We start from the raw sequence: 72,089 nt of genomic DNA, 5'->3' as shown, positions 1-72,089 counted from the left end.
TTTTTCCGTCTGTGACCTCTTAAAATTTTCCCTCTTCTGAAACTAAAGAAAAACCCTCCTTTTAAACCTTAATTTTTTCCTCCCTCTTTTTCCAACCCGTTCCTCCAACCCTCTGTTTCTGCTGAGACCAAAACAAATTATATCTCAAACTCACTGGATTCTTCAATCAATTTATAGCAGCTTTTGATGGGAAAGAACTTTGTTAATTTTTTAGCTAGTCTATTTAATAGATCTGTGAGGAATATGGTGTTGGGTTTTAGGTGTTATTGGATGTGCTTAGTGATAGGAATGGAAGGATAATAATGTTTTATGATTTTATGGAAGTTGAAAATATTGAGTGGTGGCTTAAGGGTGTGGACCTACAGTGAAGCTCACATAGTGAAAAATGGAAAAAGATCAAAAGTTGTGATGATGGTGAAGTTTTTGGAGGTTGTGGTATGGGAGGCGGTGTTTTTGTGTAACGGCTGCTTGGTGTTTGAGGTGTATCAAGGAAGACGATCTTCGGGGGGGGGGGGTCTATTTTTGTGTATTTCCGCCGATCTCCTTTAGGTGTAGGGGATAGCTTCTTTTACATATGTTTAGGATTTTAGGGTTATATTTAGGTTAGGGGGTATGGGCCTAGGAATTATGGGACCAAATTTTATTCTTTCCCCGCAAAAGAGACTAAAAATACAATCACATTTATTAATTAATCCTACTTAATTAAAATAACTATTAAAATAAGACTGACCGCTAAAATAAAACTATTTTTTTGTATTTTTGAAGATTAAAAATGACTACAAAACATTAATGAAACTATTTTTTAATTTTTGTTTTTTTATAATAAAATAGAGTAAAAGAGTTAAAATTAGTTGAAATAGCGATATTAGGCCTAAATTAAATATTTACATGCTAAAATATCAAAAATCTTGGGGAGGGTCAAAAATCACATGTCTACAGCTACCCCTCTTTGACTGGGAACGCGAAGAGTTTTTAGACAAAGAACGACTAGACAGGTTTTTTGACCTGACCCTTATTTAAAGAGACCAAAAGCTAAAAGAAAGGAGAATGTGACCGAGCCCTGGTATCTGAACTACCTATATATCCTTGGCTATAAAAGAATCTGGCCACGTGTAGTTCAGAAGTGAGTGAAATGATGGAGTATGCCGAGGTGGAGAGCCGGTTGAGGTGCCGTTCCGCCGAGGTTCCGGTCCGCGGTCCTGTTATTACATCAAAAATCAAAAAATGAAAAAGACTAGCTAAGCCTGTCAACTACGAGTTACAAGATTCCTATCTATAAGTCTTCTAAAGTTTGATCTTGAGTCTTGAAGGGTTCTTCATGCAGACTTTGGATTTGAACCTTGACGCTTGCTAATTGCAGGTGCTAGTTCATTCTTCTTCAGCTTTTCGGACCAAAACTGGACATACCATGCTTGTGACTTCAGTCATGTCTTGAGCAACTCACATTTTTATCAACTTCTACATCTGGATTCACTTCTTGCCTTTCCTTTTTTTTTATTCTGGATTGTGACTAACTTCCGTTGATCATCTCGAACTGTTGACTTGCATTCTTGCCATGAGCTTATTTCGTTGCTGACTTGAATTGAATTCTAAAATGAATTCTCTTATTCTCCAGGTAGGCGCCTGATTTATAATATTCGAACTGTCTTCCTTCGAAACTTGGACTACATTTCCCTTTGTTCTCCAGGTGGGCTCCTGATTACCAACCCTTGTATTGCTTTCCCCTTGAAACTTGACTCGTTTTCCCTTTGTTCTCCAGGCGGGCTCCTGATTGGTGAACTTGAACCGTCTTCCTTTGAACATTGCTGCTTCTCTTTATTCTCCAGGTGGGCTCCTTATTACCAACATTTGCATTAACTGCTTCCCTTTATTCTCCAGGTGGGCGCCTGATTACCAACACTTGAATTGCTTTCCCTTTGTTCTCCAGGTGGGCTCTTGATTTCCAATACTTGAATTGCTTTCCCTTTTTTCTCCAGGTGGGCTCCTGATTTCCAACACTTAAACTTCTTTCCCTTTGTTTTCCAGGTGGGCTCCTGATTTCCAACACTTGATCTGCTTTCCCTTTGTTCTCTAGGTGGGCTCCTGATTTCCAACACTTGAACTGCTTTCCCTTTGTTCTCCAGGTGGGATCCTGATTTCCAACACTTGAACTGCTTTCCCTTTGTTCTCTAGGTAGGCTCCTGATTTCCAACACTTGAACTGCTTTCCCTTTGTTCTCCAGGTGGGCTCCTGATTTCCAACACTTGAACTGTTTTCCCTTTGTTCTCCAGGTGGACGCCTGTTTACCAACACTTGAATTGTCTTCTTTTCCTCTGAAACTTGAATTGCTTTCCCTTTGTTTTCCAAGTGGGCTCCTGATTGCTGAACTCGACCCACTTTCCTTTGAAACTTGTGCTATTTTCCCTTGTTCTCCAGGTGGGCACCTGTTTGCAACAAAACAGACAAAATAAAAGAAATTTTTCTGGCCCAGTTTGATAGTGGGAACATCTATGAGTGTTAACCAATTATTATTATCAAAATAAGTTCTAAGCTAAATTCTCTTATCCTGAAAAATTTCAAAACAAAGTCTTATCTCAAAAGTGAAAAACTTAAATGCTAAATTATACTTCCCAAAAGTAAAAGTCTCCTCAGACCTTGTCACTTGCGAGGGTCTCACAACTTACTGAATCTTGTCATTCAGGAGGGTACTAGAAACTTACTGCCGAGCCTGTCTGGCAACTGCTTTCCTCACATAGGGTTTCTCCGGAACAAACAATTTCTTGGCCCTATTTCAATCAAAGAAAACTTGTGAGTTTAAACATAGTGGTTGGTTTTCTGCCTTGACTTGAGGACGATTTCTCCTTCACTTCCCATGATAACTTTGATTTCAACTCGAAAGACCTTGCCTGTTTGTTGACTGACCACTTTATCTGTCATCCTTGTCACGAAAAATACCTCTGATCCATTCAAACCCAATACCATTCATCTGTTGCATTGTGCTCATGCATTGACATATACCGACACTTCGTGCTTCACGTGAATCCCAAAGCACGACAATTGCCACCCACTTAGGGCGCTCGATGTTCTTTTCCTGACGCATGCCACTGGCTTTGGCCTTGAGGTCTATTGCTCCTTCACTTGCCATGATAACTTTGATTTCCGCTTGGAAGACCTTGCTTATCACTGGTTAACCACTTTCACTGTCAACCTTATCACAAAAAATATCTTTGATCCGTTCACCCAACATCCTCTATCTGTTGCATTGTTCATGAATTGACATATACCAGACCTTTGTATTTCACATGAATCCCAAAGCATGTTGATTGTTACCAACTCAGTGCGCTTGCTACTCTATCTTGACTTATACCACTTTGGTGTGCTAGCAAGACCCCGTTTTGTGCAATTGGAAAGTTGGTGGCAAATTTTGAAGTCATTTCTCACTTGTTCTAACCAAACAGACTCAAGAAGAGGAAGTAAACAAGACAAAAGGAACAAAGTAAAGGAGAATGGAAAGAGATGATTCCTAACAAGAAAACTACAAAGTAGAGACTTATCAGATGTGGATACCAACTCTAATGACCATTAAATGCACCTTTGGATTAAGTGGCCTAATCTGTCAAGCAAGTCTGTTGTTCAACTCTTGTAATACCCCCTAAACCGTGAAACTAGGCTTCAGTGCTCTGATTATCAAATCTGATTCATGATCCTTATTCGACTTGTAGTGCCTGAAGGGTTTTCACCATCAAGCCTCTCTAATTTTGTTCTTTCTCTCAACTTACTATCGCTTTATGGTGCCTGTGAAGGTTTTCACCAATAAAACTCTCTTATTTGTTCTTTTCTTCTTATTTCCTTCGATTATGCAGATAACAAGGCATTAACCATGGTAAAAACATCATATACTCTTGGCATGTCTAAACTCAGTACTCTCAAAGATTATCTGGGAGGTCTTTTTGGATTGTAATGTAGCTTTTGGACAGGGTTAAAAAGAAAAGATATCATAAAGGCTCAAAATAACCAAGACAACGGGGTTAATTTATTTACAACTTTTGGAATTCATTCTAAAACTTTTCCCCAATTTCTAAAACAAAAGAATTTGATTCTATTTTTCCCTCTCTTTTTTTGGAATTTCCTACTCTTGACTTCGTGGGATTACGAAATATTTTATTTGGTATGACCGAACTGTAAGGCTCCCTATGTATCTTGTGGTAACAAGAATCAGGTCAAACGTAGTTCACAAAGATACGTTTTGTTGTTGCTATTTTTCTTCTTCTTTTCTTTTTTTTTTCTCTTTTTTTCTTTTCTTTCTTTTTTTTCTTTCTTTTCTTTTTTTTTCTTTTTTTTTTGAATTTTCCTTTCGGGATGAACCTTTTAAAATAAACCTATGGGGACATAAATTTTTTTTCCTTCTTTTTCGTATGACTCTAACTTGATTCCAAAAGAGGGGAGGTCAAAGAATTCAGCACAGGCTCAAAGGGATACAAATGGTATAAATGTTTGGGTAGATGAAAGAGGGCCTCCCAATCCCTGAAAATGCCAAGTATAACACATGCAACTTGAAAAGAAAATTGAAGTTCATGCACAATATTTCTTTTGCGGCTTCAACATTGATATTACTGACATGCCTTCCATTTTTCTTTAGCACTTTGTCAAGTACAGAACCCTCATTGGGTGATTCCCTTTTCACAATGGATATCCTCCGTCAATTCGGAGAAAACTTCCTTGACTTTATCTTGTTACTTGAGGTGCACTTGAACTCAAAGTTGCTTGCTTCAAATCATTCGAGATGCACTCTCCTTTAACAAATTATTGTCACCCTATTAACTTCCCAAATTATCTGCCCTAGTTTCACATGGTTCGGGCTTCAAATGATATCAAAATGTCCAAATCTGTACTTATTTCCTTCAAGTGTCCCTATCATCTTCAAAATTGGTTCATTGCTTCCTGATTAAACTAACTTTTAAGACCAAGCTGAGAATTGCGCGTGCATTTTATGTCACTAGAGTCAGTAGGAAAAGAATTGCAAAAGGGGAAGAGAACTAAAAAACACTGACTAGAAATAATAGAAAATAGGAAATTGCATTATACAGACGGTGAAAGGGTTTGAACAACAAAACAAGTAAAATAAACTGGGGTACAACCCTGGAATAAACCTAGATAACACTAAATGAGTTACTACGACTAAAGGACTAGGCAAAATAAAAAGGATAGAAGGGTTTGAGGCAAAATACAATATCTGAATTACAACCCCGAAATAACCCGGACAACAGAAATGACAGCAAAATAAACCACCAAGACTCCTCCCTGGCTGGCCAAGAAAGGAGAATCTTTCCAATCACCAAGCTTGACATCCTAGCCATTAGGTTGCACATCAACATTACTAGAACCTTCACAAGTCTTCATCGCATTGTCCTTAGTAAATTGCTTTAGGGTCCCTTTGGCCGGCTCATTCTTAGGATCAACTTCCAGAACCAAGAGTGATAGCACTGAAATCTTTGCGGCAAGTGACCATCCGAGGATCCCAGAGAGTTCTCATATTCCTTTTCCGCACAAATCATGTCCACCATATGCGTCTCATTATGAACAGGCAATGAACTTTGGCTAGTATCTGCTGCATTTGTATTTTGAACGATAATGTCACCTGCATCAATAAGCTTCTGGACTGCTCCTTTCAGATGCCAACACTTTTCTATGTCATGCCCCAGGGTATTAGAGCAATATGCGCACCTTTAAGAAAAATCAAAATTCTTTGGAAGAGGGTTTGGAATTTTTATATGAATCGGCCTCAACATGTCCAATTGACTCAGCCTTTGGAACAAACTGGCATATGATTCTCCAATAGGAGTGAAAGACTTTTTTTCTTTGGTGCTGCCTTCTCATTTTGTACTCTAGCCTTGGTTGAAATCTTTTGCGGGTAGGTGGTTGATATGCTTGAGGAGGCGGGTAAGATATTTGCGGAAATGGTGCAGGCCATCGCAGGTCTCGTGGGTGTGGAGCATATGGCGGTTCATTGTGGATAGGGTACTGGAAAGGTGAGGTATGACTTTGGAGATTTTGTGGAGAGAAGTAGCATTGGGGAGAAATATTTTGAGCACAAGGATATCCCTGAGGTCGATATTGAGGCTAAAAGCATTGAGTGGGAATGCCCACTGGATCCTGTCATTGGCGGGGCTCAGCAACATCTTTTCTATCAATGGGAGGACTGTCTCGAGCAACTTGTTCGTTCTATCTGAACCGAAATTCTCTAAAACTTTCATTGGGTTTATTTTCCATCTGATATAGGGAGGAGCGGTCTGGGACAATGTCTATATTGTACTGAAAATGCCACACAAAATCTTGAGCCATGTCATACATATATTCCACTTACCGACATCTTGACGAGTATGCCATTCCAAAGCTGCCCCAATCAGGCTCTCACTGAAATACGCCATCAACAACTCATCTTTCCCGCCAACACTTCTTATTCTACTTCAATAACCCCTCAGATGGGCTACTGGATCTCCACGCCCATCATACAAATTAAACTTTGGCATCTTAAACCCTTTCAGCTTTATAGATATCTCATCTTGATCCACTGTCTTAGCAGACTTTTGTCTCACTGGGAAGCTTAAAATAAGGATCATAAGAGTACGGACCCGAGACCTTGAAAATTGGTTCTGGAGCATGGTGTTAGGCATCAGGGATTTTGAACACAGTCCCGCTAGAGGATCGAGGAAAGGTAGCAAGTGGATGAGCTATAAAAACATGAGTGGTCAAAGGAGCGGGATATGAGGTGGTTCTGGGGGGTGGAGTGCGAAAAAGTTGTGGGGAGATATCCTGGATTTGTGACAGTGGCGGAATGGTGACAAGGCTTTCAGTGTAGTTAGTGGGAACTGATGGTGGAGGATGCCCACTAATCCAAGCTGGGTATATTTCAGCCATCTGTCCTTTCAACCTTAAGACCTCTTCTTTCAACTCAGATTCTGATTCACCAACTTCCTTAGACAGATCAATAACCCCCGTGTCCAAGCCTTTGCTAGTCATGGCCACCTTGCTCTTTCACCTTGTGTTGTATGGATAAGTTACTTAAAAATCACAAACCAACCACCCTTCTGCTCAATGAAGATAACAAAAGGAACAAAATGGGGTCATCCTGTTAGCATTAGGGCATTTAACAACTAAAAATATCACATTGCCTGCAATACACCTAGCAACAACTAACGGTTCTAGAATGACTTCGAGGGTCACAAGGTCACTTGGCATCATCCTAATTTTGTTCATTTCAATCTTCCCTTTTTTTCTTTTATAGCACTTCTTGGCTTGCTCATTTTCCTTTTTCTTTCTGATTATCGCTCTTTTGTTTCCTCTCATTTCTCACGTCCCACAACTTCATCCCTTTTTTTGTCTTTTCTTTTTTTTTCTTTTCTTTCTTTTTCTCTTTTTTTTCTTTTTAATAAAAATGATTCGATCGAACCCTATATAGGTTGCCTACGTATCATGACGCCGCATGAATCAGATCTTTGCGTAGTTCAGAAAGATCGAAAATAAAGTAAACAAACTAACGTTACCTTAATGAATACTAGATGAGAAATTATTAAGGAAAAATCCCTAGAAGAGAAAAATATTTTTTGATTGATTTTTTTTTTCAGGAAGGAAATATAAAGGATGAACCAAAGAAAAATATTTTGAATTTTTGTTTGATATCCTGAAAGAAAGATTTTGAACCAAGAAATGAAAAAAGATAAAAAAAAATATTTTTGGATTTTAATTTGATTACCTAAGGGAGAAACTATGAAAATAAACCAAAGATAAAGTACGTTTTTTTCTTCTATGTACAATATCCTGAAATTCTAGTAGAAATAAAAAGATTTTTTTTTTCATTTTTTGTTAATTTTCCAAAGAAGAACCTCAAAAGAAAATCTTTTTGGATTTTTGGAACTAAAATCTTATTAAAGAGATACTACAAGAAAATTCTCCTTTTTTTTGAATTTTTAGTCCTAATATACTAAAGGAAATATAAAAATAATTTTATTTTAAGCTCTAATATTAATTGCCTAAAGGAAAAACCACCTCAAACTGAAATTTTTTCATTTCTAGAATTAGTATTCTAAAGAAAACTTCTAACGGAAATATAAAAATGCAAAACCTCTTTTTTTTGGATTTTTGAGTTATAACACACTTTTTCAAATACAAAATAGAAAATACAATAACAAAAACTCAATAATACTGTACAAAACTAGAAGGTAAAAGACAATATAAAAAGAACAACAGACTCAAAACATAATAACTAAAAAAATCTCCTTAAGCAAACTCTTGGATGAGTGATCCTGACTGGATGGTCCCGGGGCGTATGTCATGATCAAACTCCGGTAAGTAAACCCACCTGTATGAGAAAATTAAGACCAAACAAAGTTAAAGACCTAGAAAATCATGGGAGACTATAACACTTCCTGTTGGACAACATGCAAGATATGATTGTGACTATTTTTCTAAAATTAACCAATGTAGCTAAAAGTGGCTAAAAATGCAAGATTTGGCTAAGACCCCCCGAAGCCAAGAACCTAAACACACTAGGAAGATCGGAACTTATGTGGGTTGCCTACGTATCACGCCCAGAAAGATGAGAATCAGGTATGCGTAGTTCGGGCAGATTGGATACGGGCAAGAAATAAAAAAAACAACTAATTTAGAGAAAATATATTTTTCTTTGTCTTTTGTTTTGAAAAGTGATGAAACATGTAAACTCTTTTTGGATTTTCTTTTCCCTTTTTTTTTTGATTTATGATTTTTGGAAAATGATGAAAAAGTGCAAATTCTTTTTTGAATTTTTCATTTTTTTCGTTTTTTTCTTAACAAAAATGTGACAGAAAACATAACTGGGCCCTACTCGCTTTATTTTTACACTTCACCCTCTCTTTTTTTTCCTTTTTTCATTTGCCCTCAGCTATCATTGGCCCGCCAAATGATCCTTTTACCCTTGAAAATTACAACATACAACACATAGGATGCATCAGGATGGTCTTTTATTTTTTGGGTACTCCTGTCCTAGACGGACCCAACCCCTGTGTTGAGCCCCCAAAGCCAAATGCATGTGATGCAAGCAAACGTTCGTACTAGGGATCTGGCATGAGGCTGTGTTTTTCTAGGTTTGAATCTTGAGGTTTTGTTCTAGACTTGGGTTACCCGAGCGGACAACTGGGGCCGAAGAGGGGGCAACGTACCGGGAGCACTAAAGTCTACCCAGCCTTGTTGCTGGCCCAACCTCGTTCTATTTGGTATAATTTCTACAGAAAAAGCGGGCCACGCAAACGTATGCACCATTTTCAGAAGACTTAGAGGGGTGGTGTAAGAAGACAGTTATATACAATTAAAACAATATTAAAGCGGTAAACAGATAGCATTTAGTACAAAAGGTTCGCAGAATACAGTAATATCAACAATAAATAAAGCCAAGTAAAAATCATGTTAACAAGCTCGAATTCTTGAACCTTGAACCAGAAGTTCTAGGTTATTATCCCCAGCAGAGTCGCCAGAGCTATCACACCTCCTTTTTACCACCCCCGAAAGGGGTATTAGGGGGTTTTTACCAATTTAAGTGACAATCGAAACGGGATCATATTATTTAAAATTCAGAGTCGCCACTTGGGATAATTTATGGTGTCCCTAGTCACCGGTTTAAAATCCCGAATCGAGGAAAGTTTGACTCTATTTACGGTCTGCAAACATAGAATTCTGGGTAAGGAATTCTATTAACCTGGGAGAAGGTGTTAGGCATTCCCGAGTTCCGTGGTTCTAGCATAGTCGCTTTGATCATACTTGGCTTATTAAATTGTCTAATTACTAGTTTTAGAACATATGTGCTTTTGCCTCTTTTAATAAAAAAAATTATCTTGAAATGGGTCACGCGTACGTGTATCCATTTGTTTGGCGCGTCAAAAAATATGTCACGCGAACGTGTCCACAATTAGTAACGCTTTATTACTATTAAGAAAGTTTGGTCGAAGTTGTGCGAACTCATACCTCGATTTTATTTTTAGAGTGGTAATTATGTCACACGAACGTGCACACAATCACGATGATAGATTAAGTCGAACCTAAAGCAAACTACGAATATTTATTTTAGAAACTACAATCATGTCACACGAACGTGTACATAATCACGATAATAATTCAAAACGCGCCTAAAGGTTCGCCTACCCAAATGTGGTCGGCCTAAATATGCTCCTAGCGATCAAAGTAAAATAGAATAGCGAACATATAAAACTCAAAGTTCAGTTTTGCTTCCTTTAAATCCTAACCCCACGGGTGTACATTGTCAAAACATAAGCGGCATAAAACTCACAAATAAGCATATTGGTTACATGGCAATGCACAAAATAATGCCATTTTTCTATACCAAATTTGTAGCATTTTTAAAATGAACAAGGATCCAGAATGTTTTCTACTCAACTTAACCAATAAACTCTACTAACTACAAGCGAAATTGGATAATAAGCAGAAAAGGTTACTAACTCCTATAAATAATCTGGAACTAACAAGAACCTAAAGGCACTAAAGATAATTTTTTAAATGGAAACAATGTTGAGGAACTTTTAAAGTTACAAGAAAAGTAGAATTCTAGACTAGTAAAACTTATGTACAAAACTCTATATTTCAATTTTTGAGCAACTTAATGCCACATCCTACTTAACAGTGAATCTACTATTCTTCAAAAATATTTCAACCAACTAATTACGAACACAAAAATAGTTAAAAATCAATTCCCACATGCTTTTATAAATCTAGGCCAAAGAAACTTCTGTGACTATTAAAAAACAAACTAAGCTATATATTCCCAAATCCTCACTAAACTAGAGCTCAAATCGTATTAAAATCCATGCGAAAATAAATTGTAGAGGAGGAAAGAGATGGAACTGAAGTAGTTTTTCGGTTGATATAATTTCTGCAAATTTACAACAACTAAGGTGAGCAATGAATGAATCTGAGCAATTTCAACAAGAAATTTTCAAACAGGGGCAGTAAACCACGACCATAAAACCAGAACGACGATCAACAACGGCGACAAATCCGACTCGAACTCTAACACTCTAATAATCTTTCCGTTCGTGACCTCTTAAAATTTCCCCTCTTCTGAAACTAAAAAAAACCCTCCTTTTAAACCTTAATTTTTCTCCTCCCTCTTTTTCCAACCCGTTCCTCCAACCCTCTGTTTCTGCTGAGACCGAAACAAACTATATCTCAAACTCACTGGATTCTTCAATCAATTTACAACAGCTTTTGATGGGAAAGAACTTTGTTAATTTTTTAGCTGGTCTATTTAATAGATATGTGAGGAAGATGGTGTTGGATTTTAGGTGTTATTAGATGTGCTTAGTGATAGGAATGAAAGAATAATAATGTTTTATGATTTTATAGAAGTTGAAAACATTGGGTAGTGGTTTAAGGGTGGACCTACGGTGAATCTAACATGGAGAAAAATGGATAAAGATCAAAAGTTGTGATGATGGTGAAGTTTTTGGAGGTTGTGGTGTGGGCGGCGGTGTTTTTGTGTAACGGTTGCTTGGTGTTTGAGGTGTATCGAGGAAGTCGATCTTCAGGGGGGTCTATTTTTATGTATTGTTGCCGATCTCCTTTGGGTGTCGGGGCTAGCTTATTTTACATAGGTTTAGGATTATAGGGTTATATTTAGGTTAGGGGGTATGTGCCTAGGAATTATGGGCTAGATCCGAAAATTAGGCCCAAAATGGGTCGTTTGAGCCCAAATTTTATTCTTTCCCGTAAACGAGACTAAAAATGCGATCTCATTTATTAATTAATCCTACTTAATGAAAATAACTATTAAAATAAGACTGACCGCTAAAACAAAACTATTTTTTTTTTGTATTTTTCAAGATTAAAAATGACTACAAAATATTAATGAAATTATTTTTTGTAATTTTTATTTTATTGTAATAAAATAAAGTAAAAGAGTCAAAATTAGTTGAAATAGCGATATTAGGCCTAAATTAAATATTTGCATGCTAAAATATCAAAAATCTTGGGGAGAGTCAAAAATCACATGTCTACAGTACTAGGTTGAGGAGGTGTGGAGGAATCAGAAGGGGTAGTTTGTGGAGGAGTGCCTTGGTTATCTTGAGGGTTCGACATTGTGACTGATTTCGTGAGAGAATTTGTGAGTTTGGCTTTTGGAAGAGAGAATAGTTGAGAGTGAAAGAAATTTTGACGATTTTGGAATAATGAGGGTGGCAGAAGGTGATGATGGGTTTTTAAAGAGAGAAACTTAATTAATGATTAATGGTAGCTTTTTGCAGTCAATTAGAAGTCCAATAAACCTGAAATTTGAGGTTGAATAAGCGGTTAAGCTTCCCTAGATTTTAGGCAATTTATGTAGTAAGAATTCTGGTAGAGATGGAACTGTTTCAAAAAATAAATTGATAAGATTTTCTGATATTTTTGAACATAGGTAGGACTCAGATCATGATTTAAATATTTATATTTCTAATTGTGCAGATTATTAAAAACATACCTCGTTATTCAGATGAACCAGAACTAATGAACCAGGTTCTTCACTAAGAATCCTTTTTATTATGCCTCAATTTACAAAAATAGAGAAATTTTTGTTAGAGATCAGTGAGTCATATCAACATGTGTCACAAAAGTATACTATTTACAGTATGAGACTGAGCAACGATTAATCTAGATATTTACACATGTTCCAAATTATCTAACCAAATTTTTTTTTATTGTGCATTCTGAGCTGGTCCTATTAGGTCATCTTAATCATCCCTAATTCTAACAAGTTCCTTTCAAAGCTTTCTCTACTCCCTAGATTAAAGTTACTACATGTAGGGTACCAAAGGCAGAGGTCAGTAGTGCCCTTCAAATATCTTAGTATCCTCTTGACAGCAGACAAGTGGGATTCCTCAGGATTTGCTTGAAAACGAGTACAAAGCCCTACACTGAACACAATGTCAGGTCTGCTAGTAGTAAGATACAAAAGTGAACCAATCATAACCCTATACAACTTCTGATCAACAGATGAACCAGGTTCATCTATGTCTAATTTAGTAGTTGTTGCAATGGGTGTGTTTATTTCCTTTGATTCATCCATTTTAAACTTCTTAATCAACTCTTTTGTATATTTCTGATGATAGATCATGGTTCCATTTGGGTTTTGTTTGATCTGTAAGCCTAAGAGGAAGTTAAGCTCACCCGTCATACTCATTTCAAATTCACTCCCCATTAATTTAGTAAATTCCTTACTAAGTTTTTCAGTGATTGCCCAAAAAATTATGTCATCAACATATTTTTGTACTACTAGTAAATCCTTACCTTTTTTCCTCAAGAATAGAGTGTTGTCAATCTTACCTCTTTTGTATTCATGTTCAAGCAGGAATTTGGATAGGCGTTCATACATGCTCTAGGAGCCTACTTGAGTCCATATAGGGCCTTGTCTAGTTTGTATACATGATATGGACACTCCTTACTTTCAAACCCTGGAGGTTGTTTGACAAAGACTTCTTCCTTTAAGTAGTCATTTAGGAAGGCACTTTTCACATCCATTTGGTGAAGTGTAAATTCCATGTGTGCTGCAAAGGCTATGAGGAGTCTTATTGCCTCCAGTCTTGCAACTGGAGCAAAGGTCTCATCATAGTCTATGCCCTCCTCTTGGCTATTACCTTGGACCACCAACCTTGCCTTGTTCCTTGTAACTGTTCTATCTTCATCAAGTTTGTTCCGGAAGACCTATTTAGTGCCAATTACTGATCTATCCTTGGGTCTTGTGACCAGATGCCACACTTGACTTCTTTCAAACTGATTGAGTTCATCTTGCATTGCATTCATCCAGTCTGCATCCTGCAAAGCCTCAGCAACATTTTTAGGTTCAATAAGAGATAAGAATGGATCAAAAGCACACAGATTCTTTAATTAAGATCTAGTTTTAATTCCAGAGGTTGGATCAGCAATTATGTTCTCAATGGGATGAGAAATTTGATACTTGTAAGGTTTCACAACCAACTGGTTACTGTTTGATGTTTCTCCCATGTTCTATTGCTGAGGAACATGCTCATGGACAGGTTTCATTTGGGGATTAGATTCAGTTCTTCTTTGTTAAATTCCTCATGTCAAGTTTCCCTGGATGGAAGAATCTGTTCCATCACCTATTCCCTCTTCTGGTGCAGCTTCATTTAACTCTTTTACCAGCCCAATAGCTTTATCTTCATGTTCCTGTCTCTCAGAAAGAATGTTAGTTTCATCAAAAACTACATGTACACTTTCTTCTACACACATAGTTCTTTGTTGTACACTTTATAAACTTTACTATATGACGAATATCCCAAGAATACTCCATCATCACTCGTGGGATCAAACTTACCTAATAAGTCCTTTCCATTATTGTGCACAAAGAACTTGCATCCAAATGCCCTAAGATGGGATATATTTGGTTTTCTCCCTTTAAGTAATTCATAGGGAGTCTTCTCTATAAGAGGTCTAGTCATGCACCTATAAATGATGTAACATGCAGTATTTATAGCCTCTGCCTAGAAGCTATGGGACAATTTACTAGAAAGAAGCATAGTCCTAGCCATATCTTCAAGAGTCCTATTCTTTCTTTCAACTACTCCATTTTGTTGAGGAGTCCTAGGGGCAGAGAAATTATGATCTCTACCAAGCTCATCACAAAATTCAGCAAACTTAGCATTTTCAAATTCAATTCCATGATCAGACCTAATTGATGCAAGTTGATTACCTAGTTGTTTCTGAGTTTTTCTAACAAAGGCAGTAAACATGTCAAATACTTCATCCTTAGATATTAAAAACAATACCCAAGTAAACCTCGAGTAATCATCAACAAGCACCATCACATATTTATTACCACCTCTACTAAATATTGTCATTGGACCACAGAGATCCATATGAACTAGTTCCATCGATCTGATAGCTCTTACCACTTTCTTGCTTTTAAAAGAGGATCTTACCTACTTCCCCCTTCCACAAGCCTCAAAAACTTTGTCTTCCTTAAACTTGATGTTAGGTAACCCTATCATTAGGTCCTTGGAGACTAATTTGTTGAGTTGATTTAGACTTGCATGACCAAGTCTTTTGTGCCATAGGAGGGGATCATTGTCCAACACACTTAAGCAAGTGAGTTCATTTTCTGAAAAAGTGGACAAATCTACAAGATTTTTGCACTAGCCCTGAGTTCAAGATTTTTGCACTTAGCTTTTAGGATCACACATTCCCTAGACAGGTGTTCCTTCTCATTGTTTATGACCTCAGACTCATCAATGATGTCTAGCACTAATTCAGATAGCTTTTATTTAGACAAAAATTTAATTGTGTCTTTGAGATGAATCGCCCTTACCTCTTGTTCATCATCTGATTCTCCAATGGCCATAAGTGCTTGTTCATCTCCATCTTCATCTTCTGAATCCTCATCTAAGCTTTCTCTCCAAGCAGCAACCATAGCCTTTGTTGATCCTTTGTTCTTCTTGGGTTGAACCTATTTCTTCGTTCAGCCCCTTCTTTCTTCCATTCAATTTCCTACTGAGGAAAATTCTTGATCATGTGGTAAGTCTTACCACTTTTGTAGCATCCCTCGTTGGTCTGTTTTTTAGGAGCCCTTAGTTTGTTGAAGGTTGCGCCTCTTGAAGAACCCTTTCCTCTCATTAGGTACTTCTTGAAATCCCTTGTGATCATAGCCATTTCATCAACCTTCAAGTCTGCACCTTCATCTATTATGAGAGTCAGGCTTCTTTCCTTCTTGGTTGCATACATATTCATGGGTTGCCTTCTGAGTTCATAGGCAATGATATTTCCAATCAGCTCATCTAACTTGAGAGTAGCAATGTTCTTTGATTCTTAAATAGCAGTGTTTGCTTTTCCAAGTTACTGGCAAGACCCTTGTCAAGATGTTCTCAACCTTGTCTTCTTCAAGGATAATTCTTCTAAGAGACTTATATTCATTTGTTAGTGTTGTTAACCTTGTGTACATCTCTTGGATGGTTTCTCCTACCTTCATAGTGAAATTCTCATATTAAGAATACATCAATGTTCCTTTTGATCTCTTTACTTGATGAGTTCCTTCATGGGCCACTTGTAGATTGTCCCAGATCTCCTTAGTAGTAGTACAACTTTGAATTCTGCTATACTCATCTAGACTTAGTCCACAGACAAGTCATTTCTTAGCCTTGGCATTCTTTTCCAATTTCTTCAAATCTTCAGCAGTACAGTCAGCTCTAGTCTTTGGCACATCCACTCCTTCAGCATTCTTCTTTGTAGTAGCCAAGGAACCATCAGTAACAATATCCCAAAGTTCATAGTCTTCTCCTATGATATGGTCTCTCATCCTGTTCTTCCACCAGGAATAGTACTGGCCATTAAAGAGTGGAAACCTAGCAGTGGATTGTCCTTCCCAATTTCTAGGTGGTGCACTCATCTTGATATGTTCCTAAGGTGTTAGGCTCTTCAAGGATAACCTGCTCTGATACCAATTGATGTTTTATACTTCAATACCACATAAGAGGGGGGGTGATTTGTGTGGTACCCGATTTTTCATTTAACCTGATTATAGAAGGACCTGGTTCTTCTATGTGTTCCAACTACTACTGTTGTGGAATAATAAATAGAGAAATTAAAGGACACAGAGATTTTTGGAAAACACCTGGCTCAAAAGGTGAAAAACTCACGACCTACCTTCCAGTATAATTTTTCCAAACTCTCCACTAAAATTAGTGAGCCAAAAACTGTATTTACAAAAAACTCTTTTGTAAACCTAGGATTAACTCTAATCCCGTTGTAGCACACAACCTCAACTGTTGCGACAACTTCAAGTTAAATTTAACTTGAAAACTCTAAGTACCTAATACAATTTCTTCTAGATAAAGCTGAAAGGTACAATATTAAAACACCTACTACAATTAAACTAGAATAAAAAGACAGACGCTTGGAACTGGTTCTTCTATCTGGTTCAAGTAGCTTCAGGATTGCACGTTTGAATCACACATAAATTACTTGCAAAATTGCCTTGCTATTTTGCTCTCAATTCACGTTTAACTTTTGCTTATGTGCATTACCTATAAAAGAGAACAACACTGATATTTATGGAGTTAGTAAAAAGAGATTAACTAGAATACAGATGCTACTCTTCCTTGGTGGAAGAGTTCTAGTTGGTCTCATTCTCTAACTCTATCCATTTCTTAAGCCGTGTTTCTCTTTGTGTAAGGAGTCTTTCTCATTATCCAATATGCAAACTTTACGATTAGGATCAAGAGATATCATTTCTGGTAAGTTAGGTTTATATCCTTCACGTGGATCTCATATGTTTGAGTTGATCATAACTGTGTTTCACAAGATGGACCTGGTCCATGTCTGAGTTCCTTTGTCAGTCATCAAAACTTCACCTTTACTTGGGCCAACACTTGAAATCTCAAGAATTCTTCAACCGATCCCGAAACTAACCAAACCATGTCCGATTGACCCCAAATTTTGCACACAAGTTACATTCAATACTACGGAGCTATTCCAACTTTCCGAATCCGATTCCAACCCCGATATCAAAATTTCACTATCGATCCGGAAACTTCAAAAATTTAATTTTTGGCATTTCAAGCCTAAATAAGCTACAGACCTCCAAAACACAATCCGAACATGCCCTTATGCCCGAAATCACTCAACGAAGCTAACAGAATCGACAAAATTCCATTCCGAGCCCATCTTAATACTATTCCAACTACGGTCCAAATTCTAAAGCTTAAGCTCTCATTTAGGTATTAAGTATCCCAAAATACTCCAGAACTCCAAATGAATCCTCCCGACAACTCACAATAGCAGAAATAAACACGTGGAAAGTAGTTAGTAGGGGATCAGGGCATTAATTCTCAAAATGAACGATCGGATCGTTACAACTCCAAAGTACCTAAATAGCTCAGAATCATTTCCGACAAGGCATAATACATATTAAGTATAATTCACTATCATTTAAGCTCAAACACTTAAAATACCGTAATTAGAGTGCAATACTATGGCTAAAATACGGGTTTCTAGTCAACCATCAGTGTGACATGATTTTTTTTCATGTTTCAACAACAACAACAAGAAACCCAGTTTGATCCCAATATATGGGTCTGGGGAGGGTAGTCTGTACGTAGACTTTACCCTTACCTAATGCAGGTAGAGAGGCTTTTTCATGTTTCTTGTGATTAATTTAAGGTAAATTTAATTTCTTATAATTTTTCTTATTTAGTTTTGGTAAATTTGAGGTGGAACTATTGGTTGCATCTGTTTTCACCTCACAAAGAAGAAGAAGTTGGAGAAAATTTTTTTTTGGGGGGGTTGGGTTGGGGTTAGAAAGAAAATGAAAATAGGTGGGGGGAGGGGAGGGAGGTTGGGGAGAAGATAAAGGGAAAGAAAGAAAAAAGAAAAATAGAAGTAAAAGAAAGAAAAATAAAATAAATAACAAATAAAAGCGATATTATATAGTTTTAAAAAAAAGAAATAAACAAGTCAAAACATGATTGGTGTGTGTCATATATTACGTTAGTTGAGAGTTATGTTAGTCACAAAAGATGATATTTGTTACCGTTCAAACAAAGCATGAGGGTCATAGGATCCCCGCAAAGCATAATGGTGTAATTGATAAAATAAAACAACCTGAAGGACGTATTTATGTATTATCCTTTATAATTTAAATCATATTACAAATATTATATTTTATCAACTTACTATACAACCAGGAGTATAGATTACATCGTAACTATAATCTTGCACCTGGTTCGACGTTGAAAAGAAATAGGTTTGGGATAATTATGGGTTATGATTAGTCTCTTTTTCATGACATTTTCGCTGAGCTTATGTAGCTTTCTGATGAGTTTTCCGGTCATATTTTGGGAAAAAATATCTAGAAATTAAGTGATTTTGATAGAAAGGATTACAAGTTGGATGACCGTTAAATTAACTCTTAGAAGAACATAACAAAAATTGATTTAGTGATTTTGATAGAAAAGGTTACAAGTTGGATGACCATTAAATTAACTCTTAGAAGAACATAACAAAAATAAAGAATGAATTAAAATTAAGAAAAGAAGTAGATCGTGGTTTTGTTCATAGAACTAAATGTTATAAGTATATTAAATTTGTTTCGATAGTATATAGGGAAAATCATCTTAGCCAATGTCGAGATTTCACTGATTAACAACATAGCAGACTTTGTCCCCAAAGATTTCTCCTCTTTGCCTCCCATACTTGAAACCTGTAGTAAGAGAATGACATATCTTCTTCTCACTTCTTAACTAATAAGGGAAAGCTTTTCTTTGATAAGACACATTGTAAAACACAAATCAAGGCAAACACCAATTCATTTTATGTTTTTCAGCTATTGCAAAAGTTCTTACTTAATGGTTTGTTCTTCATTCGTAATTGGGATCGAACTGAGGGTCCGATCGAGGGGAAAACTATTGTTCAACCTAGGCTCAGGTTGGGTTGGAACATTACGACTGGTTTGATCGTTCATTTTGTCTTTAACTTGAATCAATCTACATATTCTTAAAACCGCGTAAAAATTTAATTGTTATTCGATTTTAGGGTAAACACAGTTATAACGAATCGATGACTATTCTTTAGGTCATTTTTTATGGGTAAACAAAATTTTAGACGATTCATATCTAGTCGACCGGATGCATATAAATGGCGGACATGAAAATCTGTGAATCGAGCGAAATTTTAATTTTTTGGCTCTAAAATACCAAAAAATAAGGAACGGTCATGGCAAAGATGACTATTGTTCCTTAGGTTATTTTTGATGGCCAACAAAATTTAGGCGATTCGGGTCCAGTCGCCCGGATGTATGTAAATGGTGTGAGCTATAGCACACGAAAATTTGGGAACCGAACGAAATTCAAGTTGTATATATACTTTTTAGTAAAAACCGACCTCTTTTTCTCCTCTAAAATATTTTTAGTATTACAAAATATAATTATAGTAGATGTCCATAATCACTAAATAAGTAATACCCACTACCCTTCTCCATTATCTCCATAACTCCCACTACTCTAATACTTATGGAGTTATAGTTGTAACTCACATACCTCCCCCATGATCTCAAATGCTTAATGACATATTTATGGAATTCTTTTGGTATACCTTGTGAGCACGTGATTTTTTCCCTATATGAATTACTCCCATAAATTCAAAACAAAATAATTTCCTTTCATTATTTGCAATTTTTGTAGATTTTGTGGTATTTTCTGATAATTGTTTGCATTGGTCTGTGCATTTTTATTTTTGTTTAATTAATGAAAAATACAAAAATATATTGCACCTGCATTTAGTGTTTAATTTTATATTTTTAGATTAATTAGTAAATTAGTTTGTTTTATAAGATATGAAAATCACAAAAATAGTTTATTTTGCTCTTTTTAATTTTAATTTCGAACTTTGGCAGTTTTCCTTGAATTTGGTTTTTAATTATTTGTGGTAAATGTTATTTAGAGTTAACTAATGCAATAGCATAATTTGATTAGGTATTAATTTAGGTTTATTTGTATTTTTAAATTTAAAAAGAATTTTGAAAAAAAAGAAGAAGAAGAAAGGGATTGGAAATAAGAAAAGGGGTGTTTTGGGCTAACATTGCCAAGCCCATCTGCTTTCCCCCATTAGCTCGTCCAAGCCAGGCCCAAAGTCCTTTGTCTTACCCGGTCCAAGTAAGTCCATCACCCAAGCCGTTGAAACAACGTCGTAATGGAGTGGAACGACGTCGTTTCGAGTTCAGTTTTGCCTTAACAAATCCTGGCCCTTCATCTTGCTTCATCCAACGGTCCATAGCATATTTCTTAATCCCATAAGAGTGTCTGAAACTTCAGAAGACACTCAGTTCATCCAAACACTCTTGTACTTCGTCTCCTTCATGACAAAACCCTAATTCCCCATTGTTACCGGCGATACAGCTCCAAATCGCCACCAAATCTCGACCACATAATCCCCACAGTCCCTTAAACACTAAACTACAACCACTTTTCCCCAAATCCTCTCCAATGGTCTTTAATTTCAGATCGTAAAAAACGGAACCCTGATTCTTCCCTTACTTCTGTTTTGGAATGCAAGGTCGATGACCAAGCATCGAGATCGTTTCGACCCGAAATGAGTGTTAGACGGTTGTTGTCACGAGAACAACCCGACTAACACTCGTTTTTTATCCAAATCAAACTGGCAGGAGTTTATCAAAGGCGTAGGGTGAGGTATTTCTTCTTCCGATTTCTCTCTCCTCAGTTATCGCTGTGTTTCTTCTTTATTTTCTACATCCTCTTCCCTTCTGATAGTTTTCTCTACTGGGATATTAGCATCTTCTTTTGTTTCCTTTCCATCTATTTTCCTTGATTTGTTGATTCTGTTATTGGTTCTCAATTTCTAGTTACAAGCAATTTTAGTTTTGTTTTCCATAAAAAATGGAGATAGGAGTCATTGGGTTTCTGTTTGGTTTTGGGCGCCGATTACTGATTTTAGTCATGGCTTAGCTCGAAAGTCAAGGTCAATCTGTTGGTTTGTGTTTGATAAATTGATAACAAGTTCACAAAGATTGTTCTAAAATGCCCACAGCCTTGTTTCCTTTTCATTCGATTTGGGCTTGACTGTATTGGGCTGTTTAAGACAGGCCTCACTTGGCGTCTAGATTTTCCAGGTCACCTTGACTCATTTCTGTTTTGGATTTGCCAGTAGTTTAAACGGTAAATAATAAGGGTCTTAAAGGGTAATGTAGGTAAATTAGTATACGGAATCTCATTGTAACAGAAAAGAAAGTTTTTAGGAAGTTGGGGAGGGGGCTGTTTTGAAACTCTGATATTTGAACTAAGGGTAGTTAAGCAAAAACAAAAATTGGCTAAGGATCTCTAAGCTAAAATGAAAATGTTGAGAGGTGCAAGGGGAAAAATCTGAGATTTGTATTTGTTGCCCTAACACCCCTCTATAAAAGGATCATTTGCTGAAATTTTAAAGGAGGAGATCTTTTTAAAAATAATCAGATACAGCTAGAAATACTGAAAAATTACCGTTCCATCGAGATCTTCTACAATTCTTGAAGTTTATTTTAGTTTCTAAAGTATATTCTGATTCATCTGGGTTTGAAAGTGGTTTGAATTAGGGGTTGTGGCTTGTTTCTGCTGCTATTGGTCTATTACTGCTGCTTCCTCTTAGTTTCAAGCTAATTGTTGGTCTATTTTGCTGTTATTCAGGTACACATTTCTACATTCCACCTAATGTAAAGCTTGATTTGGAATCGAAATGGAAATCTGGAGCTCTGAGTTGTATTCACAATTAGCTGTGTTCATATTTTAGTTTACTTGTCTATTTTTTTTTATTTTAGAGAATTTTGCTTATTGCCTTTCAAACTCTGAATATGTGATCAGAGACTGAGCTTCTGAATATCACATGACCTGGTAGTTTAGTTTGATGTCCATCTTAGTCTGATTCTTTAAATGTAGTCATTTGCATTACTTATTCGTTTTAAGGTCAGGATTTGGACTTGTTTAAGGTCTGAATGCAGTCCATTCGAGATTTTTTTTTTAGACTTTAAATGTGTACTAATTAAGGTTTTTAAGGCTATTGTAGTATGGATTTGAATCTTGTATGCAATTTGAATTGATGGTTCAATGCCATAGATTTTTAGTCTGATTTGTGCGATAAGCCTCGATGTTAGGAAATATCTACTTTCCTATAGCAGGGGTCTAAGTTTGCTTGGTTATTTTTCTTTAGATCTAGTTTAAATTGGTTTCATGTTTAGCTTAGTTTTTTCTTTCAGAATTAGAGTCTTGTATTATAATCTTTTATTGCATTGTCTTTTAAAATTCAAGTGAGGCATTTTTGTTCAGTCATACCTTGGTTTATACGCATACCAGTCAGTCATGTGCTGTCCAGGGCCAGTAGGCCCAGTTGACTTTGGGCCTGGTCTTGGAGGCACCTTTGGAAATAAGGAGTGGTCTCGATATTTTCGTTTGTCCTGGGCCTCCTCTTGAGTCTAAAGGTTTTATTGTTGCTGATGTTAACTAATAGGGGTGGTCCAACTTCTGAACATCTAACGTCCCTCCCCCTTTCCCTAATAGTTGCATACCTCGGCCTTAAATCGTGTTAGTTCAATTATTTGTGGTAATTAATTTGAGGCAAGCCATAATTAGACACTTAGTAACAAATGGCTCTTGTATTAATTTCATAATATAGATGTAAAATAACAAATGTTCGTAGAGAAACCTTTAGGGCCGTTTAAAATACTATCATAATTGTGGTTACGTTCGCGTGACACGGTTATGATTTCTAAAAAAATAAAATCAGAGTATATGTTCGCGTAACTTCGGCTAAACCTTCTTAATAAATAAACAAAGTGTTATTAATTATGGACACGTTCGCGTGACATGATTTTTGACGCGCCAAAGGGAAAGAGTATACGTACGCGTAACTCAATTCTTTAACTACGAATAATCAAGTGATTTAAAAGCGGTAAAGGGTAAATGTACATAGGTTCTAAAATCAATAATCAAATAATTTTAATAAGCCAAGTATGATCAAAGCGACCGTGCTGGAACCACAGAACTCGGGAATGCCTAACACCTTCTCCCGGGTTAACAGAATTCCTTACTCGAATTTCTGTGTTCGCAGGCTGTAGAACAGAGTCAACTTCCTCGATTTGGGATTTTAAACCGGTGACTTGGGACACCCTAAATTATCCCAAGTGGCGACTCTGATTTTTAATAAATAAGCGATCCCGTTTCGATTGTCCTTTAATTGGAAAAACTCCCTTTTATTTATACCCTTTACGGGGTGTAGGTAAAAAGGAGGTGTGATAGCTCGGGCGACTTTGCTGGGGAATCGAACCCAGAATCTCTGGTTCAGGGTTCAAGAATTCAAGCTTGTTAATATGATTTTGTTTGGCTTTATTGTTAATATTACTGTATTTTGTGAATCTTTTGTGCTAAATGCTATCTGTTTACCGCTTTAATATTATTTGAATTGTATATAACTGTCTTCTTACGCCACCCATCTGAGTCTTCTGGAAATGGTGCATACGTTCGCGTAGCCCGCTTTTTCTGTAGAAATTATACCAAATAGAACGAGGTTGGGCAAGCGACAAGGCCGGGTAGACTTCAGTGCTCCCGGTATGTCGCCCCCTCCTCGGCCCCAGTTGTCCACTCGGGTACCCCAAGTCTACAACAAAACCCCAGGATTTAAACCTAGAAAAACATAGCCTCATGTTGGATCCTTAGTAGGAACGTTTGTTTGCAGCATGTGCTTTTGACTTAGGGGACTCAACACAGGGGTTGGGTCCGTCTAGGACAAGTATGCCCGAAATAACAGACCATCCTGATGCATTCTACGTGCTATGTGAACATTTATTTATTTTGGCTTTCATGCTGACCGGCCAGGGAAAATAAAGCGAAAAAAGGGAAAACCAAGAGTGATATAGGGAAGGAAATAAAACCCGGTTCTAAACATCCCGATATTTGAAAAGTGTCCTGAAACTCTGCCCAAAATTTTTCAAAAAGAGTTATTCAAAAGAGTCAAACATTGCGTTCTTTCAAATGCGTCAAAACTGACCGAACTATGCAGGTCTGATTCTCACCGGATGTGGGATACGTAGGCAACCTACATAAGGTTCGACCTTATTTTTGAAAAAAAAGAAAGAAGAAAAACAAGAAAAGAGAGTCGGTGGTCGAGTGAACGCGATCTTGATTTTTGGTCAAAATAAGCCGATCCAGCTTCGGCAATGCCTTAAACCGTTCTTGCCAAGATAGCCTCAAAGTATTTTTCAGTTGTCGAAAGGCTATTTTCGTAAAAGAATGGACAAGTTTGTGAGGGGCCATAAAATAATTCCCCCCGGCCTCAAAATTCGCGTGAAATTAGGAAGGGGCTGCATTTGCTAAAACAGCCATTTGGCTAAAGTTGGCATATAGGGGAAGAAATTATCGTTCTTTTTTTCTTTTCATTTCTATTTCATTTTTATTTTCTTCTTCAAAAACTGTTTACAAAAGGGTCAACTCGAGTCATCCCTAACCTTAATCTTCCATAGGAACAAATAAATACCATCCAGGAACCGCCAAAAGTGGTTAGGGAACATGCTCAGCTACACTTTCGTATGTGGTGGAATGATCTAGACGAAGATGGTCAGAAATGGGTGAAAAAGCACTTGGGTGCTCTTATAGACATCTTTGAAATCAAACCACGGGAAGATCTGATCAAAGCTTTGGTAACTTTCTGGGATCTTGTCCACAATGTCTTTCGTTACTCGGATTTTGAGATCACCCCTACTTTGGAGGAGATAGTCGGGTACATTGAATTCGGACGGGATTTGAGGAAGCAACAACTTATATTTCCAAGGGCTCCATCGGTGCACAAGTTCTTTGACCTCCTGAATATTAGTAAAAAGACGAATAAGGAACGTGTGAGCAACGGGTGTTGTACTTTCCATTTCTTATACTTCAGGTTCGGGCATTCTGTTGGTTTTGAAACACATGAAAAAGGTTTGAGCAACAAACAAGACAAGGGCCTTTGGCAAATTCATCGCTGGTTCGCATTTATTGTGGCATTCTTGGGGATCATGGTTTTTCCAAATAAGAAAGGGACGGTGGATATTCGTATGGCTAGAATTGCATAAATCCTCACTACAAAGGAAGATCATACACTTGCCTCGTTGGTGCTGGCAGATATTTATCGAGCATTGACTCTATGCAAAGAAGGGGCTTAATTTTTCGAAGGTTGCAGCATCCTTCTGCAAATGTGGTTGACCGAGCACCTTCGCCATCATCCCAAATTCATGAGTTATGGTTCGAGCCTGAATAACCTTATCACTAGTTACGAGGAGAGGGTAAAAGATTATAACGCACCAGAAGGGTTTGAAGCATGGGTTTCTCACTTGGAAGTTCTTAGTGCAGGTCAGGTCGAGTGGACTATAAGATGGCTCCCGAGGACAGAAGCCATCTATATGACTGCTACCAAAGGCTACCTGAGGTTAATGGGTGTACGGAATATCCAGCCGTATGCACCGCAGAGGGTCTTAAGGCAATTGGGAAGGTATCAGATTGTGCCTGAAGATGAAGATCTAAGCACCCAGGTCATAGAGTTACATCCAGAAGCTGCATTGCCCGAGGCTGTAGTTCAGCAGGATTGGAATAGCTGCCGATATCTAAAAAATGGCACCCAGGTACCAGACATCGCCAAGGGGGAAGTAGATCCAAATTATGCTGCTTGGTTTGAGAAAATGTCCTATGTAAACGATGAGCCAGAGCCCGAAAGGCCTACCAAAAGGCCTCATGTTCAAGCCTTTGATGATAAAATTCAGGAGAGGTTAGCTTGGGGGAGAAGGAAAAGGAATATAAGGCCATCATCCATGGTCTACGAGAAGAGTTGAGAAATGTCACCTTCAACAATGATTTGCAGGCACAAGAGTCTGAAGGTGAAAGGAGAAGATTGGTACGAGAAAATGAAGCCCTTAGAGCTCAGGTTCGACAGTTGAAAATTGAAGTCGAGAACCCAGGACGAAGCAGGAAAGATGAAAGGCTCATTTACAACCTCACTCAAAAGGTACGTGACTATGAAGATGACCTGCAGAAAGCTGAGTCTGAACTAGCAACACAGGCAAGGTTGGCTAAAAGAGCCGAAGGGCGTGCGGCTTTCATTCAACAGATGAAAGAAAGATATGAAAGAGGGGTCATAGGTTGGGAAAAGGCAATTGGCAACCTCGAGGGTAAAATGGCTAAACAAGCCAAAAAATTTAAGGTTGAAAGAGAACATTGGTACGCCTTAATGGCATGGCTAGAAAGGGACTTGCAACAACTCCAAGAGAAGAACCAGGTAGCCAAACGAACTTTGGAAGCCAGAACCGAACAAATTGGGCGTTTGTTGCAAGAGAAGGGCATCATAAGAGAGCGAGTCAAAAGGGTCGCCAACTATATTGCAATGAAATGCAGTAGCTGTGAGGATATGACGAGATATATGTTCTTCGCTACTGTGATGATTTATATTCGCCGAGTAATGGAAGATCTCTACCGCCTTCAGGGGGATTTAGCGAGTCGGCCCGCAACAAGGCCGAATGACGCCCCGCGAGTCCCGAGGACAATCGAGGCATTGATGTATTCGTGATTTCTTGAGTCTGTATGTTCTTTCCGTTAAAGTCTGGCAGTTGTTTTAAAGCCTGTATTTCTGTTGTCAGAGTATGTGGGTTGTTTGTTTTTGAGTCTGTATCTCGTTCTTTCGAGTCTGTTAGTTTCAATCCTTGTAATAGCATTTTATATATATGAAAACTGAAAATCTCAAAATGTTTTTACTTTATTTCACACTCATCCCCAAGAACTACGCTTGGTCTGATTCATGCGGGGTCATGATACGTAGGCAATCTCTATAGGATTCGACCGTAACCAAATAAAAGAGATAAAGAAAGAGCGTAAAAACAAGAAAGAAAAGAGAGAAAATAAAAATCAAGAGAAAACGAAAGGAAGGAAAAGAAAAGAAAGAAAAGGGGGAAGTTTGCAATCGAAAGAAAGAAAAGGCCGAGATGACGCATGCAACCAATCAAATACATAATAGAATCAGTTAACTGTTTAGGTGCATTCATGCCCAATATGTGGTTACCAATCTGTTAAAGCCTAATCACTAACAAGGTTGTTGTTGATATATTCAGCTCAGGCAGGTGGTTAGTTGATTGGCATTCTGGCAACTCACTCATACAACACCCGGTCGAAAGACGGGCTGAATATGGCCAACCAGGAACTAGAAACAAGTATTGTCGACCCATCGAAAGAGGTGGAAGAAATGGACGTTAATGCAACGAGGGAAGAAATGTATAAGCTAAAGCAGTAGATGGCTGAAATGTACCAAGCTTGGGCGAAGAGGCATCCACCACCAGTTTATCCCGCCAACCCTACTTATATCCCACCATCAGCCCAACCTCCGGAGCCTCCCACCGTGAACTCATCTCCAGTCTTTCCCCTCTACCAATAATAAAATGGCGCCACTTCCCATACTTCTCAAGCTCCACCACCCAAACAAGTCCAATACCCTCCTCCACCAATTACACCTTTTTTTGTGGCACCTCCATCTGCCACATTATACTAATATTCCAGTGAACCCCTGTTCCAAACTCATGACAACCAGTACTATCCCCCTAAACCCACCTTCAAAGTTCTAGAGCCATATCCTTACACCACTCATCTTGATCTCCCGTAAGAGACCGAGAAACCACCCAAAAATCCCGAGCATGAAGAGATGATCAGAAAGGTCAAAAGCTTAGAACAGTCGTTCCGAGATATGAGGGAGTTGGGAGGTCAAGTGAGTGTGGCCTACAAGGATTTATGTTTGTTCCGAGATGTTTAGTTGCCAGCAGGATTCAAAATGCCCAAGTTTGATCTGTACGATGGGCATGGTGACCTAGTAGCACACTTGAGAGGATTTTGTAGCAAAATGAGAGGAGCAAGTGGAAGAGATGAATTGCTGATGGCATATTTCAGCCAAAGTTTAAGTGGATCGGCTTTAGAATGGTATACCAGACAAGACCAGAATAGGTGGTACACATGGGACGATTTAGCCCAAGACTTTGCCTTCCATTTTCAGTACAATCTCGAAATTATCCCAGACCATATGTCGTTGACAAAGCTTGAGAAGAAGCCCGGTGAGAGCTTCAGGGAATATGGATTCCGTTGGAGAGAGCAAGCAGCGAGGGTTGACCCTCCGATGAAAGAAAGCGAGATGGTTGATTATTTCTTGCAAGCTTTGGAGCCCACTTATTTTGGTGACTGGGTGTCAGCAGTGGGCAAGTCCCTTAATGATGTCGTAAAAATGGGAGGCATGGTTGAAGAAGGACTCAAGTCCAACAAGATTATGAGTCATTCAGCAATCAAAGCGACCACTCATGCCATTCAAAACGGTACTGGGGGTGTGCGCGGGAAGAAGAAGAAGAAGGAGGATGTTACGACAATTGAGTCGGGAGCTTGGGTTGGATCCAGGAACCTTCCCCGTTACTACAACCAGCCGCGACCCTACCCCCAAACTTACCCCACACTCCATATAACCCACCACAACACTATTACCTACCACCAGATCCCCATTTTTCTGTCCATCACACACAAACTTATACCCAACCTCCCGCTCATGCACAATGGCGTGCGCCAACTCCACAAAATCCATACCAAGCTCCACAAAATAACTATCCACCCCCAAAAGCCTACAGAAATCCTCCTGGAATGGGTTTTCGACCCAACCAAGCCTTTAAGAATGAGAGGTTGCAGAAGCAAAAGACTTTCACTCCACTGGGAGAATCATATACTAGTCTATTCCACAGACTAAGATAGTTGGGTATGTTGAATCTGATCGAGGCTAAATTGTCGAACCCTCCCAAAAATCTTGACCGCTCAGTGAGTTGTGAGTATTGTTCAGGCGCCCCAGGACATGACACAGAGAAATGTTGAAAATTGAAAACAGCCATTCAAGAACTCAATGACACCAATCAGATTAAGGTCCAAGCTCCGGAGGCGCCCAATATCAATCAGAATTCTTGACAGCCCATCATGAAACAAATATGATTGAGATAATGCATAAGAGAGGGGAGCCTAAGAAGCCTTCACAAACCGTCATGATGATTCGGGCTACTGAAGCCAGGCCATTTGAAAAGTCAACAAGTGAGAAGTCTATAATCAAGTTAAACAGGGCAAATAATGAACCATCTGTAGAGGTCAAGAAGGGGTCCTCAAGTGACGTTGCAGGAAAACATGAAAAAGCAAAAGTGGCTGTGCCAGGAGTGATGAACAAGCCTGTGGTAATTGTGAAGGGCGCCCCCACAGATCCTGTCATTATCAAACTGGTGACTCAATTACCGATAGTTAACAGCAAGGCAGTCCCATGGAATTATGAACGAGTGACAGTGACTTACAAGGGTAAAAAGGTTAGAGAAGAAGTGTGTGAGACCCATGGTTTGACTCGATCGGGGAGATGCTTCGCCCCCGAAGAGTTGAGAAAAGTTAAGACCTCAAAAGATAATCCAGTGTTGGTGAAGAAAGCAGTGACTGAGGAAGAAGCAGAAGAATTTCTGAGGAAGATGAAAGTGTATGACTATTCCATTGTGGAGCAGTTAAGGAAGATACTAGCTCAGATCTCGCTCTTGTCATTATTAATCCATTCAGACGAACACCGTCATTCTTTGATGAAGATCTTGAACGAAGCCCACGTTCCTAACAAAATCTCAGTAAACCACTTGGAAAAGATAGCTAACAAGATATTTGAGGTAAACAGAGTCACTTTTTCTGATGACGAGTTGCCCGTGGAGGGTACCGAGCACAATAGAACGCTTTATCTGACGGTGAAATGCGAAGATTCCGTGGTTACTCGGGTACTGGTTGACAATAGGTCTAGCGCGAACATTTGTCCTCTCTCCACATTGAACAAGCTGAAAGTGGAGGATGAAAGAATTCACAAGAACAGTATTTGCGTTCGTGGATTCGACGGTGGAGGGAAGGATTCAGTCGGGGACATAGTGCTTGAGCTCACAATAGGGCCAGTTGAATTTACTATGGAATTACAGGTGCTCGATGTGGCTGTTTCGTACAATTTGTTGTTGGGACGACCCTGGATCCATGCGGCCAAAGTAGTCCCGTCTACTCTGCATCAAATGGTCAAGTTTGAATGGGATCGACAGGAAATTGTTGTACACGGCGAAGATAATTTGTGTGTGCCCAACGGTGCCATTGTTCCGTTCATAGAGGTTGACGATGACAAGGGACCATGGGTTTATCAGGTTTTTGACACAGTATCGGTAGAGAAAATTATGGAAGGAAAGTGCGTTCCAACTCCAAAGATGGTTGCGGCATCAGTTATGGTGGCTGTTGAAATATTGAAAAATGGTTTCGTACCAAGCAAGGGTTTGGGTGCATCTCTGCAAGGTATTGTGCAGCCAGTTTCTCTTCCAATAAATCTGGATACTTTTGGTCTGAGGTCCAAGCCTACCGTTGCAGATATGAGAAAAGCTAGAAAAATGAAACAGAAAGTATGGGCACAACCAAAGCCAATCCCGCATCTGTCCATATCATTCATCAGGCCGGGTATCATAAAACAACTGTTGTCAAAAGTTCATGGACCACTGATTGGTGCCGATGGAGACTTGGAGAAGGGATTCGAAAGGTTATTCGCCGAGGTTAACATGGTTCAGGCTGGGGAAGGGTCCAGCTGGGCAGATGTGCAATTTGTGGGACCACGTGCAAAAGTCAACAACTGGGAAGCTACTCCTCTTCCTACCCGGAGGGAGTCTTGGTAGTGGGTTTTGATATTCATTTAGTTGTCTGGATTATTCCAGGGTCTGTAATTTAGATATTATGTTCCGTCTAGTTGGATGTGTTAAAACCCTATTATCTTTAAATTCAATGAAATGCAATTGTTCCTTTTCCTTCATTTCTTCTAATTTCATTTTTGTTTTCTTCTTTTGTACAGTTCTTTTTATGCTGATATCAATGACATGGCATGCATGAGGAATCTTCGCCCTAGTTTTAAAAGCCAATCTAACTCTGAAATAATAATACAAGAAATTGAGTGTGATGACGAGTTGGAATTTGACGATGACGAGGCCTATGAAGAAATTAGTAAGGAACTAAGTCATTTTGAGGAAAATCCCAAACCTAATTTGAACGATACAGAAGCAGTTAATCTAGGGGACCAAGATAATGTTCGTGAAACAAAAATAAGTGTCCATCTAGAACCTCAACTCAGGGAGGAGATAATTAAAGCATTGTTCGAATACAAAGATGTTTTTGCATGGTCCTATGACGACATGTCGGGTTTAAGCACTGATTTAGTGGTTCACAAGTTTCCCACTAGCCCGGCATTCCCTCCTGTCAAATAGAAGCTGAGAAAGTTTAAAATGGATATGAGTGTAGAGATCAAAGAAGAGGTCACCAAGCAGTTCGATGCCAAAGACATTCGGGTCACCCGGTATCCCACCTGGTTAGCCAAAGTCGTGCCGGTGCCAAAGAAAGATGGCAAGACCAGGGTGTGTGTTGACTATCGGGATCTCAACAAGGCGAGTCCAAAAGACAATTTCCCATTGCCGAACATCCATAGCTTAATCGATAATTGTGCCAAACATGAGATTGGTTCTTTTGTGGATTGTTACGCGGGTTATCATCAGATCTTAATGGATGAGGAAGATGCAGAAAAGACGGCATTCATCACGCCGTGGGGAACGTGCTGCTATCGGGTCATGCCATTTGGCTTGAAGAATGCTGGGGCAACATACATGAGGGCAATGACAACAATGTTCCATGATATGATACACCAGGAAATCAAGGTGTACGTGGATGATGTGATCGTGAAGTTTAGAAAGCAGTCTGACCATGTTAGAGATCTGAAGAAGTTCTTCCGAAGGCTTCGCAGGTACAATCTCAAGCTTAATCCTACAAAGTGTGCTTTTGGGGTGCCATCTGGAAAGTTGTTGAGGTTCGTAGTCAGCCGCCGGGGCATTGAACTGGATCCATCGAAAGTCAAGGTCATCTAGGAATTGCCACCTCCAAGGAACAAGACCGAGGTGATGAGTTTGTTGGGGAGATTGAATTATATCAGTAGGTTCATCGCTCAGCTCACGACAACTTGCGAGCCTATCTTCAAACTGTTAAAGAAAGACGTTGTGGTCAAATGGACAGATGAATGTCAGGAGGCGTTTGATAAGATAAAGGGGTATTTGTCAAAACCACCTGTGTTGGTCCCTCCAGAACTAGGGTGACCTTTGATCCTATATTTGACAGTTTTGGACAATTCATTCGACTGTGTATTGGGTCAACATGATATCATAGGTAGGAAGGAGTAGGCCATCTATTACCTCAGCAAGAAATTCACGTTGTACGAGGTTAAGTATACTCATCTTGAGAGGACATGTTGCGCCTTAACTTGGGTGGTACAGAAGCTGAAACATTATTTGTCATCGTATACCACTTACCTCATATCTCGCTTGGATCCATTGAAGTATATCTTTCAGAAGACTATGCCCACAGGGAGGCTTGCAAAGTGGCAGATCCTGCTCACAAAGTTTGACATCGTCTACGTGACTCGAACAGCAATGAAAGCACAGGCCTTGGCGGATCATTTGGCCGAGAACCCGGTTGATGAATATTATGAAACTTTGAAAACTTATTTCCCTAATGAAGAGGTGATGTACATTGATGATTTGGAGCAAGTTAAGAAGCCGGGATGGAAACTTTTCTTTGATGGGGCTGCAAACATGAAGGGCATGGGAATAGGAGCATTACTTATTTCTGAAACAGGGCAGCACTACCCTGTTACGGCTCAGCTTCGTTTTTACTATACTAACAACATGGTTGAGTACGAGGCATGCATTCTGGGTTTGAGGTTAGATGTGGATATGGGTGTCCAGGAAGTCTTGGTCTTAGGTGACTCGAACCTCCTAGTGCACCAAATTCAGGGAGAATGGGAAAGACGGGATTTGAAACTCATACCATACAGACAATGTTTGCATGATCTTTGTCAACAGTTTCAGTCAATAGAATTCACGCATATCCCAAGGATCCATAATGAAGTTACCGATGTTTTGGCTACTCTGGCGTCAATGTTACATCATTCAGATAAGGCTTATGTGGACCCTTTGTAGATTCAGGTCCGTGATCAGCATGCTTACTGTAATATGGTAGAAGAAGAACTTGATGGGGAGCCATTGTTCCACGATATCAAAGAATACCTCCGGATGGGGGTATATCCGGTACAGGCCACAGGTGATCATAAAAGAACAATTCGACGATTGGCAAGCGGATTTTTCTTCAGTGAAAGGGTGTTATAAAAAAGAACTCCAGATCTTGGATTACTAAGATGCATAGATGCCAGACAGGCCACAGTTATCATGACTGAGGTACACTCCGAAGTTTGTGGACCACATATGAGTGGGTACGTTCTGGCAAAGAAGATTCTCCGAGTAGGTTATTACTCACTCACTATGGAGCGAGATTGCATCAATTTTGTGCACAAGTGTCATCAGTGCCAGGTGCACGGAGATTTGATTCATTCCCCACCATCTGAATTGCATACAATGTCGGCACCATGACCCTTTGTTGCTTGGGGAATGGATGTCATTGGGCCAATCGAGCCAGCAGCATCAAACGGACACAGGTTTATTCTGGTAGCCATTGATTATTTCACCAAGTGGGTTGAAGCGAAAACTTTCAAATCTGTGACCAAGAAAGCAGTGGTCGATTTTGTGCATTCAAATATCATCTGTCGGTTTGGGATTTCGAAGGTAATCATCATGGACAATGGTGATAATCTTTATAGTCATTTGATGACGGAGACCTGTCAGCAATTTAAGATTATACATCGCAATTCCACCTCATATCGCCCCAAAGCGAATGGAGTAGTCGAGGCAGCCAATAAGAACATAAAGAAGATACTTCGGAAAATGGTGGAAGGGTCCAGACAATGGCATGAGAAGTTACCTTTCGTATTATTGGGTTATCGCACTACTATTCGCACTTCAGTAGGGGCCACTCCTTATTTGTTGGTGTATGGCACGGAGGCAGTAATACCCGCAGAAATTGAAATCCCATCCCTTCGGATTGTCGTTGAGGCAGAAATTGATGACGTTGAATGGGTCAAAACCCGCTTGGAGCAATTAAGTCTGATTGATAAAAAGAGATTGGCAGCAGTATGTCATGGCCAATTGTACCAACAGAGAATGGCGAGAGCATATAACAAGAAGGTACGTCCACGGAAGTTCGAAGTGGGTCAGTTAGTGTTGAGACGTATCTTGCCTCATCGGGCTGAAGCAAAAGGAAAATTCGCCCCAAACTGGCAGGGGCCATTTGTCCTAACTAGAGTGTTGTCCAATGGCGCGTTATATTTGACAGATGTAGAAGGGAAATGTGTAGAAATGGCTATCAATTCCGATGCAGTCAAGAGATACTATGTATGATTTCTTCGTTCGATTGTCTTTGTATTTGTTTGTATTTGACATATTTTGAAGATTGAAATGACGAAGGCATTTTGTTCTGCTATCTAAACACCTTATCCCTTGTCAACCCTTTTGAGTATTATTTATTTTCTTTCATACCCCTCTTTCGGAATCAATAGTGAATATCAGAAACACTAACGCAGAAGATAAGAAAAGGAGAAGAAAAATGAAAAGGGGAGAAGAAAGAAAAAGAAAAGAATGAAAAAAGGGGAAAAGAAGAAGAAAGAGAAAAGAAAAAGAAAGAAAAAAAAAGAATAAGAAAGAGAAGAAAAACAACAACAAAAGGAAAAGAAGGAAAGAAAAGAAAAGGAAAAGAAAAGAAAAATCACAACAAACAAAGTAATTCCTATAACATGAACTACGTTCGACCTGATTCCTTTTAAGGATACGTAGGTAGCCTCACGGTTCGGTCTCATCAAACAAAAATCCAAAAGCCCCCAAGCAAGAAACTGGGGCAGAAGCCGTGGTTGTTGTGAGAAACCTGATTCCGAAAGTTGTAACTTTAACCCATTTGAATTGTTTTGAGCCTTTTTATACCCTTTCTTTGTAACCTTGTCCAAAAGACCACATTACGGTTCAAAGAAAGACCTTCTGATCAGTCTTTAAGAAATTCCAAGTCGAGCAGGTAAAGGTAATTCATGTCAGGGGCAACATTCTAGTTCAAGCGGAGAAATAAAATGAGAGAGTCTTATTGGTGAAAACCTTCACAGGCACCGTAAGGCGACGGGAGTTGAGAGAAATAAAATGAGAGAGTCTTATTGGTGAAAACCTTCACAGGCACCGTAAGGCGATGAGAGTTGAGAAAAATAAAATGAGAGAGTCTTATTGGTGAAAACCCTCACAGGCACCTTGAGGCGAAAGCGAGTTGAAAAGTTAGCAAGTGAGAAAGGCCTATTGGTGGAAAACTATTTCAAGGCACCGCAGGATGAACAAGGTCAAGGTTTGGGTAAAGTAATCAGGCCATGGAAATTCTGAGGCGACAAAGTACGGCAACTGAAAGTTGATTAGTTGGACAGATTGGGCCAATTAATCCGAAATGCATGTCATGATCATTGGTATCAGCTGTTCCACTCAGATAAGATTCTTTTTCATTTTCCCTTTGTAGCAGTCATCTGGTTTTGGATTCTTCTTATCCTTAACCCACAAAGTCATTATATTTCATTGTATTTTGGGTTTATTTAATATCAGTCTTGTCCCAAATAAATGGAAGAGAATTTCAAAGCTCATTACCAACTTCCAAAATTGCAAATCTCAACTTGGTCAGAGCATACTAAAGACAGCATGATGTAAGGTGGGATACGGGGGATCACTAGAAGTTACACCGGTGGAATGATTTGGTATGTCATGGAAGATGCAAAGGTTCAGATGAAGGGGTCAGAGGTGTGAAACAACAACATGGGTATAGAACACTCGGTTCATCAAAGGCCATGGGATTTGAAAGTCAGTCAGAAAGTCAAAGCGGTTTAGGGCCAGTTCGGGAAAGCCATTCAGAACGAAACAATGTAGTGGAAAGATATTCACCAAGAATGTCATTAGCTAACCACCACTTTAAACTGACAAAATTTTCTTTGATTGAAACAGGGGCAGAAAATTCATTTGTTTCGGAGAAACCCTCCGTGGAGAAAGGCAGTCACCAAACAGGTTTGACTTTTGATTTTCAGGACCCTCCTGGAAAATGGGACCTAGTTTAAAGTTCAGAAATAGCATAATCTAGCATAAATGTATCCCAAAAGAATATAAGTTAGCTTAGAAGTTTGCATGTTCGATATAGGATTCAATTAGGAGTTTCCAGGACCCTCCTGAATAATGGGACTTATCTTTAAGATTTCGATTTGATAACAACAATTTAGCATAAACTCTGTTGTAGGGTAGTATAATTCAGCCATGAAAGTTGTCACCCTTAAGATAAAACTTGACTTTTGATTTTCAGGACCCTCCTGGATAATGGGGAGTAGTTTAAGACCTTCTTAGATTAAAAGATTTAGTAGAAATCACACCTGTAGAGGACATAACTTAGGTTTTAAAAATCGTCGTTTAGTTAAGAGTTGTTAGGACCCTCCTGGATAATGGGACCTAGCTTTCAATTCTTAGTAATACTTGGTAATACGATTTAGTTTTACACTCACATCTGTGCCCAGCCACCAAATTGGGGCAGAAAAATTTTCTGTGTTTTATCTATTTTGAAGTCAGGAGCCCGTATGGAGAGCAGGGAATACATTTCATGTCAGCAGTCAGGAGCCCGCCTGGAGAGTAGGGAATACTTTCAAGCGCAGCAGTCAGGAGCCCGCTTGGAGAGCAGCGAATACTTTCAAGTTTAGTAGTCAGGAGCCCGCCTGGAGAGCAGGGAAATACATTTCAAGCCAGCAGTCAGGAGCCCGCCTGGAAAGCAGGGAATACTTTCAAATGTAGCAGTCAGGAGCCCGCCTAGAAAGCAGGGAAATACTTTCAAGTTCAATAGTCAGGAGCCCGCCTGGAGAACAAGGGAGTACAATTCAAGTTTGGGTTTTCAAAATTCTTATTGATATTCGGTAATGTGATTCATTTTTACACTTACACAAGAGACCACCAAGCTGGGGCAGAAAATTTTTCTTTGTTTTATCTATTTTAAAGTCAGGAGCCCGCCTGAAGAGCAGGGAATACATTTCATGTCAGCAGTCAGGAGCCCGCCTGGAGAGCAGGGAATACTTTCAAGCGCAGCAGTCAACAGCCCGCCTGGAGAGCAGGGAATACTTTCAAGTTTAACAATCAAGAGCCCGCCTGGAGAGCAAGGAAATACATTTCAAGCCAGCAGTCAGGAGCCCTCCTGGAAAGCAGGGAATACTTTCAAATGTAGCAGTCAGGAGCCCGCTTGGAAAGCAGGGAATACTTTCAAGTTTAGCAGTCAGGAGCCCGCCTGGAAAGCAGGGAATACTTTCAAGTTCAGCGGTTAGGAGCCCGCCTGGAGAACAAGGGAGTACAATTCAAGTTTGGGTTTTCAAAATTCTTATTGATATTCGGTAATATGATTCATTTTTACACTTACACAAGAGACCACCAAACTGGGGCAGAAACTTTTCTTTGGTTTGTCTATGTTGAAGTCAGGAGCCTGCCGGGAGAGCAGGAAATATATCTCAAATTGAAGTCAGGAGCCCGCGTGGATAGCATGGGAATACATTTAAGTTCAGCGATTAGGAGCCCACCTGGAGAGCATGGGAATACATATCAAGTTCAGCAGTCAGGCACCCGCCTGGAGAAAGAGAAGCATCTCAGTTTACAATTCAAGACGACAACAAAGGAGTTTTACCGAGAGAATAGAGGACAACAAGAAACATAAGATCAAGTTTGAAGATCAAGATAGGATTTTGTAAAGCATAGATCATAGTCTAGTCTAGTTTTTTTTTTGACATGGTGTAATAAGGGGTTTAGTGAGCAGCAGCAGCAACAACAACAGTGAAATCACAGCTCCATGGTAATCCCAGCTACCAGACATTCCTGAACTACACTGACCTGATTCCTTTTTAGCCAAGGATATGTAGGCAACCTTGGAAGCAGGGTGCGGTCAAATCTTTCAAAAATGCTTCCCGCGGAGTATTCAAACAGGCAAAAATCGCTCGTATCCGCTCACTTATCTTTGCACGAAAACTCTTCGGGTTTCCGGGCAAAGAGGGGCAGCTGTGAGCACGTTATTTTTTCCCTATATGAATTACTCCCATAAATTCAAAACAAATAATTTCCTTTTATTATTTGCAATTTTGTAGATTTTGTGGCATTTTCTGATAATTGTTTGCATTGGTCTGTGCATTTTTATTTTTGTTTAGTTAATGAAAAATACAAAAATATGTTGCACCTGCATTTAGGGTTTAATTTTACATTTTTAGATTAATTAGTAAATTACTTTGTTTTATAAGATATGAAAATCACAAAAATAGTTTATTTTGCACTTTTAAATTTTAATTTCGAACTTTGGCAGTTTTCCTTGAATTTGGTTTTTAATTATTCGTGGTAAATGTTATTTAGAGTTAATTAATGCAATAGAATAATTTGATTAGGGATTAATTTAGGTTTATTTATATTTTTAAATTTAAAAAGAAGTTTGAAAAAAAAAAAAGAAGAAAGGGATTGGAAATAAGAAAAGGGGTGTTTTGGGCTAACATTGCCAAGCCCAAATGATTTCCCCCATTAGCTCGTCCAAGCCAGGCCCAAAGTCCTTTGTCTTACCCGGTCCAAGTAAGTCCATCACCCAAGCCGTTGAAACAACGTCGTAAAGGAGTGGAACGACGTCGTTTCGAGTACAGTTTTGCCTTAACAAATTCTGGCCCTTCATCTTGCTTCATCCGACGGTCCATAGCATATATCTTAATCCCATAAGAGTGTCTGAAACTTCAGAAGACACTCAGTTCATCTAAACACTCATGTACTTCGTCTCCTCCATGACAATACCCTAATTCCCCATTGTTACCGGCGATACAGCTCTAAATCGCCACCAAATCTCGACGACATAATCCCCACAGTCCCTTAAACACTAAACTACAACCACTTTCCCCAAATCCTCTCCAATGGTCTTTAATTTCATATCGTAAAAAATGAAACCCTGATTCTTCCCTTACCTCTGTTTCGGCATGCAAGGTCGATATTATTCACCAAGCATCGAGATCGTTTCGACCCGAAATGAGTGTTAGACGGTTGTTCTCACGAGAAAAACCCGACTAACACTCGTTTTTTATCCAAATCAAACTGGCCAGAGTTTATCAAAGGCGTAGGGTGAGGTATTTCTTCTTCTGGTTTATCTCTCCTCAGTTATCTTTGTGTTTCTTCTTTATTTTCTACATCCTCTTCCCTTTTGTTAGTTTTCTCTGATAAAGTCACTGGGATATTAGCATCTTCTTTTGTTTCCTTTCCATCTATTTTCCTTGATTTGTCGATTTTGTTATTGGTTCTCAATTTCTAGTTACAAGCAATTTTAGTTTTGTTTTCCATAAAAAGGGAGATAGGAGTCATTGGGTTTTTGTTTGGTTCTGGGCGCCGATTACTGATTTTAGTCATGGCTTAGCTCGAAGGTCAAGCTCAGTCTGTTGGTTTGTGTTTGATAAATTGATAACAAGTTCAAAAAGATTGTTCTAAAATGCCCACAGCCTTGTTTCCATTTCATTCGATTTGGGCTTGACTGTATTGGGCTGTTTAAGCTAGGCCTCACTTGGCATCTAGATTTACCAGGTCACCTTGACTCACATCTGTTTTGGGTCTGCCAGTAGTTTAAAGGGTAAATAACTGGGGTCTTAAAGGGTAATGTCGGGAAATTAGTATAGGGAATCTCATTGTAACAGAAAAGGAAGCTTCTAGGAAGTTGGGGAGGGAGCTGTTTTGAAACTCTGATATTTTAACTAAGGGTAGTTAAGCAAAAACAAAAATTGGCTAATGATCTCTAAGCTAAAATGAAAATGTTGAGAGGTGCAAGGGGTAAAATCTGAGATTTGTATTTGTTGCCCTAACACCCCTCTATAAAAGGATCATTTGCTAAAATTTTAAAGGAGGAGATATTTTTTTAAAGAAATCAGATACAGCTAGAAATACTGAAAAATTACTGTTCCATCGAGATCTTCTACAATTCTTGAAGTTTATTTTAGTTTCTGAAGTATATTCTGATTCATCTGGGTTTGAAAGTGGTTTGAATTAGGGGTTGTGGCTTATTTCTGCTACAATTGGTCTATTCCTGCTGCTTCCTCTTAGTTTCAAGATAATTGTTGGTCTATTTTGCTATTATTCAGGTACACATTTCTACATTCCACCTAATGTAAAGCTTGATTTGGAATCGAAATGGAAATCTGGAGCTCTGAGTTGTATTCACAATTAGCTGTGTTCATATTTTAGTTTACTTGTCTACTTTTTTTTATTTTAGAGAATTTCGCTTATTGCCTTTCAAACTCTGAATATGTGATCAGAGATTGAGCTTCTGAATATCATATGACCTGGTAGTTTAGTTTGGTGTCCATCTTAGTCTGATTCTTTAAATGTAGTCATTTGCATTACTTATTCATTTTAAGGTCAGGATTTGGACTTGTTTAAATGCAGTCAATTCGAGATTTATTTTAGACTTTAAATGTGTACTAAGTAAGGTTTTTAAGGCTACTGTAGTATGGATTTGAATCTTGTATGCAAGTTGAGTTGATGGTTCAATGTCATAGCTTTTTAGTCTAATTTGAACGATAAGCCTCGATGTTAGGAAATATCTACTTTCCTATAGCAGGGGTCTAAGTTTGCTTCGTTATTTTTCTTTAGATCTAGTTTAAATTGGTTTCACGTTTAGCTTAGTTTTTTCTTTCAGAATCAGAGTCGTGTATTATAATCTTCTATTGCATTGTCTTTTAAAATTCAAGTGAGGCATTTTTGTTCAGTCATACCTTGGTTTATACGCATACCAGTCAGTCATGTGCTGGCCAGGGCCAGTAGGCCCAGCTGACTTTTGAGCCTGGTCTTGGAGGCCCCTTTGGAAATAAGGAGTGGTCTCGCTGTTTTTGTTTGTCCTGGGCCTCCTCTTGAGTCTAAAAGTTTTATTGGTGCCGATGTTAACTAATAGGGGTGGTCCAGCTTCTGAACATCTAACGCCCCTCCCCCTTTCCCTAATAGTTGCATACCTCGGCCTTAAATCGTGTTAGTTCAATTATTTGAGGTAATTAATTTGAGGCAAGCCATAATTAGACACTTAGTAACAAATGACTCTTGTGTTAATTTCATAATATAGATGTAAAATAGCAAATGTTCGTAGAGAAACCTTTAGGGCCGTTTAAAATACTATTGTGATTGTGGACACGTTCGCGTGACACGATTACGATTTCTAAAAAAAACAAAATCGGAGTATACGTTCGCGTAACTTCGGCTAAACTTTCTTAATAAATAAACAAAACGTTATTAATTATGGACACGTTCACGTGACATGATTTTTGACACGCCAAAGGGAAAGAGTATACGTACGCGTAACTCAATTCTTTAACTACGAATAATCAAGTGAATTAAAAGCGATAAAGAGTAAATGCACATAGGATCTAAAATCAATAATTAAATAATTTTAATAAGCCAAGTATGATCAAAGTGACCGTGCTGGAACCACGGATCTCGGAAATGCCTAACACCTTCTCCCGGGTTAACAGAATTCCTTACCCGGATTTCTGTGTTCGCAGGCTGTAGAACAGAGTCAACTTCCTCGATTTGGGATTTTAAACCGGTGACTTGGGACACCCTAAATTATCCCAAGTGGCGACTCTGGTTTTTAATAAATAAGCGATCCCGTTTCGATTGTCCTTTAATTGGAAAAACTCCCTTGTATTTATACCCTTTACGGGGTGTAGGTAAAAAGGAGGTGTGACATACCTCTATGTAGTACTATAAATAGAGGATGAGAAGTCATTTTGTAACACACTTGATACACTTGAAAGAAATTAGAAGTTCTCATCTCTTGCTCTTTATACTCTTGTCTATTTTCTTGTTTTATTACTTTGAGCTAAGTTTCGTAACACGTTATCAGCACGAATTGTTATTTTATTTGTCACTTAGTAAAAAAACGAAAAAAGGCAAGGAATTGATTTTGAAGGTAAAGTTATTAACATTGGTTGTTTTCTTCTAAGTTAAATGGCCCAATCCCTGACACATTGGGCAAGCTTCAGAAACTACGTTTCCTGTATGAGTTATACATCTTTTTGCCTCTTTTATAGTGTGTTTGTTTTTGGTCTTCTTTTCTTTTGCTGAATAGTTTCTTAACATTTTGTATTTCATCTCGTCAAATATATTTGTGGTAAGATTGATTTTACCATTACAAAAGATATATGCACATGCAATTATCATATAAATAAAACACTAGATGTATTGGTGACACTATTGTGTTTGTGATGATGCCATATGTTGTATATTGTTTAATTTATTTCTTCTTACATGTATTCTTTAACATTTTTCATCGCCTCATTTGTTAAGCATGTGATTATACAATCTCAATTTGGACTTGTCCTGTTAATAAATTAGTACTTGCATTTCACATGAATAAGGAAATATACTGCTAAAATAAATTATTTTTCAGAAAACAGTGAGTATATTTCGTTGGTTTTATATGGAAAAAGGCATTGTTTACCTTTAGTTCATGAAGAATACATGTAAGAGATTGTGTTTTTTCCTTTATATTTAACTATGTCATGCATTATTGTTCATGAAAAAAATCTATGCTAGTTCTAATTAAAATTCAAAGTGATATTTTACAGGCGCAAGGGTGAGTCTCAGTTGCACTTTGGCATATTATTCTATTGGTTGAGGGTAAGACGATGGGTTCAAGTCCCATCGCACCTTGAGGGTAAGACGTCGGGTTTAAGTCCTAGTGCACCATGATAATAAGACGTTGGGTTCGAGTCCCAGCGCATTATGGCCTAACATAATTTATATAGGTAAGGCATTGGATTTGAGTTCCAATGCACCATATTGATGATATAATGATGACTAAAGAAAAATAATGTATTTTTCATGAAAAAGCATGAAGCTTGTCTCACTTGATTTATTCCATTCTTGAAGTGAATGTGATAACGGTGCAAATATGTCTAAATGAAGATAAGTGGTTGATCAATGAATATGGGTGTACCGAAGATTAAAATAATAATAGTCATTATTATGGTAATTGTAAAAATGAGAACAATAAGGGTTCTCAAAATAATTCTTCAAAGGTGACGGAAATATGTATCAATATGGTATGTTAATACGAGACACGCTCACATGATTATCGTCAATTACTTTAAAATATGATTTGTGATAAGCATTGTAAATGCAGATTCATTCCTGAAAGTGAATGTGAATATATATACCATAATAATATATATTTTAAATGTGTGTGTGTATGTATGTATATATGTGTGTGTGATACAAATTATGCATAAGAATGTACTTTTGCATGGTTGAATAAATACTAAACTCACCTCTACGAGAGGTTTCAGAGAAAGAAAGATAATGAACATTGTTGTGTGCTTACATGAATATGTTATTGGTCGCGTACATGTGGTATGCCAAAAATATTTTGACATGCCTTATAAAAGGTATTAAAGGCAAAATTAAAGGAAGAAATGATTTTGTTTATGATGACTTTGACCAAGACAATTTATTATGATATTATTTTCTTCGTGAAGGAAGTATTCACCATATGGATGGTGTGATAAAAGATCTTGTACAAAATTAATTAAAAGCTCTGGAAGAGCTAATTTATTATTAACCGGATGAATGATTTCATAGATGAATCTATTTTATGGTCACATGTACGTTTCTTATCAACTTGCAGTTTGGATTTTGCAAGGTTGATTGCTCAAATTATTAGAGCATAGTTCCAGAGTGTAATTTATGATGATTTATCTTGATAAAGCTGGTATAAATCCAAGTTGGTTTAGCAGAAATTGTATGCCTCAAATTATAGCTAAACCATTGGTTATGAGAACAATACTACCAAAAGGAAATTTGGTATGATATGTATTATTTAATATACAGCAGCACTTGTACACATAACCAAGTTATGATAAATTCTCCCTATCATAATTGGTTCAGGGTCAGGAATCAAATATTTTTCATCTAGAAATATAATTGTATTATATGATCTAATTATGTCACCACAATACACAAAGATGGATATCCAAAGAAGGTAGAAAAATGTATTGGTGATCCCAACATTAGGGGGAGAAAATGGGTAGCTGAAAAGTGATACATGGAATGAATTCTTATGAATACATCTAGATCCTCGTACAAGAAAATGTGAACTTGATGTTCAAGTGATAATTCATTTCAAAAATATTACCAGGCGCATTTGCTGATGTGATGACCCAAAAGGTTATCACTTATTTTAGAAATGAATTCCGTATTTTGGGGCCTTAAAACCTCTTTCTTTTGTCTTACCTCGATTTGTGTGCGCAGTCCGAGCATGTATACGGAAAGCCATTATGTGAAAATCTGTGAAAAATGATAAATTTTGCATTTAAAATGAATTTAGGTTGACTTCGGTCAATATTTTAGGTAAACGGACTCGGACCCATGATTTGACGGTCCCGGAGTGTCCGTAGGAAAATATGAGATTTAAGCGTATGTCCGGAATTGAATTCCAACCTCCCAAGCCTGAGAAATAAATTTTTTAAAGAAAATTATTTTCTGGAAATATATAAGAGTTTTTGGAAATGAAAGGTGTTTGAAATTGATGGTATCGGGCCCGTATTTTTGTTCTGGAGCCCGATACAAGTTTGAAATAATAATTAGGTTGAATCTGTAAAATTTGGTGAAGATTGGAATTGGTTTGGTATAAAGCGGACTTAAAGTTGAGAAATTAAAAATTTTGGTGTTCTTGAATGATTTCATGAATTTGGAGTTTAATTCATAGTTGTTGGTGTTATTTTGAGGATTTGATTGCATGAGCAAGTCTGTATGATGTTTTTAGGTTGGTGTGCATGTTTGGTTCGGAGCCCCGAGGGCTCAGGTGAGTTTTGGATAGGCCACAGAGTGAATTTGGACTTAAAAATTGCAGGTTTTCAGCTGGTATGCATTACAGGCCCTGATCTCGCAATTGTGAGGTCAGGCGTCGCAATTGCGAGGTCTGTGAACTTGGTAATTACGAGGGACTCTTCGCAAATGCGAAATAAGCCCTGGCCAGCCTTCATCCCTTCGCAAATGCGAAAACCCCCAGAAATCCCCAGTCGTCGCAAATGCGACAGTCCCTTCGCAAATGCAAGGATAGCAGGTCCTAAAGGGGTTCGCAATTGCGAACCCTGGTCGCAAGTGCGACATATGCGACCTGCTAAATCCTAACTTAGTCAAATATTTCCCATTTTTTAAACTCTTTCAAAAGATAAACCCTTTTGGGAGATATTCCAAAGAAACGTTCTTCTCCAAATCGATTGTAAGTCATTTCTAACTCGTTTTCTTCAATCTTTAACATCTTTTCACATGATTTCAACTCAAAATCAAGGATTTTCAAGGGAAAAATTGGGTGTTTTGGGTAGAACCTAGGTTTTTTAAATTTTGAGGATTTGGACCTCGATTTGAGGTTCGATTTCAAAACAAATTATATATTTGGGTTCGTGGGTGAATGGGTAATCAGGTTTTGGTTCGAACCTCGGGTTTTGACCATGTGGGCCTGGGTTGATATTTGACTTTTTGGGGAAAATATTGAAAAACTTATTTTCATGCGTTAGAATTGATTCATTTAGCATTTATTGATATAATTAAGTAACTTGTGGCTAGATACAAGCGGATTGGTGGTGGAAACGAGAGGTAAAGCGTTAGTTGAGGCTTGAATTGTGTTCGTGGCATCGAAGTAAGTGTTTGATATAACCTTAGCTTGAGGGATTAGGAGTTGTGTTATATTTGCTATATGTTAATTGTGGAGTACGACGTATAGGCATGGTGACGAGTATCTATATGCCGGTGTCAAGCATGCCCATGTGTCTAGTGTTGTAATTGAAGTGACTTCATTGAGATTTATTCATACTTAAAATATTGATTATCATTATTGGTTCTTTTCCGGGATGTCATTGTTTATGATATTGTCTCCCTTGCCGGGATGTTATTGTTTATGATATTATCTTCCTTGCCGGGATGTTATTATTATGACATTGTCTCCCTTGCCGGGATGTTATTGTTTACGATATTATTTTTTATCGGGATGTTGTTGTTATACTCTTGTTCCCTTGCCGGGATTCTTTTGTGATTGTTGTTGATCTGTAAAGGGGATCGAGTGGCACGCCGTCATGGAAATATATGAAATAGGAGCGGGTTGCACGCTTGTAACGAGATATATGAAATGGGAGCGGGTTGCACGCCTGCGATAAGATATATGAAGTAGGAGCGGGTTGCACGCCTGCAACGAGATATATGAAATGGGATCGGGTTGTATGCCTGCAATGAGATATATGAAATGGGATTGGGTTGCATGCCTGCAACGAGATATATGAAATGGGATCGGGTTGCACGCCTGCAACAAGATGTGAAATGAAAGTGAATTCTACATTTGTTTTCCTTATCCTTGTTAGTAATTGGAATTTGGTTTCTTTATATTCCTCTTGATATTTTGTTGTTATCTGTTACTCCCCGAAGCATGTTTTCCCCCTCCCATCTTTAACTGTAATTATCTGCTTTAATTTTTCCGTTGTATATGATTTATATGCATAGGTTATTTGGTAGTTTGGTCCTAGCCTTGTCATTATTCACCGAGGTTAGGCTAGGCACATGCCAGCACATGGGAACGGTTGTGCTGATACTACACTCTGCACTGTGTGCAAATACTGGTACCGGAGCATTTGGACCATAGTGAGGTTGCTGCCTTCAGTCCAACAGGCGACCCGAGGTAGTCCTACAGGCGTCTGCGGGCCTTGGTGTCTCCTTCTATCATTTCTTTTCTGTTTTTACTTATTTAGAGACAAATTCGTGTATTTCTATTCAGACCTTATTTGTAGTATTCTTAGACAGTCTGTGAAATTGTGACACCAAATTCTGGGTAGAGTTGTGTTTAGACTTCCGCAGTTTGTATTAAGTTAAATTATCACATTTTGTCTTTCGCTTAATTATTACCGCTATTTGTATGATATCGACTCATCACTGACAATGATTTGAAGCTGGAAAAGGTTAAGTAATTAGAATAATTTGACTTGCCTAGCTTTTACCAGTTGCCGCCATCACGACTCCCGAGGGTGGGAAATCCGGGTCGTGACAAGTTGGTATCAGAGCTCTAGGTTACTTAAGTCTCACAATTCATGGACAAGCTTAGTAGAGTCTGAGGGATCGGTACGAAGATGTCTGTATTTATCCCTTAGAGGCTACAAAGTTAGGAAAAACTTCACATCTATTCTTTCCTCTCGTACGGTTTGGTTTCTCAATGCTAATTGAATTTATACTCTATTCTCTCGCAGATGGCGAGAACACGTGCTTCATCATCCACTGATCAGAAGCCCGAGCCCCCAGCAGCAGTTCCCACGAGGGGTAGAGGGCGAGGTCGAGGTTGAGGCAGGGGCAGAGCTCAGCCCAGAGCAACAGCACTAGCGGTAGGGCCTCAGGTTGAGTTTGATGATGAGGTTCCGGCCCTGGCAGTTCTGGTGGGCCTAGCTCAGGTCCCAGAGGGGTTCATTGCTAGCCCAGTACTCCAGGATGCTCTTGTCCATATAATAGGCCTTATGGAGAGTATCACCCGGCCAAACTTACTTCCTGTAGCACCAGCCGTCTCTCAGGCTGGAGGAGGAGCCCAAACTCCTGCTACCCGCACTCCGGAGCAGATGGCTCCCCAGTTTCAGACTCCAGCAGCTCATCCAGTTGGAGCAGTTCAGTCGGGTGTGGTAGCTCAGACCAGTGATAGAGTAGCTATGTCTGCTAATGCCTTGTGGAGATTGGACAGGTTTACCAAGATCTTCACTACCACTTTCAGTGGTGCATCTTCTAAGGATCCCCTGGATTATTTAGACAATTGTCATGAGGTTCTCAAGAACATGGGGATACTGGAGATCAATGGGGTCGACTTTTCTACTTTTCGCTTGTCTGGATCCGCCAAGACTTGGTGGAGAGATTATTGTTTGGCTAGACTAGTTGGGTCACCAACTTTGACTTGGGATCAGTTTTCTCAGCTATTTTTGGAGAAGTTTCTTCCTGTCACTCAAAGGGAGAACTATCGGAGGCAGTTTTAGCATCTCTAGCAGGGTTCTATGACTATTACTCAGTACGAGACCAGATTTGTTGACTTGGCCCATCATGCTCTTCTTATACTTCCCACTGAGAGAGAGAGACAGAGAGAGAGAGTGAAGAGGTTCATTAAGGGACTCATTCAGCTTATTCGATTGAAGATGGCTAAGGAAATAGGAAGTTAGATTTCTTTTCAGGAGGCGACCAATGTGGCGAGGAGAGTTGAGATGGTTCTATCGCAGGAGAGTGGTTAGGGGTCTGACAAGAGGCCTCGTCATTCGGGAAGGTTCAGTGGTACTTCATATGGAGGCAGGGATTCTTTTGGTAGGGGCACGTTCCCAGGCTGTTTCAGTCAGCACTTCAGGCTTCTCATAGTGCCCCAGGTGGTCGTGGTTCTCACATACAGTATTCTGATCAACATTCATATAGTGCATCGCCAGCTCCTATCAGTGCACCTCTGCTTCAGAGTTTTTAGGGTCATCAGCCCCAGCAGCCGAGGGCTTGTTTCACTTAAGGCGACACGAGGCACATTGCTAGATATTTCCCTCGAGCACCGAGCAATTCTCAGCACCAGGGTTCCCGTGCCATGGTTCAGGCACCGAGTGTTCCACCGCCTACTCAGCTAGCTAGAGCTGGAGGTAGGGGTGCTAGAGGTGGAGGTATAGGTATTAGAGGTGAAGTTTAGGCCGCTAGAGGTGGAGGCCAGCCAACAGGAGGTCGTCCTAGAGAGGTAGTTCAGAGTGGTAGGGCCCAGTCCTGATGTTGTGCTCTTCCAGCCAGGCTTGAGGCTGAGGCTTCTGATGTAGTTATAAATCGAGTGTTTAGGCCTTACTTGGATTCTTTCGTGATAGTCTTCATTGATAATATTTTGATCTATTCCTGCAGTCAAGAGGAGCATGAGCAGCAACTGAGAGTGGTTCTTCAAACTTTGAGAGATAGTCAGTTATATGCTAAGTTTTTTGAAGTGTGAGTTCTGGTTAAGTTCAGTTGCATTCTTGGGTCATGTGGTATCAGTAGAGGGTATTCAGGTAGATCCGAAGAAGATAGAGGCAGTCAGGAACTGGCCTAGACCAGCATCAGCTACAGAGATCCAGAGTTTTTTGGGTTTGGCAGGCTATTATCGTCGGTTTATGGAAGGGTTTATGGACGAGTGTGAGGCGAGCTTTCATAAGCTCAAGACAGCTTTGACTTCGGCGCTGGTGTTGGTTTTGCCCATAAGTTTATAGCCTTATACAGTCTATTGTGATGCATCTCGTATTTGACTTGGTGCTGTATTGATGCAGGATGGCAAGGTCATTACTTATGCTTCACATCAGTTAAAGATTCATGAGAAGAATTATCCAATTCATGATTTGGAGTTAGCAGCCATTCTTCACGAGTTGAAAATTCGGAGGCATTATCTGTATGGCATGTCATGTGAGGTGTTCATAGATCACAAGAGTGTGCAGTACTTGTTCAAGCAAAAGGAGCTAAATTTGAGGCAGAGAAGGTAGTTGGAGCTATTGAAGGACTATGATATCACCATCTTATATCATCCGGGAAAGGCCAATGTGGTGGCCTATGCTTTGAGTAGAAAGTCAGCCAATATGGGTAATTTAGCGTATATTCCGGTCGGTGAGAGACCGCTTGCTTTGGATTTCAGGCTTTGGCCAATCAGTTCGTGAGGTTGGATGTTTCTGAGCCCAGCCATGTATTAGCTTGGATAGTCGCTCGTTCTTCTTTGTTGGATCATATCCGAGATCAACAGTATGATGATCCTCATTTGTGTGTCCTTAGAGACACGGTGAAGCACGGTGGTGCCAAGCAGGTTACATTAGGAGATCATGGAGTTTTAAGACTGCAGGGTAGAGTTTGTGTGCCTAATGTGGATGAGATCCGAGAGTTGATTCTATAGGAGGCCCACAGTTCCCGGTACTCTACTCATCCGGGCGCTGCTAAGATGTATCAGGATTTGCGGCAGCATTATTGGTGGAGGAGGATGAAGAAGGACATTGCTGCATATGTGGCTCGGTGTTTGAATTGTCAGCAGGTTAAGAATGAGCATCAGAGACCTGGTGGTTTGTTCCAGAAGATTGATATTCCTGAGTGGAAGTGGGAGCGTATCACTATGGACTTCGTTGTTGGACTCCCACGGACTCAGAGGAAGTTCGATGCAGTGTGGGTTATTGTCGATAGGCTAACCAAGTCAGCGCATTTCATTCCTATGGCAGTCTCCTATTCTTCCGAGAGATTAGTTGAGATCTATATCTGGGAGATTGTTCCTCTCCATGGTGTGCCTGTGTTTATCATTTCGGATTGAGGTACGCAGTTTACCTCACATTTCTGGAGAGCAGTTCAGCGGGAGTTGGGCACACGGGTTGATTTGAGCACAACATTTCATCCTCAGACCGATGGACAGTCTGTCGCGACCCAAACTAGAGGGCCATGACTAGCACCCGATTATACTTGCCGAGCACCAACGTACATTTTATCTAACCTTTTTTTTTATCTTTTAGGATTGACGAGATCAATATAAATGGTAGACCTGGATCATGGACAACCAGCAATAAAATATGATGGCATGAACATACATAGCAGGGGATGACCAGACAATCAAGAAACTACATATAAGGTACAAGCTACCACGCTACCATGAAATACTATACAACAAAAACCAGCTGACAAGGCATACCAAACTATACACGAGTCGACACTTGTCTATGAGCCTCTAAATGAACATAAGTGTTGCAACATAGCTGGAACAGGGCCCCGACATACCCATAATATCTATAACAAAAATGCATACCAAGACCACGGCAAGTCCGGAGAAGGGATCTCGCCAATCACTGCTGAACTGGACAACCTACTGTGGCGGAGGAGCTGCACCTCCCTGTCTATTAGGGCCTGCAGCACGACATGCAGCATCCATAAACAAAAGGACGTCAGTACGAATAAAGTACTGACTATGTAAGGCAGGGAACATAAATACGAACAGTAATGTAAGCAAGGACAGAGAATATATACAACCTGGAACATCTGAGTACCTCTGAGGGCTACTGACATGAAATGCATGATACATATGTATGTATACATAAACTTTTAAAACATACGCCTCTGTGGGCATCATCATCATCATATCGTACCCAGCCATAATAGGCTTGGTAAAAAAACATACCCGGTCGTCATAAGGCTCGGTAGAATCGTACCCGGCCACGTGGAGCTCGGTAAAACCCAACTGATAAGTGGTTGCACAATATGTGCCGTACCCGGCCGACTATAGCGCGGCTCGGTAGAGTAAAATAGATACATATATATAATGCATGCTCGACTCATGGAATCACATTCTAAACCTTTCGGAGTGACGTAAGGTCGGTATCCTCTGTACACGTTATTAGGACCAACTCTTCATTACGAACCTTATAAGAATCAGGAAGTACCAACAACATTGATAACATAAGAATAAGAGAAGCAACATTAATATCAATCGTTCCATAAGAGAGAAAGCAATGTAAGTACTGCTAGCTTCTAAGAGTAGAGTATCTTTGGAAGCTCGTTCTTCACATTATGTACAATCAGAGTCATGCAAAAGAAGAAAAGGGATAGCCTCACATACCTTGTATATACTTCCCCAATCACAAGCTATGCAATTGTCACAACTACTTAGTCTACAATAAGAGAAACGATACTATCATTATCATTTAAGCGTCATAACTATTATGAATCGACCACAACCTATTTTACGTTGAAACGGACAGCACCTCCCCTATATATATGATTTCACACCATTCAAAACAATCACCAAACAGCACAAACAACCTCAATAATAAACATATTGAGCCTCCCAAAATAGTCCACGCACAACCTAATTACATCATACATACGACGACCACCGTAGTCGTGTCAAACGACCCGAAAATGTTACAATTAACTATAAGCCCACAACCTTACATATATATGGGGTTCCTACACACCCTTACATCTTCAAAACTCCACAAAATAGCAGTGAAACACGCAGCCCAATAGCAACACAAAACAGTCCACAAAACAGTCTGCTACAAGTGAATAACTCGAACTAACGGCTTCTGATCACCGTCCCGTGAGTTCTTACATGTATAGAACGAATTACCATAAATTCACAGCAGATAAAAATGTATTAAAGATGGCAGTAACTTACCTTACTTGTTGGATAACTCAGCCCTTCCCTTGGTTCTTCAAACTCTAGGTTTTACCTTCAAATAGAACTTGAAAGAGAGGGAAAATCGATTAGGGTTTGTGTGGGATTTTTGGGGAGGAGTTGCAGGGGTACTTTGGTTTTGAGGGTCTGAAATATGGATGAAATAACTGAGTTCATAACCCCTTAAAAGTCCTCTCTTGGCCGACTTAGTTCTTTTAATTTGTCCTATCATTTTGGCAAGTAGGTGATGCACCTACTTGTCATCTACCAATATGCGCAGGCTTGCGAAAATATGAATATCTCTATACTCTGAGATCGTATTGACAAACGGTTTAATGAGTTGGAAACTACACTCATAGATATTTAATTTGGTGGGTAGATCACCCCTTAATTCCTTGTAAATTAGGATAAAAACTTAGAAACATTTCACCTAATGTTTAAGTAAAATTATGAACCTAAGTTGCGACAACATTTGTCGACTTTTGTTTCATAACTCGTTTGACTTCAAGACTTATGATACGGATATTATATGATTCAAATACCTTAATACATGACCTTGAGTGTATTAAAAACCTCTAGGTTTACCTGAAAATATGAGTTACAACATCCTTGATTCGTTTAACTTCTAATACTTGCTAATCACCCTTATACACCCTTGTATCACTTAAGACCAATAGGATTAACTTCTTATCATCTCAAAAGTAATTCCTTCTTGGATTTATGTTAACTAATATATGGAATGAACTAACGCGTGTGGATATGGGTTGTAACACCCTTCCCCCTTAGGAACATTCGTCCTCGAATGTAAGGGTTCATGGGGAGTTTAAATCATCATGGATTCCGGCCAAGTTTCTTCCATTAATAGAGGACAAACTTGCAAGTGGTTAACTCAAGTATGGCCATACAAGAGTATGCAAAGCATTATGGACATGTACATTATCTGCATATCGCCATTTTGTATTAAGGAAGAGTATTCTCAAGTTATTGCTTACCTCATAGAGCCATTTCACCTTCCAATGTATCATGTGTTCCACCAGCATCCTTGTTATCTTCATTCTGGAATAGGTACGGGTATTTTGACTTCATCTCCTTTTCTGCTTCCCATGTTATTTCTTCCATATTCTTGTTCCTCCACAATACTTTGGTGGAAGCTACATCTTTTGTTCTCAGCTTGCGGACTTGTCGATCTAATATAGCTACTGGCACTTCTTCATATGATAGGTCCTCTGTAACCTGTACATCTTTGATAGGGACAACTCGAGAAGGGTCTCCAATACATTTACTCAACATAGATACATGGAATACGGGGTGGACAAATTCCAATTCGGATGGCAATTCTAACTCATAAGAAACCTGTCTAATCCGTCGAAGAATTTTATACGGCCCGATATACCTTGGACTCAGCTTATCTTTCTTCCCAAAACGCATAATACCCTTCATTGGTGAGATCCTCAGGAAAACCCAATCACCAACCTCAAACTCCAGATCACGACGCCGGACATCGGAATAAGATTTTTGCCTGCTTTGTGCCGTCCTCAATCGCTCCTATATCACTTTCACCTTCTCAATAGCTTGGTGAATCAAATCTGGCCCATATAATTCGGTTTCACCGACTTCGAACCATCCAACTGGTGATCTACATCTTCTCCTGTATAGTACCTCGTATGGGGCCATTTTAATACTTGAATGGTAGCTATTACTGTAGGCGAATTCTATGAGTGGAAGATGGCCATACCAATTTCCCTTAAAATCTAGAACACATGCTCGTAGCATATCTTCCAGTGTCTGAATGGTATGTTCAGCCTGTCCGTCAGTCTATGGATGAAATGCAGTGTTGAGATTCACTTGTGTGCCTAAACCCTTCTAAAAAGACCTCCAAAGGTTAGCTGTAAATTGAGCTCCTCGGTCTGATATATAGATACCGGTACACCATGAAGCCTAACAATCTCCTTGATATACAACTTCGCATAATCTTCAGTCGTGTAAGTTGTCTTAACTGGCAGGAAATGGGCACATTTTGTAAGTCAATCAATTATCACCCAGATGGAGTCAAACTTATGATAAGAGCGAGGTAATCTAATAATGAAGTCTATATTAATCACCTCCTATTTCTAGGTCGGAATCTCTATATTCTGAAGCAATCTACCGGGTTTCTGATGTTCTATCTTTACTTGTTAACAATTGGGACACTGGGCTACAAATTCTGCAATAGACTTCTTCATGTTATCCCACCAATACTGCTTCTTGACATTATGATACATCTTTGTCGAGCCGGGATGGATGGAATATCGGGATTGATGAATCTCATTCATAATCTTCTCTCGCAACCCTGCCATATTAGGCACACATAATCGGCCCTGGTATCTCAGTGCCACATCTCTTCCAATCTCAAAAGCCATACTTTTGCACTGCTGAATGCTTTCTCTTAATCGTACTAAGATAGGATCTTCATATTGTCGTGCTTTTACCTCAGCTACCAAAGATGATTCTGATGTACTATGTATAGTAACACCTCCGTCATCAGAGTCTAACAATCTGATTCTCATATTGGCTAGCTGATGAAGCTCTTTAGTCAACCCCCATCTACCTGCCTCAATATGTACTAAGTTTCCCATTGATTTACGGCTGAGAGCGTCTGCCACAACATTGGCTTTACCGGGATGATACAATATCTCGACGTCGTAGTCTTTCGGTAATTCAAGCCACCTACGCCGCCTCAAATTCAACTCTTTCTGCTTGAAGATGTATTGCAAACTCTTGTGATCAGTGTAGATGTCAACATGGACGCCGTATAAGTAGTGCTGCCATATCTTCAAAGCATATATTACTGCAGCCAATTCCAAATCATGGGTTGGATAATTCTTTTCATGCTTCTTCAATTGTCTTGATGCATAAGCAATCACCTTCCCACGCTGCATCAATACGCACCCCAAACCTATACCTGAGGCATCACAATATACCACATAACCTTCTGTTCCTTCAGGAAGAGTGAGCACTGGTGCGGATGTCAATCGATTCTTCAGCTCCTGAAAACTACGTTCACAAGTGTCAGACCACTGGAACTTGGTAGCTTTCTGTGTTAACTTAGTCAATGGTGATGATATAGAGGAAAACCCTTCCACAAACCGCCTATAATATCCTGCTAGCCCTAGGAAGCTGCGGACTTCTGATGGTGTTGTAGGTCTCGGCCAATTCTTTACTGCATCGATCTTCTGAGTGTCGACACTAATACCCTCGTCAGATATCACATGGCCAAGGAACGCTACTGAATTCAGCCAAAATTCACATTTGGAGAGCTTAGCATATAACTTACGATCCTGAAGCGTCTGTAATACTATCCGCAAATGGCCCGCAAGTTCCGCCTCCGAACGAGAATATACTAGAATGTCATTAATGAATACAATCATGAACACATCAAGATAGAGCCTAAATATAGTATTCATGAGATCCATAAAAGTTGCTGGGGCATTTGTTAGCCCGAACGACATCACCAAGAACTCAAAGTGCCCGTATCTTGTCCGAAAGGCCGTCTTTGGAATATCCTTCTCCTTAACCCTCACCTGATGATACCCTGAATGTAAATCAATCTTGGAGAAATACTTGGCACCCTGGAGTTGGTCAAACAGGTCATCAATTCTTGGAAGTGGATACTTGTTCTTTATAGTAAACTTATTGAACTGTTGATAGTCGATACACATCCGTAACGACCTGTCTTTATTCCGCACGAATAGGACTGGTGAACCCCAAGGTGAAGTGCTAGGTCTAATGAAGCCCTTATCTAGCAAGTCCTTCAACTGCACCTTCAACTCTCGCAACTTTACCGGGGCCATTCTGTATGGAGGGATAGAGATCGGTTGAGTGTCAGGAAACACATCAATGCTAAAATCATTCTCCCTTTCAGGAGGAAGGCCTGGGAGTTCATCTGGGAAACATCTGGGAATTCATTGACCACAGGGATTGATTGTAAAGTAGGCGGTTTTGCCTCCGCATCTCTAATGAGAACGAAATGATAAATGTAACCTTTTGAGATCATTTTCCTTGCCTTAAGATAGGAAATAAACCTACCTTTTGGTGTAGCAATATTCCCTTTCTATTCAATGATGGGTTCACCAGGAAATTGAAACCTAACCATCTTCTTACGACAGTCAACATTTGCATAGCATGAGGCCAACTAGTCCATTCCCATTATCACATCAAAATCAACCATTTCTAACTCAAATAAATTTGCCGAGGTTTGACGACTACAAATCATCACAGTGCAACCTCTATATACCCTTCTAGCAATCACAGAATCTCCTATCGGAGTAGATACCGCAAGGGGTTTACTTATCAATTCAGGTTCAATGCCAAACTTATTAGCCACAAAGGGTGTAACATATGATAATGTAGATCCCGGATCAATCAGCGCATATACATCATAAGAAAACACAGATATAATACCTGTAACAACATCTGGAGACGACTCGAGATCCTGTCGACCTACTAGAGCATAGGTTCGATTTTGAGCACCACTCGAACTCGGCACTGCACCTCTACCCCTACCACGACCTGTCGACTGCTGAAAACCCCGTGCTGGAGGTCGAACTGATGAGGAAGAACCAGACACAGATCCAGTCGGCTGAGCCATACCATCACCTCCTCTATTAGGACAATCCCGCATCATATGGCCAGGCTGCCCGCACGAATAGCATGCATCAGAACCTCGACGACACAGTCCAAAGTGGGCCTTGCCGCACTGATCACAATGTGGTGTTGGGGGTCTCATCTGACTAGTATCCCTGTGATGTTGCGAGCCAGATGCCCGCGAACTCTGACCTGGACCAGAATAGGATCGATCATATCGAGGCCTCTGAAACTGTGGAGGAGCACTAGCTACAGGTGGCGCCGAACTCCTCGAAAACTGTGGCCTGATGCGGCCTCTGAAGTCATCAGAATACCCTGCAAATCTCGCCCTCTTATGCTGGCCCCTATCCTGCTCCCTAACTGCCCTCTGCTGGCGCTTACGATCCTCTAGGGTCTGGGCATAAGCTTGAATACGGGAAATATCCATGCCCTCCACCAAGGAGGCTGTCGTACACTCATTTATCAGATGTGGTCCCAACCCATTCACGAACATATGCACCCTATCACTCATCTCGGCCACCATATGGGGAGCATACCTTGCCAAAGAATCAAACTGCATACTGTACTCTCGCACACTCATATTACCTTGTCTAAGGTTCAAGAACTTATCAGCTCTAGCTCGTCGTATCTCAACTGGCAAGTAGTGACGAAGAAAGGCCTCAGAAAATTCCTTCCACACAGCTGGAGGAGGGTTCGGACCCCTGGATCTCTCCCAACTATCATACCAGAGAACCGCTAAATCCCGTAGCCGATAAGAAGCCAACTCTACTGCCTCTGTATCACTAACATGCATAACCCGAAGTGTACGATGAACCTGGTCAATAAAAGTCTGTGGGTCCTCCTTGGGGTCTGATCCGGTAAACACTGGAGGGTCTAAATTAATAAAATCACGAACTCTTGTACTAACTGGTTTCTCAGCAGCACCTGTATTCTGCCTCTGAGCCTGAGCAGCTACCAAGCTAGTCAATAACTGCAAAGCACTCCGCATATCCTGGTCTGGAGTGCCAGACGGAGGAACTGGAGGCGCTGGGTGCCTTCTAATATCCTCTGGAGGAGATGGAGTAGATGAGGTATGAGAGGGCATCTCACTCTGAGTCCCACTTTGGCATGCTCTGGCTTGGGGCACCTGACTGGTACCCTCTCCCACAAGTGTATCAAGCCGTCTACTAATTGTTTGCTTCCTAGTCGAAGGCATCGCTGAAAGAAAACAAGGTGAATATTAGATACGAACACTTACGACTCAACTCTATGCACGATCTAGATTCAGGAAGAAGGTAACAACCCTAGATGTCATGTAGCCTCCTGATTATAAATGTGGCGCCCTACATATCCATAATCAAGACTCTACTAGACACGGCTCATAGACAATCCCTAGGACATACTTGCTCTGATACCAAGTTTGTCACGACCCAAACTGGAGGGCCATGACTAGCACCCGACCATACTTGTCGAGCACCAACGTACATTTCATCTAACCTTCATTATTATCTTTTAGGGCTGACGAGATCAATATAAATGGTAGACCTAGATCATGGACAACCAGCAATAAAATATGACGGCATGAACATACATAGCAGGGGATGACCAGACAATCAAGAAACTACATATAAGGTATGAGCTACCACGCTACTATGAAAGACTATACAACAAAAACTAGCCGACAAGGCATACCAAACTATACATGAGCCGACACCTGTCTATGAGCCTCTAAAAGAACATAAGTGTTGCAACATAGCCGGAACAGGGCCCCGACATACCCATAATGTCTATAACAAAAATTGCATACCAAGACCAAGGCAAGTCCGGAGAAGGGATCTCGCCAATCACCGCTGAACTGGACAGTCTACTGTGGTGGGGGAGCTGCACCTGCCTGTCTATCAGGACCTGCAGCACGACATGCAGCGTCCACAAATAAAAGGACGTCAGTACGAATAAAGTACTGAGTATGTAAGGCAAGGAACCATAAATACGATCAGTAATGTAAGCAAGGATAGAGAATATACAACCTGTAACATCTTAGTACCTCTGAGGGCTACTTACATGAAATGCATGATACATATGTATAAATACATAAACCTTTAAAGCATTCGCCTCTGTGGGCATCATCATCATCATATCGTACCCGGCCATAATAGGCTCGGTAGAATCGTACCCGGCCACGTGGAGCTCGGTAAAACCCAACTGATCAGTGGTTGCACAATAGGTGCCGTACCCGGCCAACTATAGCGTGGCTCGGTAGAGTAAAATAGATACATATATATAATGCATGCTCGACTCATGGAATCACATTCTAAACCTTTCGGAGTGACGTAAGGTCGGTATCCTCTGTACACGTTATTAGGACTAACTCTTCACTATGAACCTTATAAGAATCAGGAAGTACCAACAACATTGATAACATAAGAATAAGAGAAGCAACATTAACATCAATCGTTCCATAAGAGGGAAAGCAATGTAAGTACTGCTAGCTTCTAAGAGTAGAGTATCTTTGGAAGCTCGTTCATTACATTATGTACAATCGGAGTCGTGCAAAAGAAGAAAAGGGATAGCCTCACATACCTTGTATATACTTCCCCAATCACAAGCTATGCAATTGTCACAACTCCTTAGTCTACAATAAGAGAAACGATACTATCGTTATCATTTAAGCGTCATAACTATTATGTATCGACCACAACCTATTTTACGTTGAAACGGACAGCACCTCCCCTATATATATGACTTCACACCATTCAAAACAATCACCAAACAGCCCAAACAACATCAATAATAAACATATTGAGCCTCCCAAAACAGTCCACGCACAACCTAATTACATCATACATACGACGGCCACCGTAGTCGTGTCAAACGACCCGAAAATGTTACAATTAACTATCAGCCCACAACCTTACATATATATGGGGTTCCTCCACACCCTTACATCTCCAAAACTCCACAAAATAGTAGTGAAACACGCAGCCCAATAGCAACACAAAACAGTCCACAAAACAGTCCGCTACAAGTGAATAACTCAAACTCACGGCTTCTGATCACCATCCCGTGAGTTCTTACATGTATAGAACGAATTACCATGAATTCACAGCAGATAAAAATGTATGAAAGATGGCAGTAACTTACCTTACTTGTTGGATAACTCAGCCCTTCCCTTGGTTCTTCAAACTCTAGGTTTTACCTTCAAATAGAACTTGAAAGAGAGGGAAAATCGATTAGGGATTGTGTGGGATTTTTGGGGAGGAGTTGCAGGGGTTAACTTTGGTTTTGAGGGTCTGAAATATGGATGAAATAACTGAGTTCATAACCCCTTAAAAGTCCTCTCTTGGCCGACTTAGGTCTTTTAATTTTGTCCTATCATTTTGGCAAGTAGGTGATGCACCTACTTGTCATCTAGCAATCTGCGCAGGCTTGCAAAAATATGAATATCTCTATACTACAAGATCATATTGGAAAACGGTTTAGTGAGTTGGAAACTAAACTCATAGACCTTTAATTTGGTGGGTATATTACCCCGTAATTCCTTGTAAATTAGGAGAAAAGCTTAGAAACATTTAACCTAATGTTTAAGTAAAATTATGAACCTATGTTGCGACAATGTTTGTCGACTTTTGTTTCATAACTCGTTTGACTTCAAGACTTATGATACGGATATTATATGATTCAAATACCTTAATAAATGACCTTGAGTGTATTAAGAACCTCTAGGTTTACCTGAAAATACACGTTACAATATCCTTGATTCGTTTAACTTCTAATACTTGTTAATCACCCTTATACACCCTTGTATCACTTAAGACCAATAGGATTAACTTCTTATCATCTCAAAGGTAATTCCTTCTTAGATTTATGTTAACTAATATATGGAATGAACTAACGCGTGTGGATATGGGTTGTAACACAGTCTGAGCGTACTATTTAGATTTTGGAGGATATGCTCTAAGCTTGTGTCATTGACTTTAGAGGCTCGTGGGATCAGTTTTTTTCTTTAGCGGAGTTTGCCTACAACAACAGCTACTAGTCGAGTATCCACATGGCTCCTTATGAGTCTTTATATGGTAGACGATGTCGTTCGCTAGTTGGATGGTTTGAGCCGGGAGAGGCTCAATTGTTAGGTACAGATCTAGTACATGATGCCTTGGACAAGGTCAGGATTATTCAGGATAGGCTTCGTACAACTCAGTCCAGACAAAAGATTTATGCCAACCGTAAGGTTCGTATTTGGCATTCATGGTCATTGAGTGGGTGTTTCTTCGGGTGTCACCTATGAAGGGCGTGATGAGATTTGGGAAGAGGGGAAAGCTTAGCCCTAGGTTCATTGGCCCATTTGAAATTCTTGATCGAGTGGGAGAGGTGGCTTACAGACTTGCATTTCTGCCAAGTTTATCAGCCATGCATCTAGTGTTTCATGTGTCCATGCTTCGGAAGTATCACGACGATCCATCCCACATGTTAGATTTCAGCACTGTCCAGTTGGACAAGGACTTGTCCTATAAGGAGGAGCTGGTAGCTATTCTAAACCGGTAGGTTCGTCAATTGAGATCGAAGAGTTTCCCTTCTATTCGTGTTCAGTGGAGAGGTCAGCCTGTTGAGGCATCGACCTAGGAGTCCAAGTCCGATATGCAGAGCCGTTATCCCCATCTTTTCTCCGACTCAGGTACTTCCTTCTTATGTCCATTCGAGGATGAACGGTTGTTTCAAAGGTGGAGAATGTAATGACCAAAAAGGTCATTACTTGTTTTAGAAATGAATTCTGTGTTCCAAGGCCTTAAAACCTTCTTTTTGTCTTACCTCAATTTGCGTGCACAGTCCAGACGTGTATCCGGAAAGTCATTATATGAAAATCTATGAAGAATGATGAATTTTGCATTTAAAATGAATTTAGGTTGACTTCGGTCAATATTTTAGGTAAATGGACTCGGACCCGTGATTTGATGGTCTCGAAGGGTCGATAGGAAAAAAAGGGACTTGGGCGTATGCCCGGAATTGAATTCCGAGGTCGCAAGCCCGAGAAATAAAGTTTTAAAGAAAATTGTTTTCTGGAAATATACAAGAGTTTTTGGAAATGAAAGGTGTTTGAAATTGATGGTATCGGGCTCGTATTTTGGTTTCGGAGTCCGGTACAAGTTTGAAATAATAATTAGGTTGAATCTGTAAAATTTTGTAAAGATCAGAATTGGTTTGGTATAAAATGGACTTAAAGTTGAGAAATTGGAAAGTTTGGTGTTCTTGAATGATTTCATGAATTTGGGGTTTAATTCATAGTTGTTGATGTTATTTTGAGGATTTGATTGCACGATCAAGTCCGTATGATATTTTTAGGTTGGTGTGCATATTTGGTTTGCTGCCCTGAGAGCTCGGGTGGGTTTTGGATAGGCCACGGAGTGAAATTGGACATAGAAATTGCAGGTTTTCAGCTGGTATGTGTTGCAGGCCCTTATCTCGCAATTGCAAGGTCTGTGAACTTGGTAATTGCGAGGGGCTCTTCGCAAATGTGAAGTAAGCCCTGGCCAGCCTTACTCGCAATTGCGAGCATCCCTTCGCAAATGCGAAAAACCCCAAAAATCCCAGTCGTCGCAAATGCGACAGTCCCTTTGCAAATGCGAGTTCGCAATTCCGAACATCTATCGCAAATGTGAGGATAGTAGGTCCTGAAAGGGTTCGTAATTGTGACATTTGCGACCTGCTAAATCCTAACTTAGCCGAAAAATTCCCATTTTTCAAACTCTTTCAAAATATAAACCCTCTTGGGCGATTTTTCAAAAAAAACATTCTTCTCCAAATTGATTGTAAGTTATTTCTAACTCGTTTTCTTCAATCTTTAACATCTTTTCACATGATTTCAACTCAAAATCAAGGATTTTCATGGGGAAATTTGGGTGTTTTGGATAGAACCTAGGTTTTTCAAATTTTGAGGATTTGGACCTCGATTTGAGGTCCGATTTCAAAACAAATTATATATTTGGGTTCGTCGGTGAATAGGTAATTGAGTTTTGGTTCGAACCTCGGGTTTTGACCATGTGGTCCCGAGGTCGATTTTTTATTTTTTGGAGAAAATATTGAAAAACTTATTTTCATGCATTAGAATTGATTCATTTAGCATTTATTGATATAATTAAGTAACTTGTGGCTAGATACAAGCGAATTGGCGGTAGAAACGAGAGGTAAAGTAGTAGTTGAGGCTTGAATTGTGTTCGTGGCATCGATGTAAGTGTTTGGTCTAACCTTAGCTTAAGGGATTAGGAGTTTTGTCTTATTTGCTATGTGTTAATTGTGGAGTACGACATATAGGCATGGTGGCGAGTATCTATACGTCGGTGTCAAGCATGCCCGTGGGTCTAGTGTTGTAATTATAGTGACTCCGTTGAGATTTATTCATACTTAAAATGTTGATTATCATTATTGGTTCACTTGCCGGGATGTTATTGTTTATGATGTTGTCTTCCTTGCCGGGATGTTATTGTTTATGATATTGTCTCCCTTGATGGAATGTTATTGTTATGACATTGTCTCCCTTGCTGGGATGTTATTGTTTACGAATATTGTTTCCCTTGCCGGGATGTTGTTGTTATACTCTTGTTCCCTTGCCGGGATTCTTTTGTGATTATTGTTGATTTGTAAATGGGATCGGGTGGTACGCTGCCACAGAAATATATTAAATGGGAGAGGGTTGCACGTCTGCAACGAGATATATGAAATGGGAGCGGGTTGCACGCCTGCAACAAGATATATGAAATGGGAGCGGGTTGCACGCCTGCAACAAGATATATGAAATGGGAGCGGGTTAACGAGATATATGAAATGGGATCGGGTTGCACGCCTGCAACAAGATATATGAAATGGGATCGTGTTGCATGCCTGCAACAAGATGTGAAATGAAAGTGAATTCTGCATTTGTTTTCTTTATCCTTGTTAGTAATTGGATTTTGCTTTATTTGTATTCCTCTTGATATTCTGTTGTTATCTGTTCCTCCCCGAAGCATGTTTTTCCACTCCCATCTTTAACTGTAATTATCTGCTTTTATTTTTCCGTTGTATATGATTTAACTTCACCGGTTATTTGGTAGTCTTGTCATAGCCTTGTCACTACTTCGCCGAGGTTAGGCTAGGCACATACCAACACATGGGATTGGTTGTGCTGATATTACACTTTGCACTGGTACCGGAGCATTTGGACCACAGTGAGGTTGTTGCCTTCAGTCTAACAGGCGACCCGAGGTAGTCCGCGGGCCTCGATGTCCTTCTATCATTTCTTTTCTGTTTTTACTTATTCAGACACAGATTCGTGTATTTCTATTAAGACTTTATTTGTAGTATTCTTAGACAGTCTGTGAAATTGTGACACCAAATTTTGGGTAGAGTTATACTTAGACTTCCGCAGTTTGTATTAAGTTAAATTATCAGATTTTGTCTTCCGCTTAATTATTACCGCTATTTGTATGATATCTACTCATCACTGATAGTTGTTTGAAGATGGAAAAGGTTAAGTAATTAGAATAATTTAGCTTGCCTAGCTTCCACCAGTAGGCGCCATCACGACTCCCGAGGGTGGAAAATCCGGGTCGTGACAGCTGACCCAAAGCTAAATGTCATATTTCAGCTGTTAATGCTTAAAACAGAATAAAGTCCATGATGGACAGAGTTTATGACACGCATGAAGCGTAATAGACTAATTGGTTCCAAAGATAAAACTCCTTGAAGAAGGAGAGGAGCAAATGTTCAAGATGGTTATAATAAAGAGGCAAGTGCTTTGTAAGAGCACCACGACATAACTTCATAAGACCTCATGACAGAGGCTTAGGTACTTGAAAATAATGAGATAAACTCAATAAGTTATGTCTTTATTGGGTAACGATAGAATCGATATAGAATGATCGTTAACAATATTGTTGATATAATGTAGCGCTCAATATTATTAATATTGACGAGGATCTTGAGCTCAAATATGTCATGGAATTTGGACAGATAAATGATAGGCCAAATGAAAAATACGCAATGAAAATTAACTTCACCTGAAAAATATGAAATTGGACGGATAGTCCATTGTGCAAAAAGTGAAATTAAAAATCAAGTTGATAGACATAAAGACGACTTGTGGCACAACATTTTCGTAAATATCCTGGTATTAATTATATGGAGACATTTTCTCATGTGGTGAATGAAGTCAACCTTTTGGTTGATATTAGTCGATATTGAAGCTCGAGGAAATACATGCCCGCAGCTTTGACCTTTTGGTCGATATTGAAGCGGAGAAGGCTTTGGAAGAAGAGGCAGACGCTCTACTTACCGATGAGGATGATTCAGCTAGTGCCTCCGAGGGTGAAGGAGATGGGGATGAAGCCACCGATGATGGGGATCCCTAAGATGCAACTCCAGAAGATGCAGTTGCTAAGGGCGTGACCCCGAAGTAGTTTTTAGGTTACTTTATTTTTTTTTTTGTAAGCCTTCCTTGTGCAAATATCATCTTTTGGAAATGCGAGGAGGACTTTTATCTCGTTTTTGGCTAGTGTTGGTTTTAACATGGCTTGTATTCAGTATCGCCTTTATTTATGGAAAACTTCATTTGAGTGATCGGGTTCGAGGGTTGGTTCAGGGTATTACAAACCCTTAGATTTTTATAATAATTTTTTGAGCCGAGTTTAAATCAACTCGTCGTTGCCTCGGGACTTTGTGAACCTCGAGTCCGAATCGAAATAAAAGTGGAGTCTTCGAACTATAAGTTTTAGGCCCTTTAGCCTTTCGAGGTTGGCCCTTAGGCTCTTACATATCGGCCCTTAGGCTCTTATATATGTCAGCCCTTAGGCTCTTATTTATCGGCCCTTAGGCTCTTATATATCGTCCCTTAGGCTCTTATTTACCGGTCCTTAGGCTCTTATATATCGGCCCTTAAACTCTTATTTATCGACCCTTAGGCTCTTTAAGTTGGACCGATTCGGCCACTTAGAAAGGCTATATAATTTTTCCCTCATTTTGGCTTAAAAGACTTGATGAAAATTTGATTATGCCTTAGCATGTGTTTTTTGCACCCGTAGGTTTTTCAAAGGTTCAACATATCGAAACCTTATTAATGATTTATTTGTGTAAACATAATCAAACACCTCTTGAGGTGTTTCCAAGGGCCGATGTTATCAAAACCCTTGGAATTTTCGAAGGCTGAATTTATCGAAGCCCTTTGTATTTTGCTTTTATCGAAACCCTTGGTTATTCGAGGGCTGTATAACGTGTGTTATCAGAAAACTAGCACTAAAATAATCACTATTATCTTTAGCCCCACGGTAGGCACCAAACTGTTTACCTCAAAAAATGTGAGTAACAATTAAAGATAATTTGTAGTTTTAAATATACATGATATATTCTAATACTAGCGATTAAACAAGTAATATTAAGCTTAAGTGAGAAGAAATAATGAACCAAATCAATGCTGCTGAAACAGTAAGGGCCTTGAGTTCGTCTGTCCAGGGACCTCGAGGTAAGCTAAGACTAAAAAGATATAAATAATAAAACAAAGGCAATAAAGATGAAGAGTAATTGCTAAGCACGTGAAAGAATAAAAATGTTCTATTGTTGTGAATGATCAGATTTTTACAAAATGATGGGTGTCCCCTTTATATAAGAAGAGAAACCTCCAATATAGTACCTTGCTCATAAAGTAAAAGAATCCTATTGGTACATGTGTATGACGGTCTAGTACGGACCTGTGCTATTTTGCATATACAGCTACGAAGTACGTCGTAGCTAAACACAAAAATTTATGTGGCTAAACACTTTAGCTGTAATAATTTTTTTCGTAGCATCTGTAGCTAGAAGTAGCGTAAATAAAAGTTAGCTACAAACTTTAACATTTTGTGGCTAAGGATTAATACTTATTGCTACAAGAATTTTTGTGACATAGCTATATTAATAAAATATTTTGCCACGAAGAATATATATTTATAGTTAATGATTTCATTCTTTTGCCACGATAAATAAATTTTATAGCTATCTTCTACTTTAACCACATAGGGACATACCATGACAAAAGATGTTATTTATTTAGCCATAAAATTCAAATATGTAGTTGTGCTCACATATTAAATTTGTGCTATAGTATTTATATTTAGCTGCCAATCCATAATTTCATGGCTATAAATCGTCAAAATATTCTGATTAGATTTTTTTATTATATTTTATTTGGTGACTAAATTTTTATTTATAAAAAATAATTTATTAGAGATAATAAACTTCTCTGTCCTATGCGTTGCTATTTTTCTTTCTTTACCTCACTAAATATTTGTGAAAGATTTCAAATATTTCATATCCACACATCTTGATCAAACCATAGAAATATATGGTAATAAATTTTGAATATTACTTTATTATACAAATTGTCATCTAAATACTTTCAAAAATTAATTCTAAAATATACAATTTTCAATCTAAAGTATAGTCGATCATTTAACTATAATCTATAAAATTCTGAAGGGTTCCACATCAAAACAAAACTAAGTTCTAAGTATTTGATCTGGGGACTAAAGATGTTGCAATCAGATGATCATCTATAGCCAAGGATGAAGTAATTTCACTCTGAATTCTTGATCTTCTTGCATTCAATAGATTAAAATGCACGCTGTAAGTTCAAAAGAAACAATAATTAGCACAAAAGAATGAGTGAACCAAAAGAAACACTAATACTAAGATGCAAGTTTGACTTGTAAAAATAGCAGAAGAACGTTCAAAGAGAGAAAAATTATGTGTAGATAATTCTTTTACAAGAATTTTTAGCATATAACAAGAGGAAAAAATTCAAAGCAACAAGACAAGAAAACAAACCCGTATGCTTTTTCAAAAACTTTTGAAAGAATTTTTATCCCAAAATGTCTTCTGGACGAATTGTGGCTCCTCCCAACATTACATTATAATCTTCAAGGTTCCACTCATTAACTATTACAATACAATATCTATCAAATTGTTAGAATATAAATTCAAAAATTCAACTCAAGTAGATGTATGGAAATTGAGAAATCCTAAGATGTAGATATATAAACATACCTGAATAGGGAAAAGGCATCGGGGTATATAGCTAGTGATTCCGTTGATTTGCTCCTTTCACGTGAAGACAGAAAGCGTTGTAAAAGAAGGAAACGGGAAAAGGGAGCAAGGGGGTTGGCGGCTGGAAAGGAACGCACACTTAGATTGAAGTTTTTATAATTTTATTAGATTTTGGGGAGTTTGGTTTGGGCCAATTGCCTTTATATTCATTTTCTTTTTGTTAATATATATTTTCTTCCTTTTATTTCTTAACAAATACCATAAATAAGAGAAATATAAGTACTAACAAATACAATAAGTAAGAAAATTATCTATGGAAAATGAAAAAAATTAAATACATAATTTACACTAAGTAAAATAGAAAAATCAACTTGCATGAAATAAAGATATTCTATAATATAGTATATTCCTTACAACTTTTTTCTTCCTATATGATATTGTTAGTTTTGTAATTTACTCCTATTTAAATTATATTAACTTCTTAATTTTAGTGTTTAATTAGATTATGATAGTTATTAAGTAATTAAAATAGTATTAGACCATTAAATATACAAATTTCTATTTATCTAAATTGAGTGTACAGTGAACATTTGATTTTGCTTATTCAAATCTAATGAAAATTAATTACATACTAATTTAAATTTTATAGAAAATTATAAATATATTTTTTTAATATGAAATATGTTATACTAGTTAGTTTTGTTATACACTCCTATATCAAGTTATCAACCATATTTTGTTTTTTGATGTGAAACATAATAATTCTTATATTTAATGTATAATTAAAAATGACAATTAGAAACTTATTAAGGAAGTATATTTATCTCTCTCTCTCTCTCTCTCTATATATATATATATATATATATATATATATATATATATATATATATAGACGCACACACATGTACACACACAAGATTATAGTTGTTTAAATTCTATAAAAATAGTCATCCACACGAATTAGCTATAATTCCATTATATTTAATAAGAATTATAATATAATTAGTTTTCCTATGGACTTAAGTATCAATCAACTTCGTTATTCTTTGAAATATCTATAACATGATTATACAAAAATTAATATGAATTATAATATCATAAACTTTTTTGTAGTGATAAATATGTTTATTGTATGTATTTGGAGCTTTGTCCATTTATCAAAACTAAATGCACCAAAACCACCATACTCATATAAAATTATTCTAAGTACTTATTAAAAATATTTAAGGACTATATATATATATATATCAAACAACTCTTAAAGGCTTCAATATATGAAGACTTATTTAAAAATAAATACTTAAATATAAATTACTTATATAAAAAAAATAGTTAAGTGCTAGACATACATAAATTCTCAACAAATGTTAATATATTTTGAACTCAGGCCCAATATATATATATATATATATATATATATATATATATATATATATATATATATATATATATAATTGGCGTCCAAAAATAACAAGTTGCAATAAAATAAAATATGAGTTTGATAAATAAAAAGTAAATTGATAAGTTTTGAGGCTACAAGTAGGCATACAAATGATATATTAAAATTAACTTTTGCATACTTATATATATATAATTGGCGTCCAAAAATAACAAGTTGCAATAAAATAAAATATGAGTTTGATAAATAAAAAGTAAATTGATAAGTTTTGAGGCTACAAGTAGGCATACAAATGATATATTAAAATTAACTTTTGCATACTTAAAGTTTATTAATACTTCAATTTATATATAATTACTATATTTTATGTTATTTTGGAAATATCTAACTTTTATAGTTAAAATTGAATTTTCATAACTTGATAATTGTTTGTACAAGTCGTACTTTTTGGTCACTGAAATAGTAAAATTCATCTATGAAATTTTGTACATATAACTTATTATGGTTAAAATACTATTATTGCATTGACAATCCTAACTATATGACTAAAGTTATAGTTAACTTGCAAATTTATCGTCACTTTAAATTTGTAGCTATTAATTTTATCATGACAAACAGTTGTAACTATTATCTAACTATTTTTATTTTCTTAAAATAAGAAGATAAGTATTTATTTGACTATAAAATTTTGTTTTAAATATTTATGCTAGAAGATTGCTATTGTTACGGCAAATTTACCTTGTGGAAAAAATTAATGATTAGTTATAAAATTTTATCGTAGCAATAAATTTGTGGTTATATTATTTTATTTTGATAAAAAAATTATAACTATTAAGCCAACTATTACCATGGCTTTTTAGAAGTTGAAGCAAAATTATTTATTTGTAACATTTTGATTTAAATAATTATTGTGACTAAAAGGTTATTGTTGCTATATTAAGTTTTAACTCGTGGCAAAAACTAATGATTAGCTACAAGAAATATGTGGCTAATTCAACCTATACTGCCATAACTTTTTATAACTTGAAGCAAGCATATTCATTTAGTTATAATATTTTATTTTAAATATTTTATTGTTGCTAAAAAGTTACTACAGCTATAGTAAGTTTCAACTCGTAGCAAAAAACTAATGATTAGCTACGGAATTCAATTATAGCAATAAATCTGTGGCTATATCTTTTAATTACTGCCACAACTTTTTGAGCTTGAAGCAAAAATATTCATTTAGCTACAATATTTTGTTTCAAATAATTTATTATGGCTAAAATGTTACTATTGCTACAATAATTATTGATGTGTGGCAAAAACTTATGATTAGCTACAAAAATTTATTTGTAGCAATAAATTTGTAGCTATTAAGGTAGTTATTGCCACGATTGTTAGCAATTATAGCTAATATGAGGAATTAGCTTTACCAACTTAATTTTCGTGGCAAGGAAATTTTAAAATTTTGTAAATAGCCACAAAATTCTGTTTTTTGTGGCTATTATTAGGTATTAGCTATAAATTTCAAATTCGTAGCTAAGATTACGTAGCTATAGATGCATAATGTTTTAGTGAATTGTGCAACCCTTATCCTATAATTGATGCCCAAATCTATGTGTTCTTGAGAAATTTCCGCTCTTTCTTGATTGACTTCGAGATTATGTTGTCCTCGACGCAGGCCGTGTCGGGCCTTTAATCAGCTTCTTCGAGGTAGGTGTCCCTTAGCAGAATCTGTCTCACGCCTCGAGTCTCCCGGATTCGAGCCTATAGCCCGATTTAAGACTCCAAAATCATATTCCTCGATTTTGGCAGTATACAAAGAGAAGAATGGAAATGTTGGTCCAACAAACTTCAATAGATCGAGGCATGTTTTTGAACAAGTTGCACGTGCAATTATATAGCATTGTAAGATTTCCGTTCTTATATGGTAGCATTCAAGAATTGAAGTGTAATCCTAATCTAGGACTGAACCATATCAAGAATGGCATATCAAAAGTAAATGATGGAATCTTTATGCATGGTCCAAACTAATTAATTACCAACGTCCAATGTCATACGTTATTAGTATCTAAAGTGTATGTGTAGCTAACTGTTCGTTTAAGAAATGCATGTGTTTTGAATCATCCATAGTGATTCACATTCAGACTAAGCTCCTCCGTTACGATCATCAGTAAGATCTTTACAACTTTTATTTCTATTTTTTTTACTACTTCACATTTATGATGCTAGTGCCCTTACTTTGTAATTGGTTCGATTTTTAGCATCGATATTGAATATATGTATTTTATAAGGACAAAGTCTATTTAACATTTTCAATTATTAATGCAGTTAAAAGAAAA

At 38.5% G+C, this 72,089-nt stretch overlaps 2 protein-coding genes across 2 annotated transcripts; both read left to right on the top strand.

Annotated features, from left to right (window-relative positions):
- Positions 1 to 25,890: 25,890 nt before the first annotated feature.
- On the top strand, positions 25,891 to 27,075 carry LOC138889583 (uncharacterized). The gene is made up of 3 exons (XM_070172914.1): positions 25,891 to 26,007; positions 26,138 to 26,280; positions 26,397 to 27,075. The coding sequence occupies exons 1-3, from the start codon at positions 25,891 to 25,893 to the stop codon at positions 27,073 to 27,075; spliced, it is 939 nt and encodes a 312-aa protein (XP_070029015.1).
- Positions 27,076 to 33,025: 5,950 nt separating this feature from the next.
- On the top strand, positions 33,026 to 33,574 carry LOC138889582 (uncharacterized). The gene has a single exon (XM_070172913.1). The coding sequence runs from the start codon at positions 33,026 to 33,028 to the stop codon at positions 33,572 to 33,574; it is 549 nt and encodes a 182-aa protein (XP_070029014.1).
- The last annotated feature ends 38,515 nt before the right edge of the window (positions 33,575 to 72,089 follow it).

The sequence above is a fragment of the Nicotiana sylvestris genome, chromosome 4 (genome assembly GCF_000393655.2).
Source record: "Nicotiana sylvestris chromosome 4, ASM39365v2, whole genome shotgun sequence".
Classification (NCBI taxonomy): Eukaryota; Viridiplantae; Streptophyta; class Magnoliopsida; order Solanales; family Solanaceae; genus Nicotiana; species Nicotiana sylvestris.
Note: the sequence above shows the minus strand (reverse complement) of the source record. Positions and strands in the feature narration are given on the sequence as shown.

Excerpts from the sequence above, each read along its gene's own strand:
- LOC138889583 (XM_070172914.1), top strand. The coding sequence starts at position 25,891 with ATGGCTCCCGAGGACAGAAGCCATCTATATGACTGCTACCAAAGGCTA. Across the intron at positions 26,008-26,137 it reads GTCTTAAGGCAATTGGGAAG|GTACCAGACATCGCCAAGGG; the intron begins GTATCAGATTGT and ends AATGGCACCCAG. Across the intron at positions 26,281-26,396 it reads GATGATAAAATTCAGGAGAG|GAGAAGATTGGTACGAGAAA; the intron begins GTTAGCTTGGGG and ends TGAAGGTGAAAG.
- LOC138889582 (XM_070172913.1), top strand. The coding sequence starts at position 33,026 with ATGAAAGCACAGGCCTTGGCGGATCATTTGGCCGAGAACCCGGTTGAT.